We start from the raw sequence: 72,089 nt of genomic DNA, 5'->3' as shown, positions 1-72,089 counted from the left end.
TGACTGTTTATCGCCTAGAATCACCGACTTGCCTTTACGTACGTGCAGACTGAAAATATCTTTACACCAGTCTTCTCCTGTATCTTTGTGTTTCCATTTCTTTGACGCATCATGCACCTTTTCATCAAACAACACATTTGTCTCTATTCCAAAAGTTGCCCTACTTATTCTGCTCCTAAATATAAAGGGGTCGTGACCAAACAAGACTGCTCCTGTCAAAACGGCCTTAAAGGGAGATGATGGTATTACAACCTTTGTTTCCGGAAAATCATTAACAATCATGTGCCGGATGTTTTCAATTACAATGGGTGATTCCGCAAAACCCCCAACAAGGACGACGGTTTTAAGCCCCTTTGCCCCAGTATTGTTAAGCACTTTCCTTATTGTCCCATAGACAGCTTGGCACGTTTCTTTGAAAAGAATGTCACGTATATATCTTGAATTAAACATTAACTCTCGGCTTTCGAACGCAAGGTATGTATTGTCCTTGAGACGGATTGTTTTATCTTCTAATTTATCTCGGACTGGCGCTGGGATTTCTATATCAATCATGTCTGCTTCTTCATCTTCGGAACCGATTGTTACCTTTTTCCTTTCGAAATCTGCATCCATTTTCAACATTTCGACAGGGGTTGCCTTACTAAAAGTTTCTTTCCAACCTTGTCCTTCAAAGCTGTCATGGCAAACTTGCATGAATGCTTCATTTATTTTCTGCCCACCAACAAGGTCACCAAGTGGAGGGCATATTTCTTTAAGTTGACCTGTTGTATCTACTTCAACTGTACATAAGTCAGCTGTCCCGCCTAAAATATTTTAGTAAGAAATATCATCTATATCTGTGAAATAAATTGCAAAATTGAAGGGACTTCGCTCAGAATTTTTACTTAACGGGATACAAAATCTTTTTAATACCATATAACTTGTGCGCAAAATTTCAGATAAATTGCACATTAAGTCTTTAAGAATATTTATTTTCATAGTGCAAAATGTCATAAAAGCAAACGTTTTTTAAAAACGTTTTTAACTAAACTCGGGCTAAGAATCTCACTTTATATTAATTTTATGTGTATATTTCTTTATCAGAACTCCTTTACATTCTGGAAAGAGAGATATCTCGGTAAAACAGTTTTCAGTCTCTTACATTGACGGTATTGGAATCCATGATCCTGACAAACCAGCAAAGTATAGCAAAATATGTTGAAAAAGAATACCAAGGCAGAGCGACGTTCACACAATGCAGTCCTGGCATAATCCAGACACAAGAATCACCAGATGGTATTGGGGGATAAACAAGAACTTAAAATGATATATCAGAGTTCAATATAAGATTGAATAGATCGTGAATATCTTAAAAACCTATACTTTAAGTCGTTTTGTCAAAGTCGGATGTGTAATGCGTATTTACAACATGAATTGATTAAATACATTGTATATACCTCCTAGGTCGGCTACTAGAAACTTCTTTCCTTTTAAACCAATGTCATTCATTTCTTTTCTTTGTCCCTCAGGGAGGTGTAAACAATATATAGCTGCAGCCTCGGGCTCTAAGGCTAACAATACATTTCTTTTTCCAATACCAGCCTGAAATATTAAATTAGAATACTTCCTTGATGTCGAAATCAACATTAAGATAGTTATAAACCCCGCATATGCTAAAAATGCGTATTGAAAATGTAATCATACAACCTATATGGTGACATAAAAAAAGGTGTATGGCCCCAGATAAAAGATTGAGTGTGTACTTAACGAAATAACAGTTGATGGGACAAAAAAATAGGGAAATCGATATTTTGAATTACAGACAACTTTCGGAAACATATAACAATAAGTCATCATGTGAGTGCCCAGAAACACCAAAGACCGTTCACGCCAAGACTTACTCTTCGACTTTTCAAATTGTCTACTGAAATCGTTTTGGTAATTATAGTACAGATATGTTACTTTATTCAGATATTGAATTATTTATTTGTTAACTATGAAATAGCAAATAGTTATTAGAGTCTCCACTTATTATAAATATTGGCGCCACACCCTCACAAATATTAGGCGATTTATGTATGAAGGCTAGTTCAAGATACTGATGTTTTCCATACAAATATGAATGTGAATGAATATGAATATAACCAAGAAGCATGTGATGTAATGTTATAGTTATAGTATAGCGACGAGACTGTTATGTGGAAATATCATGGCCTTGGGCGTCATCGAAGGGTTTTCTCTACAGAAAATGATCGAAGCCGTAAGGCCGAGAACATTTTCTATAGGAAAAATCCGAGAAGCCGCCCCAGGCCATGATATAGCCACATCGAAGTCGAGTTCGATATACTATAACTGTTTTATCGAATGATAAACATAAATAAAAATTTTGATCTTACATAAAATTCAAATATATATTTTGCTTCCCTTAATAGATTTTATTCCCACAAGGAACATCGGTTACTTTTTTTGGTACATGCAAATGATCGATTTTTTTCTTACTGTAAACCCCATAACGTAAGAGCCAATCAGAAGTAAAGCGGTTGGATGGCCACAGACAAAAACAGTATTACGGTAACCGCCTTTCAATCAGCATGTTTTATGGTATGCCAAAAAACGGATTTTAATTTTTTTTCAATGAAAACGATTATTGTTTTTTTTCGGGGACTTGACATTGAAAATATTGCGAGTATATCTACTCATGAACATGTTTATACAGGCAGTACCTCCTCGCACCAAATTTCATTCAGGAAAAGGATTAAAAGGTTTATAAACAAGTTCGTTCAAGCCTCAAACAAAACTTTTTCTAAACTGACAACCATATCCTCAATATCCCATTATATTTCCCCAATATGAATATATTCGTTGTTTTTCGAGCCTAAATTTTAGTACCGTTCAGTGGCCCTTGTGTATTTGTCACGCTTATACATAACCAAATGTACTTAGATAACTGTGATTTATTTGAAATAACGCACACTTTTATCTAAAGAAGTATGCTTTATCTGAGATATAGCACTGTGCGATATTACCAGTAAAGCATGATACTTGCGTATAACAGCTGAGGAACATCAAAGACAAATCGCCGCAACATGTGATAATTTGTACTTGTGCATCCTACAAATAAATGTTTCATACTTCTATAGCTGCATCTCTCATGAATTTCTTTGCGTCATCCTTCCATATTGCAGGAACGGTAACGACAAAAAGAGTTTTGTTTATGTCATCTGTTATTCCTTGAGTCTGTATTTTCTTCAAACAATGATCCTTTAATGCTTTGATGAACAATGACATTACATCGAACAAAGGCAGTCGTTGACCAATCTCATCTTCTACCAGTAATTCTTTGTGAAATCCCTTCAAAGAATGTGTATATGCATACGATAATACAATAAGTAACACAACATATAATGTATGTAAAATCATGCTGCTATTTAGTTAAACATTCTGAAGTATGTTCAAAGACTATTCATGAAACTAGACTTTTCAACTCCTCGTGTTATTGAATGAAAAAGAAGAGATTTTAATAAAGTAATGACCAGAACATATTGGTTTTATCTTATTCCGAGCTAGTTTTTAAAACTGAAATAAATTATTATATAAGTTACAGACAACTAATTTAAAGTCCACAAAATATACTTGGAAAACTTTAGAATGTTTTATTTACTTCTTATATCATATCTAAATAAATATATGAATGCTACAAAAAAATTAAAAAATAAAACAACGATTATTAAAAAATGAGCTCCAGATTACATAGGTAAATATCATTCTATAAATTACGACATTGAGAAAATACCCAGATACTTAGCACATTAAAATTCAAAACAAACTCAGCGTTATGTTTATTCTATGAAAAACAAAATAAGATAAACATTCACTGGCCCAATTATTGAAAACTGTTTTATAGGATACCTGTATAAAGTATTGTAACAAAAACGTATAAATTGTTCAAACAAAAAAGCAATAAGACATATGGTTGTACAATATTTAAAAAGTTAACTACCTCATTATAAAGCAGTAGTTTGAACCTTTTGAAGAAGTAATATTGACCAGCAAGTTCACCGGGGTCTTGTTTCTGCTTTGCTATTCCACTGTAAACTTTTTCAGCTTCATGTCCAATCTTGACCTTCATACCAGTATCGTCTACATTCAGTTTTATACTTCTTAAAGACCGTGCAAGGTCCGGTTGTCTTTGATCTATTGCTCCTTCTTCGTTCTTCTGACATTCTAACACCAAACATGTAGTTGTTTTATGAAGCTACAATAAAATGATATGCAATGCATCTTCTAAAGTGAGTTAACAAAGATTGGCATCAAAAATAGTTTTACTTTTTCGTATTTAGATAGCATTTGTCAACTTATTTTTCACAATAATAAAAGTCGCTTTATTTTACAAACTTAGTCGTTTTAGAAGGTAATATTGACAAAAATCTGGTTATGTCCACCTTCAGTATGATACTTTCGAGCCATTCCTAAAAAGGCGGCGTAAGATCCTTAATTAAAACAAAGGATGACACCGAAATTGGAACACGATGGGTACAACTAAATGTAACACGGTTTTTTAGGGAAGTTCAAATGTTATGGATCCTGCGTTTTATAGGAAACTAATCAAAAACACATTTAAAACAATTTGCCAATCTTAGCACATATAAACATCGTTAATGTAAATATCGGAAACAATCATATAAAAAAGTAAGACAGACCACGGTGCAGGAAAGCGTCAAGGATGTGGTGATTTACGAAACTACTACTTTACCAAGGAAGAAAATGTTCAAGTTAGAATTAACAAGGCTTGAATTAAAAAAAAAAACAGGTATGACTTGACTTCAAAGTTATCTGATATATAAGTGACTAAATGTATAAGTTTTATTATACATGAACGTATAAATATCTTTTAAGGCTGTTGTTGACACATTTTAGTGTTCTTAGGAGTGAACTATAAATTCGAAATTTAACAATATAACTATTTTACAGAAAAATCAATTAAATCAGATAGAATTAGTATCTGTAAATAATCTTATCAACATGAAAGCTCATTATATAGATAGTAAGCTCATTAACATAATAACTAAGTGTTTAACTATTGGTAAAGATAGGCACCCATAGTAACGTACACTCAGACTAAAATTAATATATCACAACAATGCAAAGTTTCTTGGAGTGTGTGTTTCCCTTTTAGGCACAGGTGACAGTGTGCTGAGACAGGCATTATGAAAATATTGAAAGATCACAATGTTAATATAAATTAAACAAATCAGAAAGTTTTACTTTTATGACTGTTGCTAATTAGTTTATCAAATTACAAATTATATAACAAGCAAACTGTATATTTCTTTTTAACCAATCATTAATTAGTTCGGCAATCTATCAACGAGACTAGTTCAAATTTTATTGAATAAAACAATTTTAACGTCAATGGTAATTTTCTTTCCATCTGATTTAACAACCACCACCGTTGTAACAGAATTTTGAACATGAACCATCATGATACAGTTGTTTTTGTTTCGTCTGTATGATAGAAGAGGCTTCACTTGTAGAGGTTGCTGTTGCTTTCTTCTTAGGTTAAAGTCAAAATTCATTTCATTATTTTCATAAAAAAATAATTCGACAGGAAGTCCCAAAAATCTAAATGTTTTCAATTAAATCAAATGACTCTTTACTGTCCATACCATCCATTTTCTAAGCGCATCAAATCCACACTCATTTGCCAGCACAACTGAAAAATTCCCCAAACCTTGCGTCATATGCGGGTTTCAACTCAACACTTTCACTTTAAAAGAACGCCGACGTAAAACTACCTTTTTATAAACTTAAATAAAAAATAAGTGCGGGTGTGAAAGGGCGGAGCTATCGGCAACAGTACAGAGAGGCTTTGATTTTTGTTGCAAAATAATGTTGATCATTAAACATGTTAATTAATGTTTAAAAATACGCATTAACAAAAATAATTGGTCGCGTGCCTATGCCTATTATTACCACAAACCTATGCATAAACATAATTGATATTTCAATAACACAGGTAAAACATGTATCGGACTTTAGGTTAACGTCATCAACTAATAATTACGTTATTAACTAAACAATATTTAGATTATTTTGTCCAACGACATTCCAATTACTTTAAACTGCCTGGTTAAATGCAGAATTGGTATCGGTAAGAAAAAGCATGAACATATCATATTGGTCCTACCTAAATTTATTCTTATGATCAACATCAGAGTCAATATTCACAACTCATTAAAACTATAGAAACATTTCTTGCCAATAGTTTCTACAATATAAATACTATATTAACTGTCAATTACATGTCGTAATAATATCAAATAGGATAGTACAATGTACATCATTTTGGTTTACAACGTTAAAGAAATAAATGAAAAACGTGACAACCTCTGCCCTTTAAAGCAACTTGCAAAGTACACAATTAAGCCCCACCTCCATTCTAGTTTCAATGTATATCAAACCTGAAGTGCTCCGCCTCCCCAATTTGTGTTGAAATGAATTTCATTTCTGTTGGTCTCGAACTCGTCTCTAGACTGCCAGGCATATCCCGAGTAGGTACTTCCAATATCCAGAGCAATAACCAATTTAGGGTCTTTAATGATGCTCTAAGATTGAAAATAAATCATCGTAACATATTTGATTACAAATTTATTTCCCTCTTTCAACAGAAGACTTATATTTTAAGCGACGATTGTATGCAAAGTTTACAGTGATAGTATCGTGTATAAAAATCCTTCAGTTGTATCAAAATGTAGGTCATATATTTGGAACTATGCTTTAAAATAATTAATGAATGGAGGATTGTTATGATTACATGGATCAACCCCCTCTTTACTTTTCCACTATTTATTACTTATTATAGTGTTGTTACATATATAATCTTTGGTTAACAATATGTACCATATTATGCCATCAGATCATTAAAGAAATAATCATAGAAGAAAAGCTTTTAAAAATATTGAAATGTTGGTTTACAAATAAGGTTAACTCACCAATTCCATTATGATAAGCACACCAGAGTAATCTCATTTAAGAAACACAAGTGAGAAAAGGAGAAGACATGAAGTTAACCCGACTTAAACGAAAACGATTGTGTAACATTTATAAAAAGAACATTTCACCAATTTACAAGGTTATATTTAGAATAAGTTGTAAAATATGAAACATTGGATCAATATAATATCAAGTTTCACATGTAATATTTAAAGGCTATACCGTAATCAAATATTTCTTTAAATTTATCAACAGTAACATTAACATATTTATGGTCGTTTCTTGAAAGAGTTGTAATATAAGATTTCTATTGTATTTAACACACATGAATACGTTAACAAAATACAATGTTACAAAAATATTACAGAAGTGTTTTATCCGTTTAGCAATGATATCGTGCATGCGCCATTCACCTTTTTGACTACCATATTTATTTCATACAAACAATTCCGAAGCATTTTTTAAAATTCAAACAATATTTTTTGCAGCAGATATATGGCTTTTAAAATCATATTCGTTAAATATTATCCCAATTGATTTAATTTGAGAATGGCCGGAATGTGACACATTATTATTATCATTTATTAATATTTCTTTTTAGAAAATGACTTTTAAAAGGAAACAAATATGTTATAATGCAGTTTGTTTCGACTTATCGCCCTATGTATTTTTTAAAATTATTTTGGCTGGAGAAACAGTCATATAGGAGAACCGAATTAGAATTTCATGTATTCATTCTCTTAGAAAACGAATAACTATGTATTATGGGAAATTTAACTTTGCCCAACATGCATTAATTATCAAATATTGCAGACTCGGTTTTCAGTGACTATGTTCATGTACGGCAGTGGTTGAAAATAATATGATAACATTAGGAAATATATTACACCCGAAAATGTTTACATGTTATACTTCCAACTTGTTTCATTGAAAGTGATGTACTATCTCTTTCTAGTAAGCTGATTGTGCGTGCGCGCGTGCGCGCGCGTGCGTGCGTGCGCGCGCGCGTGTGTGTGTGTGTATACATGAGTAAACATTGTGTGGAACTTTATAAAATGAATGGAATATATTGATAGTATCAATTACTACACTTATGTCAGACATATTGAAAGCACAGGAAATATATATTAAGAAGATTAAACAGTTTTTAAAAGGATAAAATGGAGCAATCAAGATCAAACTGTCGGAATTTCAAGAAAATATGATAAACAAGATCAACAAGGAAAGGCAGTTCAATGAACGCAACCCCCACCGACCCAATAACAAGAGCCAGTGGCAAGGAGCAAACCACAACATAAGAATAAATAATTAGTAACTGATAAGGAACTAAAAGAAAACAAGACAAATGCCTAATAAAATGTCGTGCTCAACGACCTTCAACGATTGAAAATATAATAGCCCTGATTGAATATAAGGATGACATTTTACACCCACAACCTTGTCTATACTGTGATGCTTTCTCAAGCACCAGAAAAGTTGCTGCCCACGGGAAATAATGATTTAACCATCAGTATCTTACTTTTATCACTAATATCGCTAGTTTTTACAACAGTCAATTTGAACACGTAGTGTTAGTTTTATTTAATAGTTTGTACATATATTATTCGGAATAAATGTTATAATGTCGGCTAGTTAATTAGGAAGTTATTGTTAGATATACTATATAATTGTATATCCTTTATTTTTCACTTGTTTGCGTATATATTACTTCATGGTCTCTGTATTTATTTAGAATGAACGCAATCAGGAGCTAAGTGTTCTTTTATGTGATAAGCACTTTTAGGTTTCTTGTAACAATTCAGCAGAGATGAAGAAAAATCTATGGCTCATTCAGAAAACTTGGGTTTATAAAAGAACCCTACGTTACAAAACAAGAGGGCCATGATGGCCCTGAAGTCGCTCACCTGTATATAGGCCCCCGGAGCGGGGCCAGTTTAAACCCCAGGGCTTTTATTTGAACAAACTTGGTAGACACCCATTAGAAGATGTTTCATGCTAAACATCTAAGGTCTAGCTCGTTGGGTTTTTTAAAAGAAGATTTTTTCAAGTTTTTTCTTTACACATATAGTCAAAAACAATGACACACCTGTGGCAGGGCCAGTTTTGACCCCAGGGCTTTTATTTGAACAATCTTTGTAGACACTTACTATAAATTGTCTCATGCTTAATATCTAAACTCTAGCTATTCGGGTTTTTTTCAAAGATTTTTAAGTTTTTGCTATACAATTCAATATCCCCCGGGGCCGGCCAATTTTGACCCCAGGGCTTTTATTTGAACAAACTTTGTAGACACTCACTAGAAGATGCTGCGTGCGTTATATCTAAACTCTAGCTATTTGAGTTTTTTCAAAGAAGATTTTTTAAGTTTTTGTTATACATATATAAGGAAAATGAATGACCCCCTGGGGCGGGGCCAATTTTGATCTCAGGGCTTTTATTTGAAAAAACTTGGTAGACAATCACTAGAAGATGTTTCATGCTTAGTATCTAAACTCTAGCTATTTGGGTTTTTTTTTTCAAAAAAGATTTTTTAAGTTTTTGCTATACACATATAAGGAAAATCAATGACCCCCGGGGCGGGGCCAATTTTGACCCCAGGGCTCTTATTTGAACAAACTTTGTAGACATCCATTAGAACATGTTTCATGCTAAATATCTTAGCTCTAGCTCTTTGGGTTCTTTAAAAGAGGATTTTCTAAGTTTTTACTTTATGCATATAGGGAAAATCAATGACACCCTGGGGCGGGGCCAATTTTGACCCCAGGGCTTTTATTTGAACAAACTTGGTAGACACTCACTAGAAGATGTTTCTTGCCAAATATCTAAGCTCTCGCTGTTTGGGGTTTTTTAGAAGATGATATTTAAAGTTTTTTCTTTTGGTTGCCATGGCAACCAGAGTTCTGCATGGAATTAAATTCTTTGAACAATTTTCAAAGGTGACCACCAAAGGAACATTCCTGTGAAGTTTGGATGAAATTGGCTGAGTGGTTTATGAGGAGATGTCATTTAAAGTAAAAGTTTACGGACGGCGGACGGACGACGGATGAAAAGCGATCACAAAAGCTCACCCTGTCACTTTGTGACAGGTGAGCCAAAAACTGACAGAATTAGTTTATTTATCAATTTCTACACCCGTTTATAGGAAATTAAATAAATTTTGCTTTCCTTCAAGAATTTAATAAAATTCTAACAACAAATTTTAAAAACTACTACATACACTTGAGTAATAATAACATCAATCAATATTATAATAAATCATAAATACGATAAATATAACAACAGTCAGTAGTTAAATAAAATAAGTAACACATGATATGATTAACTACAATAATATTAAATCATTTCTTTGATAGCAGTTACGAATATACGCTTAACTAAACATGAGGTAACTAAGCAAGAATGCCATATACATATATCAGATCACATGACTTTATCAGTGCAACAACCCTCAATCACTATATTAAATATACCCAATCACATCCTATTTTTTGTTATATCAAAAGTGTACCACCAAACAAAATAAATGAAAATACAAATAAAAATCATTCTATTTACAGCAATAATATATGCTATATAAAAGTTCGAATATATGTTATGTATGTACATTTACTAAATTAAATGAATAAAGCATGACTTATATTTAAAAAAAATACAACTATCAGTAAATAATTTTTTTTTAAATTCGGTACAGCAAGTTGTTTTAAATAATTGTGTCTTCCGGGTTGCACTATTTGAAACGATTATTTGTTTTCATTTTTCAAATGCATTTGTCCATCCGAATTGTTTCACATTATACTTAGCCCCAACTTACAAGAAGTGTAAACACATTTATCTTATATATGGACATCCTCAATTTGCCTTGAACAAAATGGCCATCTGAACGGAGAAGAAAAATTATATCATATACGACATTATTGTATTGTAAATGATAGAATAACATTAAAATCAAAATCTATGAAATATAAATATGAAATATCAATACATTACATTCAACTTGTAAGCATATGAATAGAGATATATTCTCCTTTTCCATATGTTTGAAATTTCGTAATACATTGAAGTAACAACAAGGTAACTTGCAGTTGAACATCTAGTTCTTAAACTTATATCCATTCTAATATTATCATATGTAAAATATATGTGTGTGTCCTTATTTACAAATAGAAAAGTTCACCTCTTGCCACTGTACTCATTTCGGCGTATCATTCACATAAAATTTATTTTGAATACAAACTATTTCTAAAACTCAACCAAATTCCTCTCTGCCGTGTATGTGAATTTTCAATATCTACAGTATACAATGCAGTTTATGCTCAGTTTATGCTCTGTTTACGCTCACCAGTTTTACATATTACAGAATTGAATGTCTGCGTTAAACTCCTTCTCCGTCGTTTTGTCTTTTGCGATTACAGACAATTCCGTACCTCCATAAATCATGCTTACTTCGCACTTCCTTTTTGTTCCGCCTGTTGTATCAGGAATATCAACCGTGATATTGCCAATGTGTTTACAACCATCTTCAGTTGTGTATTTTGGATTTAATGATGTAGCAGTGTAAATAGGAAAGCGCATTTGTGTTTGATTTTCATAAACAGGAGTGTAGATTTTAACTGGCTGTTTATCGCCTAAAATCACCGACTTGCCTTTACGAACATGCAGACTGAAAATATCTTTACACCAGTCTTCTCCTGTATCTTTGTGTTTCCATTTCTTTGACACATCGTGCACCTTTTCATCAAACAACACATTTGTCTCTATTCCAAAAGTTTCCCTACTTATTCTGCTTCTAAATATTAGGGGGTCGTGGCCAAACAAGACTGCCCCTTTTAGAACGGCCTTAAAGGGCGATGAGGGTATTACAACCTTGGTTTCCGGAAAGTCATTAACAATCATTTGCCGGATGTTTTCGATTACGATGGGTGATTCCGCAAAACCCCCAACAAGAACGACGGTTTTTAACCCCTTTGCTCCAGTATTGTTAAGCACTTTCCTTATAGTCCCATAGACAACTTTGCACGTTTCTTTGAACAGATTGTCACGGATACGTCTGGAATTAAACATTAACTCCCTGTCCTGGTACGATAGATAAGCGTTGTCCTTGAGTCGAATGGATTTATCTTCAAGTTTATCTAGAACTGGTGCTGGGATAGCTACATCAATCATTTCAGCGCTTTCATCTTCGGAACCGATTGTAACTTTTTTCTGTTCGAAATCTGCTTCCATTTTCAACATTTCAACGGGTGTTGCCTTGCTAAATGTTTCTTTCCAACCTTTTCCTTCAAAACTGTCATGGCAAACTTGCAGGAATGCTTCATTTATTTTCTGACCACCAACCGGGTCACCAAGTGGAGGGCATATTTCTTTCAGACAGCCAGTTTCGTCTACTTCTACTGCAGATAAGTCAGCTGTCCCGCCTAAAATATTTCAGATCGTAAAACATGTACATCTTTTACTGTTATTGTAACATCTAAAATTTTGGAAAGGGAGATACCTCGAGCGCAATGGAAACAAATTTCAATGAGCGAAAATTGCACATTCGGTTTAAATCAGTCTGTTTACGAGGGATAACACAAATTCCGTTCACCCTTTAATATGAACTTGAACTCTGTGAGTGGGATGTGTCGCCTTGTGAACAATATAGTTTAGGAGAAATGGCCAGGACAAAAATGAAATATGAAAATTAACAAAGAGCAATAACTCAAAAAATAAGAAATGCATAGAAGCAGTTTCTGTGCACTGCACTTTTTATCCATAAGATCTATCATCCTATGAAGTTTCAAGTCTATAGCTTTTATAATTTAGGAGAAATGGCCCGGACAAACATAAAGTATGAAAATTAACAAAGGGCAATAACTCAAAAAATAAGAAATGCAGAGTACCGGTTCTTGTGCACTGCACTTCTTCTTAATGAGATCTATCATTCTATGAAGTTTCATGTCCATAGCTTTTATACTTTAGAAGAAATGGCCCGGACAAACAAAGTATGAAAGTTAACAAAGGGCAATAACTCAAAAATTAAGAAATGCAGAGTACCGGTTCTTGTGCACTGCACTTCTTCTTAATGAGATCTATCATTCTATGAAGTTTAATGTCTATAGCTTTTATACTTTAGAAGAAATGGCCCGGACAAACATAAAGTATGAAAATTAACAAAGGGCAATAACTCAAAAAATAAGAAAATCAGAGTACCGGTTCTTGTGCACTGCACTTCTTCTTAATGAGATCTATCATCTTATGAAGTTTTAAGTCCATAGCTTTAATACTTTAGGAGAAATGGCCCGGACAAAAATATAGTATGAAAATTAACAAAGGGCAATAACTCAAAACATAAGAAGTGCAGAACACCGGTTCTTGTACATTGCACTTCTTATTAATGAGATCTGTCATCCTATGAAGTTTTAAGTCCATAGCTTTTATACATAAGGAGAAATGGCCCGGACAAAAATAAAGTATGAAAATTAACAAAGGGCAATAACTCAAAAATTAAGAAGTGCAGAGTACCGGTTCTTGTGCACTGCACTTCGGGTCATTATAAGAAGCATGCATACCAAGTTTGAAGTCAATCCGACTTATAATGACTGACTTATGCTCCGGACAAGCTAAAGGGGACGCCGACAACGACACCGCCGACAAAAGTAACCCCTATATGTCGCTTTTTCAAGGCGACACAAAAAAATATTGGAAAAAACTTCGACAATATCCAGGCATAAAATGGCCACCGAAAAGGCATCTAACAAGGCAATAATAAATTGTAATAATTATTCTACCTTGGAATATCAGCGTACATAATAAAATGTTACATGTCTGACAATCATACAAACACCGCTACTTTCAAAAGCAAACGTTTCGTCAAATTAAGTGAGCAAGATAAAAGCCTAGTTACAAAATGATTGATTACAGATATACCTCCCAAGTCTGCTACTAGGAATTTTTCTCCTTTCATACCAAGGTCATTCATTTCTTTTCTTTGTCCCTCAGGGAGATGTAAACAATATATTGCAGCAGCTTCTGGCTCTAAGGCTAACAATACATTTCTTTTACCTATACCAGCCTGAAATATAAAATAAGAATATTTCTATTATGTCGAAATTAACATGAATTATGGACATTGAGATAGTTATTAAACTGGGCAACTCCAAAGATGCTAAATGGCAAAATTGAAAATGTTGCACAATCGATTTGATTAAGACTTGTGATGGACGACAGCTGTATGTCTGCTATCATTCACGCATTCAACATGTAAATATAAAATGGTATTACTTAGAATAAGCCTCAGCACAAATGTCATCATAAAAATCTTTATTGTTATCTAAAAAGAGGTGTATGGCACCAAGTGAAAGAATGAAGGAGTGCTTAACGAAATAACAGTGGATGGGGAAATCGATCAATTGAATTACAGACAACTGTCGGGAAACATATAACATAAAGAATCATCATGTCATGTGAGTGCCAGCCAGAAATTTTTACGCCAAGATTCACACCTTGTTAATTGTCTACTGTAATCGTTTCGGTGATTATAGTTCAGGTATGTGTATTTTATTCAGTTATTGAATTATTTCATTGAAAAAGTAAAATAAGAAGTAAAAACGGTTATTTATAGTCTCCATCCTCAAAAACGTTAGTCGTTTATGTAATGAAGGCTATGTTTTCCATAGCCTTATGTGAATGCATCGAACAAATAAACATTTCACACCTCTATAGCTGCATCTCTCATGAATTTCTTTGCTTCATCTGTCCATATTGCAGGAACAGTAACGACAAAAAGAGTTTTGTTCATGTCAACTGCTATTCCTTGATTCTGTAGTTTCAGTTTCTTCAAACAATGATCCTTTAACGCTTTGATGAACAATGACATTATATCAAACAAAGGCAGTTGTTGGCCAATCTGATCTTCTACCAGTAATTCTTTGTGAAATCCCTTTAGATAGTGCATATATGCATACAGTTATACAATAAGTTTTTATTTTGTGAATTTATTCTGGTTTTTGTAAAATATCCTGAAGTAGGTTCAAGAACTAATGGCAAAATATTAGAATATGCATGAAAGTAAACTTTCATCTCGCGTTATTGGATGAAAAAGAATAGATTTTAATTATGTAATAGACAACACATATCGGTTTTATCTTATTCTGAGCTTGTATGTAAAAACGTAAATGAAGTATTAGTATAATTTTCAGACAAGTAATTTAAAAGTCTACAGTATATAAGGCCATCTTTAGAACGTTATCTTTTACTTCTTATATTTTATCTAAATAAATATAAGAATGCTAGAAACACACACACAAAAAAAAACGATTTTTAAAAATTAGCTCAAGATTGCATAGTAAAATATTATATTTCATTCTCAAGTTCCCCTATCATCGACATTGAGAAAATAGAACAGAGATAAACATGTTTTCTGCTTTATGTACAAGATCCCTGACCAAATAACTAATGTCTGTTTTTTAAGATACCAGTATTAATTATTGTTCTTTTTTGGAAAGTACAAATGCAGTTACAAAAACGAGTAAATTGTTAAAACAAAACAGTTATCAGACTAATAATTGTAACATGTTTACTACCTTTTTATAAAGCGTATTTTAAAACCTTTAAAGGGAAAAATTGACCAAAAATTTTCACCGGGTCTTGTTCGGGTTTTGCTTTTCCCATTTAAATTTTTCCCCCTTCTGCCCCCAATCTTTCCCTTCAACCAGAATCTTTTACGCCCAATTTTTATACTATCACAGCCCTGAAAGGGTCCCCCCTGTTTGGTCTATTTCCTTCTTCGTTTTTCCCTAAATTCTAAAAAGCATACATGTCGTTTTTTTTGGTGGCTAAAAAAAAAAAAATTTCAGCACATTTTCAAGTATGAAAATTTTTAGATAAAATTTGGGTTTTTTCGCTGCGAGAAGCAGTATCACTTTTTTGTTAAAAAAATAAAAAAGTCGTTAACATTCAAAATTTAAAATGGAATTTGATTGATCTTTTACACCAAGTATTGATCTTTTTATAGGGGATGCCCAAAACCTTCAATGTAAAAACTTCTACCCATTTTTGAAAGGAAATTTTTACAAAATTTTGTCTGTTTCTAAAGGGGAACATAATGGGAAACAAATGCAACGGAAAACAACCATAAAAAGGAGAACTAATATAAAATAGGGCTCTAACCCAAAAAAATGTTTGTATTTGAGACAAAAGAAGAACAGCTAAAAAAAACCAATTTGCAGTTTTTAAAACACAGAAAATGGAAATTTACATTGGTTTGTCTGAGACTATGTATATAATTATGTTATTATTGTTTTTATCCCAGTTAATAGAATAAATGTATCTTTTAAAAACAGTTAGACGCCGCACGCGGATCAGTTTATCACAAAATGAATATCGGCCCTAATCACTAGTTTTAACTTTGTGGAACGCTGCCAAAACTTTATCTTTTTATTGCGTATATTTATATAAACTTTATTGATCTTTCGATAGTAGTAGGCGTGTCACGGGTAGAACATGTATAGTAATGTCACGGGTTTTCCTTCAATATCATAAATAACCGTAGCGTTTATGTTTTGTAAAAAAAAACCCAAATAAGTTTTTTCAATTCAAATACTTCATGCTAAAGATCATATTTATTGTTAAATTTACAAGCACGGAATTGCCCACAGAATTGGTAAAATCATATGAATATTTTATGAAAAAAAATCACGTGAAGGCTTTCAAATAGAATTTTCTATATCAAACCTGAAATCCCGCCCGCCCATTTGTGTTGAAATGAATTTCATTTCTGTTGGTCTCGGAACCGCTCTAGACGCCAGGAGTATACTTCAATATCCCGAGCGTAGATAACGTTTCCAATATGCTCCCCCTCTGATGAGATTTGGTTCATTTCAACAAGTTTCTCATTTGGCAATCTTCTACTTCATCAATCACTACGCTCTGAAACCCATGGGACGGTACAAAATTATCCTTGGTATATGTACTTAAAAAAATTTCCAAATTTAGCCCATTTAAAATACGTTTTGGGCTTTTTAGTCATTTATGTCCCACCATTTAAGGAAGTTTTTAATATATTTTATTAAAAAAAGGTATATTTTAATAAGCCAAAAAAGGGATCCCAAAAAAGATGAAAATGCATCATGAAAAACAAAAAGCCCTAAAGATATTTATCCCCTTTGGGTAACGAAAAAGGTATTTTAAAAATTGGGCCCCTTTTAAACCCCGCACGTTGAGGACTTTGGGGTAGAATCATACAACCTTTAAAATTAAAAAAATATCGGGAATATACCCGTATCATTTAGGGTTATAAAATGAAAAGGGAAATAAAAAAATTAGTTCTTTTTACCCTTTTAAAAGGTTTGAAATTTATTTTTAATTTCTAAATAAAAGAAAGTTTTTTTTTGGTTTACCAGTGTTTTAACCCCTTTTTGTTATAAGTTTTTCGTTTTAGTATGATAGATATCCTGATAACATTCGAAGGGGCGACTTTTTGTAACGGTTTGGCAGTATGAAAAATGTCTTTAAAATGGGTCAAATCGTTCATACATCGAAATGAGACTAATATCGGGGGCCGATCCACCTACCAAGTTTCCCTAGGTAACTGATAAGTTATTACCATTTTCTCAACTTATCCGTATGACTTTTGAATGGGCAACAATTAGACTCAATATCTGCGGAGAAATCGTGGTAACGATCGAACCAGCGACCTCGGTATTACAAATCTGACACTCTCCCTATTGAGCTAAGCCGGGGTCAAGAAATGCTATTGCTTAATTTGTCAAATATTTATCTACTTTGATACGAAATATATTGTTCCTTAAAAGATTTTTAAAACATTAGGTTCTAGTTTCGATTTTAAACTTTTGATCAATATAAATGAAATTATAATAAAACGATATAACAATCATTGGGTTGACAAAATAAGTCAGTTTACTTATAAGAAAGTTATAATACTTAAAACTAAGTTAATTTAGAAAAAATAAACTTACCAATTCCATAATGATTACAACAAGTGCTAAAACGAAAATAGAAACTAAGTTCGCAAGCGAAGACGTAATAGATTGAAGATAACATCTTAAAATAGACCACGTAAAAACCCACAACACGTTTATATTTAAAATGGGTTGTGGAGTATCAAATATTTATTAAAATACAACGCATTGATTAACAAAGTGGAGATTTTAACCGTGAAAGGTATTAAATTTCGGTAAGTATTTTAAAGAGTTAATTTCTTATCTGACGTCATTAATAGATTATATTTTCGTTGTAGTGGAAACATTATTTCTCGATAATATTCTTTTTCTACATATCTCGACTTTATGACATATAGCAAATATTTTTTTTAATCGCACAGTGTATTATTATCCAATCAAGCAGAAAGTAAAAACAATTCAGGAATTGAGCAATTGTGCAATTTATTACGAAGGTTGTTCAAAAGTAATCGGACTCTACAGCTCTACTGTTCTGTTCACATTTTTCAATTTTCGTACAGAATTTTACAAGAGACAAATATCGGAAAATGTTCTAAATATATTATATTCGTATAAGTAAATAAATCAATAAAATATTTTTACAAGTTATGTGGAAATCACAAATGACATAGAACAGGAGACCCGGCACACGCTAACAATACAAAAAATAACGTTCATGGCGTCGCAAGATAGATTTTTCTGAAAGTATTATTCCGAATACCCCAAGTCTCTGAGGAGATGAAGCGAGAAAGAAAGCAATCGAATTCTCGCTCCACTCTCTTAAACAGCTCAGGAGTCTACGGTGTTCTGTTTTGACAATCGAGATGTTTTATTTTACTCTTACCATTGATGCACGATGGCACGATGGTGCAAACGAGATGGTGCGATGAAACAATGATGAAAACACGATGGTATGATGATGAAAACACGATGGTGCACTTGCGATGTCGCGATGACACGATGGTGAAAATACAATGTTATATCGCCATCGCCTTTTCACCATCGTACCATCGCCTTAACCAATGCACATACAGATAGTTGTATGGTCAGATTCTGATACGGCAAATAGTAAACACAATGTTTAACTACTAACCCTTTATTTTAAGTAATAAATAAAAAAATGTTGTTATTTTCATTTGTGTCATAACTCTGCATTTTTTTTTTCTTTTGCTGTATTTGTGATAACAACTTTAAACTTCATATGTTCAGTGCACCAGTATGATAACTTTACTTTCATAGTTTTTGAGTGATAGGCTTTTTGTATTGTTCATACATTTACATACTAGTTACTCGAAGAGTATTTAAGATATCAGCATGAAACTTTATATGTGTTACGATGGTCTTTAAATTGCTTGCACCAACTGAAAAAGAGTGCTCTGATGACCGATTAATTTCTCCTTGTATATCTAACCTGTTCGTATGGAGCTTAGGGAGTTTAGCAAATCGGATTTACTGATCACACAAATTTCAAGTTTATCAACAGACAAAAGTAAACTTATCATTTATCTATTCTATACACTTTATTGGTGTGTGTCCATTAGCTATATATGTTTCTTGCTCGAACATTGCTTTCTACGTGATCAAGTTTAATATATGCAGAATTATTTTGCATGCGTCTAATAAAGAATACATATTTGATGTCGCCCTGCATGGTATGATTCTGCAAATTAATACTCTAAGATACACCTATACTTGTTAATGACATCATGCAGTATGTCTATCTAGAATCATACTGGGTATTTATTATCTTTAAAATTGAAGGAATGTGAACCTAGGAATCAAAGAATAATAAAGCTGCCTTTTTATCTGTTTGTTTACGTAGTAACATTAACTTTACTAAGTTATGGTTATAGGTATCTACTGTTGTTGAATCTTCTTAAAATGTTAGCCCTTTATCGATAACCCGTTTAATATCTTAAATTGACTTGTCCATCTTTCTATATAGACAAGACCATTTGACATATTTGGGTAAATTTCTAAAATATTTACGGCATGGGCGTGCTGTCTATTCTTGGACGCAATTCAAGCAAATATACTCTTCAAGGGAAGTTACCGCTTCGATGGACTTAATTTTTAAAAAAACAAAGCACATTATATATTGTTAATTAAAAGAACGCTCATCAAATTATTAAATTAAAAGTTATGCTCTATGCTCATAAACTGGGTCTCGCTTTTAGAACTTTGTATGCGGTAACTCGAACGCAGACAACACATTGAACTATAAAACAAACTACTGATCAGTGCATACAAACGTTTTATTACAAATACTACAATGATATTTTCATAAGTTGGATTTAATATACGTCTTAAGTAAAATATTTTGCAACTTGTTGGGATTTCATCGACAACGTTACTTCACTGCAATAGCGTCGAAAGTATTGACGTCCTTTACGTTTTGCCGCCGTGTAACTTCGTGAAATGCTACAAATACTCCAATTGATAGTCAGTAATAGTTTGTTACACTTAATTTTTTATTATTTTATCAATGTTTACTGAACATGTTTGAATTCAAGTTTACAATGAGCGTTGATATTTACGCAATTACACTTTATATGGGAAACTGCCTCGGAGCTTTATTCGCATACATGTATAGTGGCTTACTCCCAAAAAAGTGGCAGTGTGTCGTAAAACAAACAAGTTTTTAATATTTGATGTATAACTTTTTCTCTCCTTTAATATCTATAATGATGACGACCCATTGCAACACCATATCCATGTCCTCCGTATCCATGACCACCCATCATTCCACCGTATCCGCTTCCGTATCCACCACCATGACCACCCATCATTCCACCGTATCCACTTCCGTATCCACCACCATGACCACCCATCATTCCACCGTACCCACTTCCGTATCCACCACCATGACCACCCACCATTCCACCGTATCCACTTCCGTATCCACCACCGTGACCACCGATCATTCCACCGTACCCACTTCCGTATCCACCACCATAACCACCCATTATTCCACCGTACCCACTTCTGTATCCACCTCCATGACCACCCATCATATAGCCACCGTACCCGCTTCCGTATCCACTTCCGTATCCACTTCCATATCCACTTCCATATCCGCTACCGTATCCGCCACCGTATCCATGCATGCCACCTCCATATCCGCTACCGTATCCGCCACCGTATCCATGCATGCCACCTCCATATCCGCGCATCATGCCACCATATCCCGAGCTGCCATATCCGCGCATCATGCCACCGTATCCATGTGTACCCGGTACTGCGTCATTAGGAGTACATAGCAGCAGTACTCCAAACAAAACAAGGGTTATCAGTGATATCTTCATGGTGACCTAAAACGAAAAGACACATTATCACGTCAAAATCATGTTCATAATTAGTCTTTTTCCGATGGAATATTTGTAAGTTGTAATTTTATATCTACTTGTATCATAGTATGTAGACCTATTAGTATTAGTTACTCGCACTCCTGCAGTTAGCGCACTGAAATGGAGCATGTTCGTTGATTGGCTACATTTTTCTTCTGGGCTTTAGCTATTATGACAACTTGGAAATTGATAACGTTAAAAGAATCATATTCAGATGCTCGTACATTAGTTACATTTTTTCTGGAGTTCCATATTGTGACGACAGGGAAAAGTTTTCATATTTGCCTATGATACAAAAGAGAAAGAACATCAAAACACTCAGCAATCTGATTTATACTCGGAGCCTAATCAGACAGCCTTGCATTAAGATGCTCTTTCTATTTCTTATTCCCCTTCAAATGAAAGGGCACATATGAGTTTCATTACGTTTAAATAATAGTTTAAGATAATTTGTCTTGTTTATCACCTGAAGAAAGTAGATCTGAATTGGAAATTAATTTCATTAAAGTAGCAAAATGTAAACAATGCAGTATTTTGATTTCCATACAAGATACTAAATCACTATATCTCTACCGATTATCAAAAAGCAACAGAAGCAAAAGCAAAAATTTGTTAAATAATTGGTTTATGATTTTTTTTTTTGAAACTATAAATAGGAAATCAACAATGATAGAAAGCTTTTGAAAAAAATAATAAAAGCATTTCTGGGCATAATGGGCCTTTGACAAGCGGACGTTTGATTGATTGATTGATTGATTGATTTTGTAATGTATTCATGATCGTCAGATAACTGACGTATTTGTTTGTTTAAAAACACTTGGAACCAATAGAAAACAACAAGTTTTGAAATTGTTATAAATAAAGACTTATTTCACACATTATAACGTTATGTCTTTTTGAAAATTATTTAGTAACGTTTTATATAAACTAAATTTGAAGTTTGCTTCATATGGACTTAATGGAAATTCTTGCTTTCCTGGCCTTTATTGATTTTTTTTCTACTAAACAAGCTTAGTAATGCTAAAACAAATGACGTAAAGCACTCCAGTTGCCCTTCAGTTGTCCTACATAATTGATATTGATAGAAATAAAAACATATCGGCCAGTCAAAGAACTGTCAAGAAAAATTTGAAGCGTTCATAAATGATCGTCCTCTTTCCCTAGACGGAAACTATAAAAAGACAATGTAAAAGCTGAATTTCCAGGTATTCATGAAAGTCAGTGTATGATCTACAATAAGAGGTGGATAACTGTTTTATTATTCCTTAGTTTCAACGTTTGCTTTTAATTTCTCCCCCATAACATCATCATCTGACCGGAATTGTGTATGTATACCTAAAATTGTGCTTTTTCTGGTATATTTTATGTTCGCTTTAAATTAAAATATAATCGTCATTAACATATTTTCAATAAAGTAAGGGCTACTTTAACAAACAAAAACACATCGTGTGTGTTGTTTTTATGAAAAATTAAACTGGAAAATAAAATCCTACCTTTAGGTATAGATCCGAGCACGACAATAATTGGTTATGTTATATTTAAATTTTTTCTCTTCTTTTATATAAATTTTTTATCGTTCATTCATTAAAAAGGTGTTATTCACCAATCTATCAGAAAGATGGACTACAAAATCGATTTTGAATTACTTTCTTGCTCAATTTTTATGTATTCGTACCAGAATGATTAACGACAAAGTTCAGCACTTTGAACAAACAAAAATATCATCAATATCTTGTGTTAAAGATCGAGTTGTTTTTACACGAGACCACCATTGCCGTCCGTTTTAACACAGTGTTTTAGTGTTGTTTTAACTGATGTGTGTTGATTAAATAAAGCAGAGAAAATCAAAGTTGCAGTCGCTACAGAATGATTGATCTTTGTTTATATGTTTATAACAGATAACGCATTGTTTAAAAAATACCGTCAACTGCCTATTAAAATTATGTGTGTGGTAACCTCTACATTAAGTATGGTTATGAACTTTTTAAGAATGCGGAATGTGAGATAGAATCATCAGATGAGTTTGCAGCAAAAGTTATTTCATTGTTTTCCTTTTCTCCTCATTTACGACAATATAATTTTGCAATTCGTTTAACGTTAGGCAAAATTTTACTAAAATTTTGGAATATTTGTATGATAAGGAAATTTGTCCTCTTACTTACGTATGGTTTATTTGTTAAATTTAAAATTTATTCGATGAAGCGAAGTCTCTGTTGCCAACCACAAACAACCGATAGTTCCTTCTCCCCCACTCCCCCACTTCCCCTTACCCCTTACATACTTCTTAATATTAACGGAATCTAGATTCAGAAAAGAATGAACTGAAAGACTTAAGTGTAAAGAAAATGATACAATATTCACAAGTGGAAAAATACGCGCACTTATACAGATATGAGTATCTTATCTTTATGTGGTTTATCTTCTCAATTGTCTTCACTGAATGTGGAATATCAGTATGTTACGAGCTAGTTTTATGTCAAGAAAGTTGTTTGCTTTTTTTTGATTCAGGATGGCCGTTGGGTGGGGGTGAAGGTTTTTCCAGTGTTTGAGAAATGGTCGCATATACTGTTCACTTCATCGGAAGATCGATTTATACCATTGACTGGTATCAATCAATCTTCCGATGAAGTGAACAAATAGAGGGTCCTTTACCCGCGCAAGTGCATGATGATTCATGCACTTGCGCGGGTAAAGGACCCTCTATTTGTACACATATTTTTTTTAAAAATAAGGCATGAAATATTTGACCCAAAGTTAGATGAACATAGTTATAAATTTGCCATTAATTGTGTTAACTACTAACATAATGAAGTCATATGCTTAACTTCTCTTGCTGTAAGCAGGGTCTTTCAAATTTGAAAGACTCTGCTGTAAGAGTATGACTTAAATAAGTGAAATTGGGTAATGTTGAATAAAATATAACCTATATTCGTTCGTTTCTTTTATTATAGAATGTTTTGTCATTAACAGGCCTCATTCAAACTGATGTAAAATTGGTTCAGGGGATACAATGGTATGTTTTGACAAGCATGCATGTGCCAAGCTACTCTCTCCACCTCATACTGTTACTGTACTTATCAGCTGAAATATTTGGTGCGTCTGAACTGATAAAGTATAACAATGCATATTACGAAATAATGTTACAAATTTAGCAACATTTAATTTAACGCAAAAGTTTTTGTAATTTTATGAAACGCTCACATCGAACAATTATGTTTATATCGGTCTTCAACAATTATCACTTTATACATATTTATGTTTTGTTTTGAATTACTTAACTTACTTAAGTGACACCGAACTAATTGTTGAGTTAATTGATTTTGATTGTTGTTCTTCAGCTCAAGCAATATGAAACGACGGTAAAAAGGTGAGTTATTGTCTCCAGAACTTGTTTTGTCTTGTAAATGGTCTACTTATATGCACTTGATTGCTTAGTTCGACATTTTTTCGGACCTCACTTGACCATAAGATGGTGAACGGAACTTTATCCTATGAATGTTTCACAATTCATTTTGTACTGAGTTTACTAGCTACCATAAAATATTTCTATAATTGTTCTAGATACTGTACAGTCCATGATACATTATTTGTGTGTTTATGAAGATGTATTATTTTTACACGTTACATCAATGCTGGATCATAAACAGTTCAATGACAATAAATATGTTGACATACTGACGTAAATACTGTTCGTAATGACTTAAACAAAGATTAAGTGTTTATCGGCTTGTATGTAGTCGAGATAAAGTCATTACTCAAACTAAAGAGAGCATTTTTTAAAGTACCATTATTATGCTACTTTACCACTTTTTTCTCCTTTCTTATTTCTATTTTTGCTGGAGTAACTATGGTTTTTATAAGTTTTTAACGCTTTGAAATGTATTACTCTGGAAAAAAAAACATTCAGGGACTTTTTCCGTTTTCAAATTATTCCAAATCATTCCACAGGTTGTTTAATGAAATTACATAAAGTCTCAACAACAAAAAGTTAAAAAAAACAGCCTAATATAAATATAAACTGCTTGATATCTTTGTATATTTTAAACCTTTTTTATTCATATTTATAATTTATTCTTTAAGAATCTGCTGAGTCTAAATGGCGACAAATCATATGACGGTCGCTGTCCGGTTGCTAACTGTGACAACAACTTCCCTACAACGGGTGACAACTTGAACCCGTGACCTGAAAAATAATAATACAAAGGCATCTCAGTCAAGGCATACATCTATGTGTATAAATAAGTAATTCCTCATGGTATATAACGTCCAACAAAATTTACAAGTTAAAATTGTTACATTAAAGTACAAAATTTGATCAACTAATATTACTACACAAGATGGCTGCATGGTCAAGTGGACCTTTTTTGTTCTATATTACAAACCTAAGATTTTGAAAACTGCTAAAATCTTAAAGTGAATTGATCTATAATTGAAGGTCTGTAACACCATAAATGATTATTTGGATAGTATTGACTATCATACGTGATACTTACATACATACATTTAATATGAGCCGCGTCACAACAAAACCAACATAGATTAGGAGCCATGCTGTTCGCTATCAGTTTCTTTACTTGTTTTAGGGTTTGTAAACGAACAGCATGGATCCTGATTAGACTGCTGGCCGCAAACGCATTACGTTGGTTTTGTCGTAACACGGCTCAAATATGGTTTGAACAACTGTTACGAGGAAAGCAAAGATCCAAATGGCTTTACATTAAGATGTCTGTTTTTTAAAAATTTATATACAAATTCAGATCAATGATATTCAATAGCAGCACGTGTCGTATCAAGGTTATATCACTACATTTTTCTTAAAGAAACACAGTTGTATCTAAATGAATTTAAAAGGTCGTCCGAATAATTTATCCCTCACAGCTGTGGGTTCAAGCCAATCAGATACTTTTCTTTGATAAATATCCCACTCTTGTAGATAGCGGTCTCCGTTCTTGAGGTCCCGGACAAAGAATAACTCGCCCTTAACTGTTGAAAGTTCGAATCTCGGTAGGATTATTTTTATTATTTCATGTGAGGAAGTTACCCGGGTATCTTCAGGAAGGTGGGTGGTGCTACTCATATGTCCCGGCTAGTGCCTTAAAAACCCGAAGCGGTAATCTAAGGTCTGAGAACTCCCTAGTTTCTAGTAAAGATGTAAAGCTCTTTATGACCTTGACCGACCGATGTGACTTTAAATAAAACCAAAACAGAAATGACTTGTTGACCAGGGATCATGAAAAGTGTGGGCTAAATCAAATACATGTTTCTGTCATACCTGAAAATCCAGCACCAATAACGACATTTTTCCACTTAGGATGAACATCTAATATAAATCCTTTGTCGGGGGAATTCTGGATGCAAAAGAGAGAAAAAAATATTTCATTCATAATAACAACAAGTTTGTTAGTACTTGTCATCATTCGAAGCGTTGTCATCTTTTGAACCAAAAAAAATGACCAATTATAATTGGGATTAAGTATAGTATTGTAAATCACGATTAAGAAAAAGTGTGTACAACTATTGTAAAAATCATCAGACGAAAAAAAAAACGTATTATATTTACTGTATAGATACATGTCTCTACTATAGACGGTTCTGCCTCTAAAGTAGGAAAATGAGCTTTAATTATGCGTTTCATAATGTCTAAAACCCAGTCATTTTCCGTGCCGTCCCGTTTGTCTGGGTCCGTGGTCGAGCCATTGTGTAGACAAATCTGAAATGTGAAAGTCGTTTCTGCCAGGTTATAGACACATTGACTTGCCAGACAATGATTGGAAAATAAAAATTAATGATACACTGACTATACTATCATTTTGAAGAAAAGGCAAATGTGTTTTTTTAATGAATTAGAGCATGTTAAATGTTTTACCACGTGAAGAAAGAAGCATTGTGAAATAAAAGTGGAAGCAAAAACAAGGTGATATTTTGTCTTCAAATCAAAGTGCTTAATCACTATTTTAACCTAACTAAAGGTCTAAAAAACACACACGTTCGAATGGGTGCATATTGAAACTGTAACATCAAAACTAATGAAGGTTTTGAGAAATAAAGAATCAGGGCATTTTGGGGCTTTATTGACCTTTAAGTAACCTCACTTTCTATTCATGAGTGAGTCAGTTCGTTAATTTAAAATATGCATGTATAAACTCAAAAATTTATCCAAAATTATTGAAATATCGCGTTTTCATCATCGCACTATCGTGATTTCGCGTTTTCACCATCGTACTATCGACTACCGCGTTTCAGATCAACACATTCATAGGCGATGGCCCTAACGGCATTCCGGAATGCCTTTAGGGCCATCGGCTTTGAATGGTTTGATCTGAAACGCGATAGTCGATAGTACGATGGTGAAAACGCGAAATCACGAAAACAGGATGGTTAAAACGCGAAAGTACGATGATGAAAACGCGATAGTACGATGATGAAAACGCGACAGTATGATACTACGATGATGAAAACGCGATAAACTATCGTGTTTTCACCATCGTACTGTCGCGTTTTCACCATCGTAGTTTCGTGATTTCGCGTTTTCATCATCGTACTGTCGAGTATCGCGTTTCAGATCAAACCATTCAAAGCCGATGGCCCTAAAGGCATTCCGGAATGCCGTTAGGGCCATCGCCTATGAATGTGTTGATCTGAAACGCGGTTGTCGATAGTACGATGGTGAAAACGCGAAATCACGATAGTACGATGATGAAAACGCGATAGTAAGATGATGAAAACGCGATAGTACGATGATGAAAACGCGACAGTATGATACTACGATGATGAAAACGCGATAGTACGATGATGAAAACGCGATAGTACGATGATGAAAACGCGATAGAACGATGATGAAAACGCGATAGTACGATGATTAAAACGCGATAGTACGATGATTAAAACACGACAGTACGACTGTGAAAACGCGATAGTACGATGGTGAAAACACGACAGTACGATGATGAAAACGCGATAGTACGATGGTGAAAACGCGATAGTATGATGATGAAAACACGACAGTACGATGATAAAAACGCGAAATCACGATATAACGATGGTGAAAACGCGGAAGTACGATGATGAAAACACGATAGTTTATCGTATTTTCATCATCGTACTGTCGTATTATCGTTTTCGTTATCGTACTGTCGTGTTTTCATCATCGTACTGTCGCGTTTTCACCATCGTAGTTTCGTCATGTCTTTTCGGTCTTTTCTGTCAAACTTACGATAAGGAAAAATGAGTAATCGAAGAAGCGTTCCGAATACTTGATTGATATTTGACAATTACATATATAAAAGGGTACATGTTTGGTTTTTTTTTGTAAGATGGCACTCGCGAGAATACTGATTTTAATTAAAGCTCACTCGATGAAATAAAATTACATCTTACACAACAAACGGTGTAACCAACGCTGAAAAGCCTTTTACTCTATCTCAATCCATTGAGAAGTTGCAGTACTTTGAAGTCAGTTTTGATGGGAGAAAACAATGCAAACAAGCAATTATCATAGTATTGCAAGCAATCCATAAGTCCCCTACCGGTTAGAACCCCATCAACATTCTGAAGGGCCATTGGCCATCCACTAATTTTTCAATTTTTCTCTATTTTAAGAAAATTTGTTGGAAAAGTTCTTTAAAAGTGATCACAGGATACAGTTTTTATGAACAGACAGACAGACGGACTGAAAGACACTCTAAAGTTAATATTTGAAACATCCCTGTTACCAAAATATACCATTTTTAAAAAGCAAAATTCTTAAAGAGGAGATAACTCTTGAATTAAAGATGCAATTTCATAAAAATGTTCAGCTCTTTTTGACTAATCACAAATATTGTTATATTTGCCATGTTTTAAGCCTATTTGTTGCCAAGGCAACTGATATTTTTTCAAAATAGGAAGAACAGATAAGGCATGCATAATCTCAAGACTGCTATCTACCCATATGTAAAGTTTCATAAAAATATTTCCAGTACTTTTTGAGTTATCACTGGATTCAGTTTATGTGTAAAATTTGCCATATTTTCAGTCTATGTGTTGCCATAGCAACCAGAATTTTCAACATAGGAAGAAAAGAAAAAAACGTGCATAATTTCAAGACTGCCATCTACCCATATGTCAAGTTTCATAAAAATATTTCCAGTACTTTTTGCGTTATCACTGGATCCAGTTTATGTGTAAAATTTGCCATATTTTCAGCATATTTGTTGCCATAGCAACCAGAATTTTCAACATAGGAAGAAAAGAAAAAGACGTGCATAATCTCAATACTGCCATCTACCCATATGTAAAGTTTCATAAAAATATTTCCAGTACTTTTTGCGTTATCACTGGATCCAGTTTATGTGTAAAATTTGCCATATTTTCAGCCTATTTGTTGCCATAGCAACCAGAATTTTCAACATAGGAAGAAAAGAAAAAGACGTGCATAATCTCCATACTGCCATCTATCCATATACCAAGTTTCATAAAAATATTTTCAGTACTTTTCAAGTTATCGCGGGATCCAGTTTTGTGGACGGACGGACTGACAGACAGACAGACGGACAGACGGACGGACAGACGGACAGACGGACGGAGGGTAAACCTAAAGTCCCCTCCGGTAAACCGGTAGGGGACTAAAAAGTGATTTTTCGCAATTTTGAGACGTCCCCCCGTTGCCATGGTAACAGGAAATTTAGGTATTCCAGTCAATATTTGTGCCAAGTTTCATCAATATTGAAGCATTTTTCATAGTTTTATAGCAGTTTTAACTTGTAACAGGAGGTTTTTCAATGAAAACGGCCATTTTCACAATATGCATGCTCATGCGATAAAAGGTTAAAATGCCCGGATGTCATGAAGAGCAGTTTAACATGGCGAAGGAAGTGTAAATGAAAGGAAAAAATAAAGACGAAATTTGGTGATTAGTAATTTGAATGAATTGAATTGTGTTTTTAATATTTATTACTTTAGAAGTTTAAGTGTTTTTTTTTTTTTCAATTTGAGCTTTGCTTTTCTCCAAACAGCCCTGACAATGTCATAATTGCAAACAAAAATAAAATTCATGTACCCTAAGGGGGAATCTTTAAAAAGTAGTCTCGTCATTGAAAAGTGTGGACTTATATTTTGATAATTTTCACTGTGAATTTATCAAAAATAATTTTCACGGAATCAGTAATTTACTCAAAAGCATAAAATAAAAGTATAAATTAATACAAATATTTCTTACCTTACAGCTTGCAAATGAATCTTTTAAAATGAATGTTCTCTGGGCACTGCACATGTTTGTAAAATATCGTGTGATTTCGTATGATCCGAGATGAGGACGGAAACAGAAGTGAGCTGACTGTATCAGAATATACATGTACAGTTATCAGTATATCAAACAGAATAGAACACTAAACACTAGGTGAATTAGTCATTTCCGGAATATATTACATGTATATATTGAAATGAACTTACCCTAATATTCTATTGACGTGCAAGATTTGTACAAAATATTCCGTGCCTTGACGTTTTCTACCTGAATATTTTTACCTAGTAAAAACAAAGTCTTGCCGTTTTCAACGACTGGTCTTCAGATACTCCTTTGATAGTTATTTAGTTATTTAATTTGTAAATTTATTTAATGCTTTATTTAATAAAATTACACAGTGTATATCAGCACAAAGTTAGGAAACACTCCATTTAATAGGGTTGCGACAAAGGCATATTTCAGTAATTTAAGCAATATTATACGTGCACAAAAAACAACTTAAGGAGTCCACTTAAAATCTCGCCTGTGAGATTTGGACAAAATCTATTGTAACAACCTTTTCATTCATTTTATTCCTTAAAGTAGCAAGCAAAGGAAATATAGCGACATCTATCGCACGTTTAAAATGACTTTCAGCCCATCTAAAGTGTATATGATGAGTACACAGGTAAAAAAAAAACAACTGAACATTTGACAAAATTGTCTTTAATTTTGTATCCTACTTCACAAAGATAATCAACAACCTGGGACAGTATTTTAATTTTAGGCAGTTTTATCCTTACCATTTTTTAAATTTTGATATTTCGTAAATGACCATTATAAAGACAGACATTTGAAATACAATTGTATATACCTAATACACACTATTCACAACCGCCTCTAACAATCTTAACTTGCGATTCAACGACAGCAGCCATTTTTCAGTGACAGTTGTTAACGTCATCTTGCACGTGCGTTCATTTCTTTGCATGGAGAAAAAATGCCAACGAAATTACATAATGACCTAGATTTCTCATAATGGTTTTAAAATACCCTAAATTTTGTTACTATATATAGTAACATATGTATTAAAACTGTTTATCAAGCTCGTTAGATGCTAGCTTTATAAAAGTTTCCTGTGCAGATCATATTCACAGAAGCGAAAGATGGAATTTCAAAAATAGATCTGCCTCTTTGGACACCTTACTTTTTGTATTTTCTGATCGTAAGATCAGTAAATACATAGCTAACATCCACGGTCTAACACAGTCCTAACAACGCAAAGTAGTTCTCACTCAAAACTGCTTAAAAACCAGCAATTTAAAAGAAAGAATAATTTTTAATGTAGACATTTAACGAATTACAGTGCATTAAAAGTTTAGATTAGTCAATAGAAATATGAGGTTACAATCACAAATTTCGCGGATGAATATCTTTTTTACCCAATGAAAAATGTTCGGCTATTTCCGTAAAGCTTCGGATTATCATGAATATCATTTTAATCAATGAAAATGCTATTTTTAGCTATGTCGATTACCGAATACTCCAGAGCGTAGTACACAAAAAATCTGACCGTCGAGTAGTGGAATATATACATGTCGGACTGTTTTGGCGAGAAGATTTTCGCTAAATTATTTTCATCAGTTTAAACAACAGGTTTATCGTGAACAAAATACCTCGAAATTAATAAGGATTGCAAACATGAAATGGAAATTCTCAATTTAGAATTACATAATGTATTCGTTTTTATTCAAGGTACATATGTATTACTTCGCCGTGGTGCAGAGGTAAGCAGTCTCGTTGAGGGTGTGAGAGGCCTATGGTTGGCAATTCTATTTTTTTTCATGCAAAATTCCATATGTATCAATCTCAAACTGTTATAGAAGAAAATCAAAACGCTGTCGCTGCGTAAGATGAATTATAGTATATAAAAATAAACTTATACAGGAAAGTACATACAGATAGTCAGTATGATTTAGATTGCAAAGATCAGAAAATACCATAGAGCTGCAGCCCTTTGATTTTTAAATAAGCCGGTATTCTTTACAATAATTTTACGCAATTGTAATCGTTGACATTGTTATACCTGCATACAATGTACCAAACGTTGAAATTATCCTATTTAGTTGGTTATTATGCAAGAGTATCTTTTTTATATGTGCACATGTGGTGTCATTTCTAATTACTTTTAAATAGTTTTTAAGTGACTTTATGCCCATCTAAGTGTAAATGAGGAATGCACAGGTAAAACTAAAAGAACTTTATATATTGGACGTAACTGTTCAATTTTATATTTTATAATGCAAAAATTATCCCTAGACCCACGGAAATTGTATAAATATTGTTCACAATGTATCAGTAGCGTTATTTTTTTAAAAGAGTGGGCAGTCTTTTTATAATATAGAATCTAGATCTATGTTGTTTAATATTTTTTTACTTTCAATCATTTGTCAATCGTCTTTATAAAAGTCAATTTTTGAACATGTAGTTATAAATGAACATAATGTCACTTCAAGTATATTCTACGCCAACACATTTCTCAAAGGTATCGTTCAAGAAGAATAAGCCTCTACAACCCTTTTTTCAGAATTGAGTTGTAGGATACTTAAAGGTAAAAATCCTGATACAAATTATCCCGATTTTACTTTTTCTTGTCTTACTAAAGTTGTACATGTATTACAAAATTACTTATATGATTTTTAACAGTGTAATGAAAACATATCGGACAAATGATGTTTTACGATTGTGTACATTAGTGTATATGCATGTATATTGTTGTTTTTTCTACCAGTCAAAATAAAAATTGGGTTCTGCACTACATATTATTCCATTTTATAAATTATATCACACTCTTGTCGGTAAAAAGAAAGTCTAGCACAATTTTAAAAGATTTTTATTCAACTTTTAGAGCTGATCTATATTTAAACCCTTTTCTAAATACATGTATAATCATATCCGAAGCTTATTTCTTGTGTTCTTTCGGACTCGATTAAAATAATATTCGTTTATTTCAACAACAACAAAAACATAATCACGTGCAATTCGAGGTTACAATAAATGTATACAAAATATAACATTTTATGAAGAAAAAAAATAAGAAGACTATAATATATAAGTTTGTGAACATGAAATAAGCCACACGTAACAAATCTTATTGTGTCAGTGTATATAATGTTACAGCTTATTTTTGAAGAATCTATCAATCTTAAAATGTGACATATCGTACGCTGGTTTCTGGCCGGTTGCAAGCTGTGACAGAACCTTGCCAACCACTGGAGCAAGTTTGAACCCGTGACCTACAAAATGAAATACAAAAGGTTGTTAAAGTTATTGCTTCTATTTTGATGTTTGTTTGACAGTTGATAAGTACAATCGTTTATGTAATACGGAAGCGTCCTGGTGCCAATTCATAATGTTCTATAAACAAGAGGGCCATGATGGCCCTGGATCGCTCACCTGACACAACCGCATCCAAGCAATGTCTTAAACAAGCATCATGACCAAGTTTGATGCAACTGAGTCAAACATGTGACCTCTAGTGTGTCATAAAGATTTTTCCATATTTGGGCAATGTGACCTAATTTCTGACTGGACACGACCCATATTCAAACTTGACCTAGAAATCATCAAAACAACCTTCCTGACCAATTTCCAGGAAATTTGGATCAAAACTGCAGCCACTAGAGTGTTAAAAAGATTTTTCTATTTTTAGCTCCTGTGACCTAGTTTTTGACCAGACATGACCAATCTTAGCACTTGACCCAGAAAACATCAAAACAACATTCTTGACAAATTTCCTGAATATTTGAATAAAAACTGCAGCCACTAGAGTGTAAACAAGCTTTTTCTATTTTTAACTCCTGTGACCTAGTTTTTGACCTGAGATGGCCCATCTTCGAACTTGACCTAGAAATCATCAAAACAACCTTCCTGACAAATTTCCAGAATATTTGAATCAATACTGCAGCCACTAGAGTGTTAACAAGCTTTTTCTATGTTTAGCTCCTGTGACCTAGTTTTTGACCGGAGATAACCCATCTTCGAACTTGACCTAGATATCATCAAAACAACCTTCCTGACAAATTTCAAGAATATTTGGATCAAAACTGCAGCCACTCGAGTGTTAACAAGCTTTTCTATTTTTAGCTACTGTGACCTAGTTTTTGACCGAAGATGACTTATCTTCGAACATCAAAACAACCTTGACAACTTTCCAGAATATTTGGATAAAAAATGCAGCCACTAGAGTGTTAACAAGATTTTTCTATTTTTAGCTCCTGTAACCTGGTTTTTGACCTGAGATGACCCATCTTCGAACTTGACCTAGAAATCATCAAAACAACCTTTCTGACAAATTTCCAGAATGTTTGGATGAAAACTGCAACCATTAGAGTGTTAACAAGCTTTTTCTATTTTTAGCTCCTGTGACCTAGTTTTTGACCAGACATGACCCATCTTCGAACTTGACCTAGAAATCATTAAAACAACCTTCCTGACAAATTTCCAGAATATTTTAATCAAAACTGCAGCCACTAGAGTGTTAACAAGCTTTTTCTATTTTTTAGCTCCTGTGACCTAGTTTTTGACCGGTGATAACCCATCTTCGAACTTGACCTGAAAATCATCAAAAAAACCTTCCTGACAAATTTCCAAAATATTTTGGATGAAAACTGCAGCCACTAGAGTGTTAACAAGCTTTTTCTATTTTTAGCACCTGTGACCTAGTTTTTGACCGGACATGACCCATCTTCCAACTTGACCTAGATATCATCAAAACAACCTTCCTGACAAATTTCCAGAATATTTGGATGAGAACTGCAGCCACTAGAGTGTTAACAAGCTTTTTCTATTTTTAGCTCCTGTGACCTAGTTTTTGACCGGACATTACCCATCTTCCAACTTGACCTAGATATCATCAAAACAACCTTCCTGACAAATTTCCAGAATATTTGGATGAAAACTGCAGCCACTAGAGTGTTAACAAACTTTTTCTATTTTTAGCTCCTGTGACCTAGTTTTTGACCAGAGATGACCCATCTTCGAACTTGACCTAGATATTATCTAAGCAACCTTCCTGACAAATTTCCAGAATATTTGGATGAAAACTGCAGCCACTAGAGTGTTAACAAGCTTTTTCTATTTTTAGCTTCTGTGACCTAGTTTTTGACCAGACATGATCCATCTTTAAACTTGACCTAGATATCATCTAAACAACCTTCCTGACAAATTTCCAGAATATTTGGATGAAAACTGCAGCCTATAGAGTGTTAACAAGCTTTTTCTATTTTTAGCTCCTGTGACCTAGTTTTTGACCAGACATGACCCATCTTCGAACTTGACCTAGAAATCATCAAAACAACCTTTCTGACAAATTTCCAGAATGTTTGGATGAAAACTGCAACCATTAGAGTGTTAACAAGCTTTTTCTATTTTTAGCTCCTGTGACCTAGTTTTTGACCAGACATGACCCATCTTCGAACTTGACCTAGAAATCATTAAAACAACCTTCCTGACAAATTTCCAGAATATTTTAATCAAAACTGCAGCCACTAGAGTGTTAACAAGCTTTTTCTATTTTTAGCTCCTGTGACCTAGTTTTTGACCGGTGATAACCCATCTTTCGAACTTGACCTGAAAATCATCAAAACAACCTTCCTGACAAATTTCCAAAATATTTGGATGAAAACTGCAGCCACTAGAGTGTTAACAAGCTTTTTCTATTTTTAGCACCTGTGACCTAGTTTTTGAACGGACATGACCCATCTTCCAACTTGACCTAGATATCATCAAAACAACCTTCCTGACAAATTTCCAGAATATTTGGATGAGAACTGCAGCCACTAGAGTGTTAACAAGCTTTTTCTATTTTTAGCTCCTGTGACCTAGTTTTTGACCGGACATTACCCATCTTCCAACTTGACCTAGATATCATCAAAACAACCTTCCTGACAAATTTCCAGAATATTTGGATGAAAACTGCAGCCACTAGAGTGTTAACAAACTTTTTCTATTTTTAGCTCCTGTGACCTAGTTTTTGACTGGAGATGACCCATCTTCCAACTTGACCTAGATATTATCTAAGCAACCTTCCTGACAAATTTCCAGAATATTTGGATGAAAACTGCAGCCACTAGAGTGTTAACAAGCTTTTTCTATTTTTAGCTTCTGTGACCTAGTTTTTGACCAGACATGATCCATCTTTAAACTTGACCTAGATATCATCTAAACAACCTTCCTGACAAATTTCCAGAATATTTGGATGAAAACTGCAGCCTATAGAGTGTTAACAAGCTTTTTCTATTTTTAGCTCCTGTGACCTAGTTTTTGACCAGACATGACCCATCTTCGAACTTGACCTAGATAAAATCAAAACAACCTTCCTGACAAATTTCCAAAATATTTGGATGAAAATTGCAGCCACTAGAGTGTTAACAAGCTTTTTCTATTTTTAGCTCCTGTGACCTAGTTTTTGACCAGACATGACCCATCTTCGAACTTGACCTAGATAAAATCAAAACAACCTTCCTGACAAATTTCCAAAATATTTGGATGAAAATTGCAGCCACTAGAGTGTTAACAAGCTTTTTCTATTTTTAGCTCCTGTGACCTAGTTTTTGACCAGACATGATCCATCTTCAAACTTGACCTAGATATCATCTAAACAACCTTCCTGACAAATTTCCAGAATATTTGGATGAAAACTGCAGCCTATAGAGTGTTAACAAGCTTTTTCTATTTTTAGCTCCTGTGACCTAGTTTTTGACCGGAGATGACCCATCTTTGAACTTGACCTAGAAACCATCAAAACAACTTTCCTGACAAATTTCCAGAATATTTGGATGAAAACTGCGGCCACTAGAGTGTTAACAAGCTTTTTCTATTTTTAGCTCCTGTGACCTAGTTTTTGACCGGAGATGACCCATCTTCGAACTTGACCTAGATATCATCAAACAACCTTCCTGACAAATTTCCAAAATATTTGGATGAAAACTGCAGCCACTAGAGTGTTAACAAGCTTTTTCTATTTTTAGCTCCTGTGACCTAGTTTTTGACCGGAGATGACCCATCTTCGAACTTGACCTAGAAATCATTAAAACAACCTTCCTGACAAATTTCCAGAATATTTGTATGAAACTGCAGCCTCTAGAGTGTTAACAAGCTTTTTCTATTTTTAGCTCCTGTGACCTAGTTTTTGACCCGAGATAACCCATCTTCGAACTCGATCTGTATTTCATTGAGACAAACATTCTGACAAAGTTTGATGATGATCCAATCAAAACTGTGACTGCTAGACTGTTAACAACCCAATTATTAGAGTGTTAACAAGCTTTTTCTATTTTTAGCTCGTGACCTAGTTTTTGACCAGAGATGACCCATCTTCGAACTTGACCTAGATATCATCAAAACAACCTTCCTGACAAATTTCCAGAATATTTGGATGAAAACTGCAGCCTCTAGAGTGTTAACAAGCTTTTTCTATTTTTAGCTCCTGTGACCTAGTTTTTGACCCGAGATAACCCATCTTCGAACTCGATCTGTATTTCATTGAGACAAACATTCTGACAAAGTTTGATGATGATCCAATCAAAACTGTGACTGCTAGACTGTTAACAACCCAATTGTTAGAGTGTTAACAAGCTTTTTCTATTTTTAGCTCGTGACCTAGTTTTTGACCAGAGATGACCCATCTTCGAACTTGACCTAGATATCATCAAAACAACCTTCCTGACAAATTTCCAGAATATTTGGATGAAAACTGCAGCCTCTAGAGTGTTAACAAGCTTTTTTCTATTTTTAGCTCCTGTGACCTAGTTTTTGACCCGAGATAACCCATCTTCGAACTCGATCTGTATTTCATTGAGACAAACATTCTGACAAAGTTTGATGATGATCCAATCAAAACTGTGACTGCTAGACTGTTAACAACCCAATTGTTGACGACGAACGACGCACAACGCACGACGCACAACGCACGACGACGGACGCCGGACATAGCCCCATCACTATACCTCACCATGACCACTTCGTGGTCAGGTGAGCTAAAAATAAACTCCTACGTAGGAGAATTAGGAGTTTGTAACTCCTACGTAGGACTTATAAAGTCCTACGTAGGTTTTTTATAACTCCTACGTAGGAGTTTATAAGTCCTACGTAGGACTTTATAATTCCTACGTATGAGATAAAAAAAGTCTAATTAGGAGTTTATAACTCCTACGTAGGACTTTTAAACTCCTACGTTGGACTTTATATCTCTTATTCTTGTTATTATATAAGTCCTACGTAGGAGTTATATACTCCTTATTAGGCTTTTTTATCTCCTATTTCTTTAAAGAACATTATGAATTGGCACCAGGACGCTTCCGTACTTATGCCGCGTTCATTCTATGATAAATTTACTAACATAGAGTTATATATATGTGTATATTTTTCTATGACTTTACAGAAACACAGAAAAAAATTGTTTTACACCTGAAGTCTGATTTGAAGTTGTTTCAAATTAGAAACTTTTAAAAAGAAACATTTTCAATATTCAATTTCAAAAACAAATTCAATATTCTTTCTCCTGTTGCATCAGAAATCTTCCTTGTGGCTGAGGGTTGGCTTTCACAATTGCAGCCACTACTATTCGTCTTTCCGTGGTCGCAAGAGGCGCCTAAATGGGTTCGTATTACTAGTTTATGCATCTCGGTGAGGTGGTTTGTTGCTTTAGAGGTGAAGCAAAACCTATTTCCTGTTCCGGCACCATATGACGTATATTGTGTCGGTGCGCCGTAAAAATCCAAATAAATATAAGAAATTACCTAAAGAAACCCCACTGACATAACAGGATTGGATATTTTTCTAGATTTGTGTACAATTTTATGTAGGTCTATTTGTGTGCAAAATTTCAGGTTATTTTATGGACCTCAAGAGGGTTACTTTAATTCTGCATATAACCTCTATGCAATATATGAAAGATTTTTGGTTTCGTCTCGCCACAATCACAAAGGGAGATAACTCTTAAAAGTATCTTAACAGAAGTGACGGTTTCAAAGTTTAGAAGAAAAAAAACTGTTGACAATCTCTTCTAATATGATGAGGTCGTCTTTGAAATTCGTTTACTTGGTATGACCATTAATGTCATTTTTGAAGACAAATACCTGAAAACCCAGCTGCGATGACGACATTTTTCCAAGACGGGTGAAGGTCAAGAATGAAATCTTTGTCCGGTGTATTCTGGAAAATGATTCAGAAAATGATTCATCATTTTGAAAAATATATTTGCATAAGATTATAAAATATTTATAAATACATGTATTTAGTACTACCTACAATTCATAAGAATTATCATTGGGGCACTTGTTTAGGAATCCAGTTAATTTGTTTATAACGAACTCAAAGAACAACTCAGATGGCCTATTTGCAAAATAAACGGCAAACATGCTAAACCGTTTGCTGGTTTTGAAAGGTTTGAAAAGGGGAAGCTTACTGGAGATATCGGACATGTCGGGGAAAATGTTTTCCGGAAGCTGAATTAGGTTTTGATGGGAGAGATGAGAGTAATATTGCTGATGATACTCCTTGGTGACTTATGAAACACTAATTGTCAAATTGCTTTCTTAGTTATTCGCTCAAATCATCCTTTACATAATGATTTTATAACATACTAGTTTAAATGATTCACAATGCACCATCCAACATTGGATGACGTAAAAATCTTCCGCGATTGGACAGATGGTCTTCCCAAGTCATATGAATAAATAAAAACCCAGCTTATTGTGCTAACTTCATCAAAATTTCTACCCTTATTTACCACATGTTGTATAGACAAAAATTTGTGTCAAACAAAAACACTTTACCGTGTATATACATGTTTCAACAATTCTTGGTTCTTTTTCCAATGTTGGGAAGTGTGTATGAACAATCATCTTTATTGTGTCTAAAACCCATTGATTATCTACACCGTCCCTATTATCCGGATCAATAGCAGGACCGTGATGAAGGCATATCTGAAAAATATATATATCAATGCTTTGTTCGCGTAGATATATAGGCATTTTAAGCGAAAAGTTGCCCGATTTTTAGTAAAAAAAAGGGACTTGTCACCTCACACCAAAGAGTTTTTTTTCATAGTGCAGTTTTTGTTATTTTTTTAAGTACAAATAATAATGACGATAGAACATTCCTATAGTTTTTAAAACAGGGGGTGGGGGGTGGGGGGAGCTATGACATAAATATCCAGTTGTTGGGTCTATGATATTAACATCTAGTGGGAGTTATGACTCTAGTGGTCAATTGCAATTCTTTAAGTTTTCCATAAACATACAATGAAAGGACATGTATTAAGATGTTTTCAACTGAAATTGATGAAACTGGACATATTTCTGTGTCACTGTTTAACATCATGAATAATAACGATGAATTGAAATTAAATAGATGTTTATACCTTGACAAGGCCTGGGTACTCTTCAGATGGGAGACCATAAATGGTGTTATTACCGGTACCGGATTCGGACATAAAAGTCGGAAAATTCTCAATACTGAAATGTTTTCCATTCTTTTCCTCCCAATAACACACTGTTATCTTCAATGGCTATAAATAAATATGTTGATTGATTTACTCCGATAACTAAAATTAAGTTGTAAACCGAGTTCAAAATATCATACAAGCAAGAGCACTGTATGCGGTGTTAACGCTCGTTTGTTGAAAAAACCACTTCTGACAAATATTCTAAATTAAAAAGGGGCATAGCTTTCAAAAGAATGCCTTATGTCTAACAACTGCACATTGTCATGCTAAGCAAGCATACCAAGTTTCAAAACTTCAAAACTGTTTAAGTAATGAGCTCCATTAAAGTTTCTTTGTGCGATGAAAACAACGACGCCGCAGTGATCATAATAGCTCCATTTTTTTCACTAGTTTAAATGAGTAAAATATTTAACATGTTAAACATGCACTAAAATTAGAAAAGCAGATTGCTCATCCTCCAATGTAGAAAATCTCATTTAAAATTGCTAAAATAACTGCCCTAGAAAGTCATGTACCTTAGTTACTTAACACCAAAGTTTTCTTATCTGAAAATGTCATATCTCTGTTGTTGTTGTTGTTGTTGTTGTTGATATTGTTGTTTTGGCCTTTTTTCTTTTCTTTTTCATAGCCAATACCGAGGATTTACAAAAATGTATTTGCTATTCCCTTCTCCACAACTTATTGTTGAATATTGTTTCTATTAATGCAGAATAGAAAATTATTCAACAGTTAAAAAAAACAATTTAATAAGATTTACCTCCAAAGGCACATTGACTCCAATGCGAGGCAAGAACTTAGCTGCCCATGCACCAAGGGCCAGCACAACACTTCTTGCCCTATGAACTCCTTTTGTGGTCTTAATTGATACTATATCCCCAGGATAAAGGTCTAACATAGGTTCCCCGTCAAGTAAAGTGCCACCAAAACGTTGAAACTGTTTCTGTACAAAAACGATATTAACATTTTAAAATGATGCTTTATATACAGTTAACTCCTGTGGAATGGGTGGGGAGGGGGTAATGTTAATGTTAATGTTTTAATGAAAGTGCTTTCCATTGACGCTCTAAATTTCTTGCGAATACTCTGCAGAATTAAATTACTAATTACACATAGCAGTTACTACTTACTAGTACATAATAAATCTGAATACAGTACATCGCATTGGAAATATAAATTAATATGAAATTAAGCAATATAACTCGGGAGATTTTTTTCCAGTATTTAACATAGTTAATGAAAACTGTTGCAGTATGAAATATTTAGGTATTAACAACGACTTAGTAAATTATTGATCCAAGTATGTTTGTCAAACATTACACATGTATGTTCTATATAAATAAAACAATGATATTCTACGTGCGATATGAAATTACCTCTTTATCTGTGGGCTTTTATAACTTTAAAGTAAGATAAAGACACTTGTTTATTGTGTAAAGAACATTTTTACAAACACATGTGTTTCATAAAATTTCATTTCTAGGACAATTAGTTTTGAAATTGTGCTCAAGAAAAACAGTCCCAGCAACTGATTCTACCCTTATCATTGTCTCAGTACAGATCAACATCAAACGGCACATCTGTGCAGTCGGATCATGGTCTGCACTGTTCACTATTTAGTCTGTATATGTTTTGAAATTTTCACTTCAAATAAAGAATGGTCTTGTCCAGAATGAAAGGTGAGCGGGTTCATGTAAGATATTTAGCACAAAAAAGGTTACAGATCTAGAACAGATAAATTGAGATAACATCTGGACCAAACTAGATGTCATCTGAATATGTGCGGCTTCCGACCGGTTTATATGCGTTTGCACGATTATAAATGAGCCGTGTCACGACAAAACCAACATAATGGGTTTGCGACCAGCATGGATCCAGACCAGCCTGCGCATCCGCGCAGTCTGATCAGGATCCATGCTGTTCGCTTTCCAACTCTATTACAAGTAGAGAAACTGATAGCGAACGGCATGTATCCTGATCAGACTGCGCGGATGCGCAGGCTGGTCTGGATCCATGCTGGTCGCAAACCCATTATGTTGGTTTTGTCGTGACACGGCTCAAATCAAGGAGTAAAAATACCCTTTACTTTACTACCATTAATTTGACTACTGCGTACCTGATTTATATTTGAAATACTTGAAGGATAATATTTTGTAATATGATGTTCATGTACTTTGTACAATGCTCAAAACTTTTATATAAAGCTCCATAAGTTTCTGTTACTTCTGATTTTATTCCTATTATTGTTGAGGAAGCTAAATGTGTATAGATCTAGCACTAACCGGAACTTCGTGCAGACAACTTCATCACGCACGGGTTTGTCATCAAAACGTTTTTAAAAAATGTATTTTACATTATTTAATATTTACCTGAAACGCTTGCAAAATTTTATCAGCTCTAAGAAGTCCTCCTGTTTTGTCAAGAACAACTTTAAAATCACTCGGTAACGCCAAATACGGATATCTTCTGCGTTGCTCCTCAACGTTGAAAACATCATGCGGGGCACCGTGACGTGACAAAGCCTCCACTGCACCGGAAACAAAAGGGTGATCTTTTGGACCGAAAGCAAGACAGCCGCAGTTTCTATTAAAAAAACAACAACTTAATATAAGTATGCGGTTGTTTCAAATCTGTTTAGTAAATGGGTGAACGACCGAACGAATGAACGAACGGAATGATGGTCGAACGGACGAATGAATGATATAATGATAAGCAAATCAATAAACAATACTTGCATGAAGAGTTGTTCCCCGCATTCTGATTCTAGTACGTCCGTTAGTCTGTACGACTCTTCCATCATAATCGTGTAGTGTTCCTGAGGCCCGTACGCCTTCCTCGTGATCCGGGACTGTCCATGGGAACTTCCCCTACTGTGTGGTAATGGGAACTGAAAACGGAATAAAGGCGTTCGTATGGTACAATTAAGGGGGGTGGGGCTTCCTATGGTTTGGTACAATATCTTAATCAATTATTTTGATCTGAAAGCATTCAGGTAGTATATGAGTATCGTTTAAATAATGGTTAAGATAACCGCCTGAAGAATGTAACGATGAATGTCATAAACGTAGGACAATGTAAACAAGGTAGAATTTTGACTTTTATACGAAATACTAAATGAGCCGCGTCATGACGAAACCAACATAATGGGTTTGCGACCAGCATGGATCCAGACCAGCCTGCGCATCCGCGCAGTCTGGTCAGGATCCATGCTGTTCGCTATCAGTTTCTTGACTTGTTATAGGGTCTGTAAGCGGTCATGTAAGCATGGATCCTGATCAGAGTGCGCCGATGCGCAGGCTGGTCTGGATCCATGCTGGTCGCAAACCCATTATGTTGGTTTTGTCGTGACGCGGCTCAAATCATTGTTAAGTACTGTACTAAAACAGAAGCAAAATATGAAGCAAAATATGGTTAAAATAACCGGCCAATATGAGTATTTTTAACCGGCTAATGAGTATTTTTAACCGGCCAATGAGTATTTTTAACCGGCCAATGAGTATTTTTAACCGGCCAATATGAGTATTTTTAACCGGCCAATATGAGTATTTTTTAAAACTATAACAGGACACTAAAATGTAAAATGTTTGAGAAATAAAAATAAAAGCATGTCTTGGACATTATGGGCCTTTAATTTATAAACCATTGAGCAAGAGATTTACGAAAAGTTCTTTATGCCAATTGTGAAAATCGTTGTAATGTTCTTCAATTATTAAGGAAGGTGAGCGTTTGTTATTTACGCTTTATTTATTTTATTTGCAACAAATCAAACCGAATTGACGAAATTTAGAATCCATTTATTTTCCAAAATCAAGATTTATTGACATGTTGTGTATACGTATGCAAAATTTCTCCACCGATAATAATAAATGTGTTTATATAAACCGTTGACACTTTCGAATTGATTATTTGATTCATGCACACTTGTATATACATGACTTTCACCTGAATATTAAATTATAACGTTTAACCTCCGTGTTGTTAAAATCATTTAGTACATGATATAAGGTGTAACATTTTGTTATTATTAGTTTATTTATTGTATTATAAACAGATAAATACCTGTTCAAGAAGTAATGTCTTTTTACCACTCTTGGCAAGGTGGTACGCCGTTGACGAGCCCTCAATCCCCGCTCCCACCACTATTGCATCATAAATAATTCCCTGATTCGACATGTTTAACTTGGCAGAATATCCTGTGTTATGAGTTTTCATATATATGTATAGCTATTATCAGTGTTTACATATACATAGATATTACTTCAATACAATGTACTATCTAACTACATTTATACTGCAAGATTTATACTTGCACGTTAATATAGTCGCATACCAAACTTTCTATACTGAAAAGGGGTATGTTTTATTTTATTAAATGTCAATCGCAACTACTCGGCCCTTTCCGTCAGTCTTCGGATAAGGACCTCGAACACAATAGTATGAATACACAGAACGGATGCGGTATTCCGGTCTAACCTACATGTACGCTAAGAAACTAAACATGTAAACAAATAGTAATTTAATGCTGGGAGTTGTTGACACGTTTATTTCCAATATATGTAGTAAAAGTCCACCTGAAATAAGTGAATTAATAGGTACAAAAGCAAACAATACATTATTTATATATTTACTAATATGGCTGTGAAACCGAAAGTACAAAAAACCAACCTGTTGACATTTGGTCGGATTTATTTAAAATTGAACATCAGAGGGCATATTTAAATAACAAATTGTTGTCGGACATATTTTCAAGCATAAAAGTACCGGAACAGACATTAGGTGTCACATATATACATTCGTTTTACATTATCTCTGTTTCTGTTTACATCAGTAAACCACGTGGTAGAACTACTTTCAATCCGTATTGTTTCCGAGGTTAATATTGTAGATAATAGCCGAGGCAGTTCCGAATGATTAAATGTTTATCTTATAACTCCAGTTACCGCCCAAAGATGGCTTATTTTAGTAGTAAATGTCTGGTAAATGTGAAATAACTTCCCTTTGAAACATGTTCTAGGGTTTATCAGTAAACAGCTTTCTGTTCTCACTAAATAAGCATGAAATTCCTGAAATTCGCCAGAGATTGTTATCAAGCCGTCTATTAAAATACATGTAGCTAACTGTTAAAGGGAGACACAGGCAAAATTTTCATTTCTTAGTTTTGAAATTTTCATTCATTATTCTGTAAATGTCCTCAAAATGAATACACTAAACAGTCAAAGGAACAAAACTTTTCTCCATATAAAGAATAAAATGGTGTTTTCCTAACTTGACCCACGTGGGTCAGGTTAGAGCGCTAAAATTTCACAATAGTTGTCACTCTGTACTCTGAAAACGTTAAAAAACATGTCAAATCAATTACTTAGACTTGTTTCAATCATACAATATCCACAATATTTGTTATTGTAACTTCCAGGGTTTGTTCAAATCGCATGACTTGTTTTTAAACTATTCGGTGATTCTGTTCGCGTCAAAATTGCGTTCAACATATATAGATATATTTAAACTTCAAACCCAAAATATATAGAATTTATACAGAAATTCATGTTGGGACTTTAAGAAATGTCATTTTAGGGTGATTTGAGTACAGAAAATCATTTTTATATTTTTGCCATTATTTTGCCTGAGTATCCCTTTAAACCGATGTTATTATGTGAAAAACTGGGTATACATTGAAAGATAAAAAAATATGATCACATTGTCTTTCTGGTTACATAAGAACAAATTGTTTATATAGTGAGTTTACTTTTATATAGCATAAGATATGACAAGTTAAAAAAGGCCTGGTTGATGTTTATGGATATCTTAATGTATTTGATCAAAGGGACCCGGGGTGCACAGTGGTGGGATAGTATAAAAAAGTAATTCTAGAAAAAAAATACAGTTTATATATAATGTCTATATATTACATATAAACTATATATTTTTTCTAGAATTACTTTTTTACACAATCCCAACACTGTGCCGGGTCCCTATGTATTTGATAATGAAAATTGTTGAGAATCACAAATAACTATTGTTGTTGGTCACATGCGCGCATATGACTGTAATATATGGTTTACCGTTAATTATCCATCCTATGTCCAAATCACTGTTCGTACTAAGAGATGTCCTTTTTAATGGGATATACGGTAAGCACATAAACACATACACATATATAAGTGTCAGGTATATAATACCAGATCCTTCTAAAGATTGTTAATTCATAAATGAAATGAAACGTCGCCCTTATGGTATTGTTTACGGTGGCGGAGGTAAATAAACCTAAACACACACACACGCACGCGTGCACGCACGCACTCGGACAATGATAATACAAAGAGATTGGCTTTACAAACAATAATAAACGATACCGAAAGAAGTTTGTAAGATATAAGTGGAGGGAATACCTGAGATGATAGTTTCATAACATTTGCGGTCATGAAAATTTACAATAATTATCTGGTGGGATGCAAAGAAATGTCCTTCCTGTATGTTATGAAGTTTAATATCACGTGTACATACCACGTAACTTTGTATGTATATGCATGTTTAAAAACGACTTTATGTAAAGTGTTATCTATTTTATGCAATATTTTAAAATGTTTTAATCCTTTCGTGTCAAGTTGAATGATGGAGGGCGCGGATACAGTTTATGACGTCATAGTGGTAGGGGCCGGCGTTGAAGGATCTTCCACGGCTTATTATCTGGCAAAATGTGGCAGACGAACAATGCTTTTGGAACAGGTACACTTAGAATTATTGTTTCATAATTTTGAAATAAACATGTAGCTAAACACGAGTTTTATATGTAATTCAATCTTATTATAAGGATTAGTTTATTATTCAAAATGTAATAAAAAGTTTTGTACTTTTAATTATATTACACTAAGCAAACAAAATACTCATTGAGAATTAATCTATTTAAATTATATCCAAAATCAGTACTACATGTTTACTGTACTATTTTGTACTTGAATATGCATCAACCTTAGGATTATATGTTGTCTGCTTTATAAATTTATCTTTAGACTCTTGTCTGTGATATGCAGATTTCATAACCACTGACACCCTGTCGAAATTCCATTTTATTTATTTCCGCCTTTTTCTTTCGTTTAGGGATACGCATTATTTTACATGAGGACCATACGCCGCTTTTTATGGAATGGCACATCGTGTCACATGATAACCGCCGTATGTCGAGCGGATGTTTTTGTTCCTTTTTTAGGAATTCCGTTTTTTCTCTCTTTAATTTGACTCTAGTTATAAATTAAATTATTCTTAATGGAATGCGGACAACAGCAAGAACTAATCATCCCGGAGAAACGTTTGAAAAAATTATTCTATTATATTGTACCTCAGAACGAAAGTTTTACTAACGATTCGTACCAATTAGGTCCTTTTAAATAGTTGTTTAAAGTTTATGCTGATCAGTCAGTAATATATACAATGGTAGGATACTACGTCATCGCGCACCTGCTGAAAGCTCCCACTTGGACCATTTTTTCGTCGATTCGAAGGTAAAATACAATTTTCTTATAAGAAAACGTAAGAGTATTAAAAAATCATGTAGCGCACCAAAGAATGGCTATAGTACTTGAGATAATTGTAAAAAAAGTTTATAGATTTATTGCCTGGTTTAAGCCTGAAAACGGGATAAGTGTTTTTCTCTGAATGCTCCCACTCGGACTTTTCCCGAAACATATATGAAATAAGGTTGAAAACCTTCTTGAAATTTATTTTTAACGTACCGGAACATAAACCGAGTCATGTTTATCAATTTTTCTAGATTAGTTTCAAATATTTCTATTCAGAAATCAGTTTTTCTTAATTCTTTTTATAAAAATGGAAAATGCTCCCACTCGGACTCATCTTCAGAGATGCTCCCACTCGGACCTAAATATATACAAATTTTGAAAACACATTGCTGTGTTAAGAATTTATAATTTTTTCAAACTATCTGTATATTATTTATTCAAGTTCATATATTCATATTATCAGTTAGAATTCAATGAAAATACGATACTAATACTTAGATCACTAAATTTTGACACATTGTATCATAACAGTCTCGTAAATATGTCTTCTTAGAGGATCAGTTATCGGCCTAAGAATAAGGAAAAAAGGTTGTGTTTGAAACAATTCCTCGTTAAATAGAGTCGTTGAAATAAAAAACAAATTGATTATACATTTTAAAAATATATTAAATATAAATTATATATATAATATTTTGTTTTGCAGAAAGTATTTGTGTTTGTGACCAGTATGGGAAAAGGTATAAACCACATTGCGACGTAATAAAGCACATGGTAGGACATCTTGGCACGGCATAGCTGAAGCAAATATTTCAGATACCAACTGTGGATATTGTAACATTCATATTTTCTATTTGGATGGCTTACTAGCACACAAACTAAACAAGACCCGAAGGATGGTTTATATATTTTATTATATGTGTTGCATCCAAGTATACACTCATAAACTCCCAAACATCAAGTAAACATACACACAGTAACAATAACGATATTTGATATTAAAGGCGTGGCTTATTATATCTTGTAGACTTGCTTACTACATCCTCCTCTATCTTTAGTTTAGAACTCATCAATAAAATCAATAAACTTAAATCATCAAAACTTAAAATTTAAATGTGCAAACATATTGTAATAAGAAATATTTTTTCCGTATGAAATAAACTATATAGCAAGTCTATTGTTATAAACTCTTCTCCTTTTTCAGCAGAGTTCATTAACCAATGCGATTTACTCTAATCAGTGTACTAGGCATCTGTTTCAACGAAGTAATGTTAAATATAATGTAATTGTTAATTGTCATATCTTTTCTATTTTTCGGAATGTCACAAAATATCAAGCAAATTACATTATTATCACAACATTTGTTCAAACAACTAGCATTGTTATCAAAAGAATGATTTGTTTTTCCGTTCTACCACACAAAAACCAATTATAAGGTAATTTAATAAAAACCAAAAGTATTAATTTCACGAATAATAGAATGTTCTCACATACGTTATCATTTTTTCCTAAGATTAATAAATCCAGCAAGCGGATATAAATTATACACTGCTATGATAGCGAATATAATTAGGGCATTATTATGGCCCACACATTTGAGTCATTAACCCTAATAGCTGTAACGAGAAATGGTATCATAGATTAAACCATTTTCTTTTTTTTTCTTTTAATCTTCATAACGTCTCGGCGGTCGGCGTTTCCTCTGCGGCCTATTTCTAGGTAAAGATGTATTATCTGCAGGTTTCGTCTGCACCGGCTCTTGATCTCCATGAACATATCTAAATTTGGAAACGTCCCGTGTGATTTCTTTTCCTTTATGTTTGATTGTAAGCATAGATCCTTTCATAGCGATGATTATCCCGGGGGTAGGGTCAAAAGCTGTTTCAAACTTATTCCGTTGTTCCCGTTTTAATAACACACGATCTCCCAGTTTCAAATTATTTCGCTGAGCTCTACGTTTCTCATCAGCGTATATTTTGTTTTTCGTTTTTGAAAGACTGTCCCTGTCTCGAATATCTGTATCTTTGTTATCAAATGTCATCTTTGGTAATTTTGTCTTTAGTTTACGATTGAACATTAATTCACTAGGAGCTGTTTGTGTAGTTGTTTGTGGTGTGTTCCGAAAATTCATAAGATATCTACTTAACGCTCTTTTATAATCTTGTCTAGACGCTATCGCTGTTTTAATTGCTTTTTGCAGTGGCGCCATAAATCTCTCAACTATTCCATTTGCCTGTGGGTGCAATGGAGTGATTCGTTTATGTTTGAATCCCGAATTATCAGCAAATTCTCTGAATGCGCGACTTTGAAACGGAGGTCCATTGTCCGTTTTCACTACCTCTGGATATCCGAATATTGAAAATATCGCCTCTAATCGCGGTATGACTGTATCTGCGGCTGTCGATTTGATTCTTTCAACTACTGGAAATCTACTGTAGTCACATATAACAACTAGTAACATGTAACCGTCTGGAAAAGGACCACAAAAGTCACAACTGACTTCAGAAAACACATCTCGTGGTAGTGATGTTGATTTGATCGGGTCTGGAATAATTCTTGTTGATGCAGCTTGGCATACAATGCATGATCTACACATTTCTTCCACCATTCTATCCATATGTGGAAACCAGCAATACTCACGTAATAATCCTTTGCATTTTGATTGGCCTTGGTGACCTTCATGCGAAAGCATAACAGTTTGTTTTTGCAGACTTCCTGGTATGCAAAGTTTTGTACCCCGTAAAAGCACAAATCCATCTTCCGTATATGCAACTGCAAGTTCTTGATTTTTATTCAAATTCTCGTATAACCGAAAATTTTCATCTAATTTGCATTTTTGAGTTTCCCAGTCATTTTGTTCTAACGCATTTCTTACACAGCTTAATATACAGTCCGTTTCGGTAGCTTTTGCTACATCTGACAGCTTCAATGCATCTGGCAAAGCGTTATCAGTAATAAAGCTGATATACTGCTCGGCTACTGTATTTGTTTCGTGTCTTGCATGTGGATGCCTGGAAAGATAATCTGATATCATCATTTTACCTGGTCTATAAACTGTCTGAAAATCATACGTTGTCAACTTCAAACGCCAACGTTCTAATCTTGGTGATTGTATTGTCTTGATATTGTTGAAGATTGACTGAAGTGCAGCATGATCTGTTATCAGTTTAAATTTCTTGCCGAATAAATACAAATGGAAATGCTGAATCATGATGACAGCACTCAAAGCTTCTCTTTCTGTTTGAGAATATCGCGTCTGAACCGAATTGTATGCTTTGCTTCCATATGATACTATTTTGCCGTTTTGAATAAGTATTCCTGAGCATCCAACTGGACTTCCGTCGACCCAGAGTTCAGTTTCCTTTCTAGGATCGAAATATGTCATGACCTTATCACTAATTAAGGTATCTTTTAATGATGTGAACGATTTTTCTTGGTCGGCAGTCCATTCAAATTTTACACCTTTATGTGTAAGTCGTCTTAATGGTTCTGTTAAGCTTGAATAGCCATCTATGAACTTAGACAAATAGTTCGTGAGACCCAGAAATGAACGGATTTCGGATATTGATTTTGGTCTGTCCATATTTTTCACTGCATTTACTTTGTCAGGATCGGGTGAAATTCCGGATTCGGAAAATACGTATACGTATCCGTAGAACTAGATTATAGATTGTCTGAATGAACATTTTTGGCTGTTCAGTGTGAGGTTTCGATCTTGGAGACGTTGAAGAAAAGCTCAAAGATTGGCATCGTGTTCCTCATGTGTCTTACCAAAACATACGATGTTGTTGGCAATATTCAATATGCCTTTTAGACATTGAAGTGCTTGACGAAGCTCGTTTTGGAAAATTATCGGTGCTGCGGACACCCTGAAATTTAGACGTTTATACCGAAAAAGTCCAATATGTGTCTGAAACGTTGTCATTACATGTAATGCTTCATCTAATTCAATTTGATGGAAAGCTTTGTACAGATCTAGACGTGAAAATACAGTTGCGCCGTTTAACGTCAAGATGATATCATCTACCGTCGGGCAAACATTTTTCTCTGTTTTGATTGCGGTGTTAGCTTTTCTCATATCTACGCACACTCTCACTTCATGCGGAGCATTAGGTTTCGGAGCCGCTACTAAGTTCGAAACCCATGGTGTCGGTAAACCTATAACCTTTTCAATAACATCCATTTCCTCTAAACTTTTCAGTTCCTTTTCGACTTGCGAACGTACATGAAATGGAACTCTCCTAGGCGGTTGAGCGACAGGTACAACACTCTCATCAATATGAAACTTAACTTTTCTGTCTTTCAGACATCCTAAGCCTGTGAAAACTTGAGAATATTCTTCAAGAAGTCCTGAATATGCGTCTTTGCTTTGAACTGATTTTTGAACTAATTGTATTTGCGGTAAAATCCCAAGCTCTACCGATAATTCATAACTGATCAATGATTCTTTGTTGCCTTTAACGATATGGAAATCTTTTGTCATAAATTTTGAGTCCGACTCCACAAGCAGGGAACATTTGCCTATGAATGGAAGTGGAGATTTCTGCCCGAATGCGAATGCTTTTGTTTTCGTTTTCTTGATTTCTGGACGAATTTTCATTTTCTCGAGGTCGATTTCGCTAATAATATTTAACGATGAACCGCTATCTATCAACACATAAACATCTACTCCATTTAATTTAATGCATTTCTTTGGCACTTTTTTTCCATCTGATATTTTAAATCCAAATAAAACATCGCACTCATTTGAACTAACACTCGACGTGCTTGCCTCTGATAAAACTTGTGAATCCGACTGTTCATCATCGATTAACTTCACCTTGTTTTGACGTTTTCTGCAGACCGATATAAAATGATTCTTCTTATGACAGTAATTACATTCCGCTCCGATAGCAGGACAACGTGACATATGGGGATACCTTCCTCCACAATTTCGGCATTTTTTATTTCGTTCTGGAGGGTAGTTTCGCCTTCCCGACGACAAACTTGCTTCTGGGATAGTTTGATATGAACGTTGCTGATAACGTTTAGGTGCGAATCCCTTTGATTGACGGCTAAATCGAGGATTGCTTTTTACCCGCACTACTTGCTGACTACTTGTATCCTTTGACATATTTGCTGCTTGAGTTTTTGATATTTCCATGGTTCTCATTTTTGTAAGTAAGTCATTAAGTGATCTATCCGGATCTTGTAAACACTGCATTCTCATGTTTTGTGAAATAACACCCTGTATGATCTGGCTTTTAATTTCTGAGTCAATGTCCGAAAATTCACAATTCTTAGCTTTCTGGCGTAATCTTGTTGTAAACTGGTCGATAGATTCCCCATGCAGTTGCTTCATATTACGAAATTCGAATATTTCAAATTGTGTGTTTTTTCTTGGCTTAAAGTATGCTGTTAATCCAATTTTCGTTTCTTCGTAGTTTTCATTGTCTTCTCTTAAATTCAATGTATCATAGATATCGTAAACATCATCTCCTGCATAATGAAGTAACAGTGCTTTTTTTCGTTTTCTAGTGTTTATACCCAGTCCAACAAATAAGTTTTCTAATTTATCCAAATACTTTTCCCATCGTACTCCCAGAGAATTTTCATCAGCAAAAACATCGAATTTCGGAAAAGCAGGTAAATTATCCATTTTCAAATTTCAAATCTGTTTTTTTTTTTCACAGAGTCAGTTTAAATTAATCCGCAGTTTGTTTTTTTTTTTTTTTTTTAGTATCCGATCCTCGTCGCCAATGTAACATTCATATTTTCTATTTGGATGGCTTACTAGCACACAAACTAAACAAGACCCGAAGGATGGTTTATATATTTTATTATATGTGTTGCATCCAAGTATACACTCATAAACTCCCAAACATCAAGTAAACATACACACAGTAACAATAACGATATTTGATATTAAAGGCGTGGCTTATTATATCTTGTAGACTTGCTTACTACAGATATATCTCAGTAAGGAGGAATACTCTAGAAAACAAAGAATTGTAGCTCTTTGAAGTAATTGTCTTTTGTTCAGTTTTTGCGTTAATCATTGGACAATGTGTCATAAAGGATCAATTCATCTGAGACTTCACTGCAGGATAGATGTACCACAAACAAGAATAACAACTCTCCAGTTTTGGAGTTATTGCCCTTTGTATTCACTATTATTAGTTTGCAAGGACCATACCTCCAAAGGTATTTGAGATATAGACTTGAAACTTTATATTAAACAAAACTTCCGTATGCTGTTTTTAATTAAAGAAAACAACACTGGGACAGTGCAGATAAAAGTGAAAAGCAGAGCATAAGGCACAGAAGTGTTCACTTAATGCTTCTTTGTTGTTGTTTTTTTCTTTGTTTTTTTTCAGGAGTGTTATTTTTGTCATGATTTATTATTTCTAGACTATAACTTTTCATTAATTTTCACGAGTGGCATTACTTGGATTTTTACATGTATGTAAGGGTTACATCCCCTATGAAATGTATTTCCTCCTTTTCGGCGGGGGATTTTACTGTCTTTGATTCCCCATTGTATGATTGTTATTATTTTAACGTCATTTAAATATCCTGAAATCAATTTTGGTTTTATACAATAAATATAATGCTCAAATGAAGATTTATCAATATTGTATGTTCCAAAAAGCATTATTTGTAAAGATGATACCGAACTTATATTTCATAAAGGGAGGAAATTAGAAATATATTTTCTTTTAAGTGTAAGTTGAATTCTTAAATAAGAAATGAATGCATACATGTATATTTCAATGATTACATATAATGTGGACAAGCATTTGCAGTACGTATTTCACATATTCCTTAATGTTTGAAAATTGTTTTAGTAGCATATTTATATACATATATATAAAATTTCCATTGTAGTTACAAAGATATGGTAAAGACTGTGATAAAGAAATAACTGTGATCTTTGTTTTCTCATTTATTTAACTTTGTTATTTTCGGTAAAAATACGTACATATGATAACTTTCATATTTAAAAATGTCAAAGTTGTCAATAACTGTGATGCATGCTTTATATGCCATGGTATGGCAGTACATTGACTTATTAACTAGTTCATGACAAAAATGATTCACATGTTGTTCTTTAATAAACTATTCAAATCAACCGATAGATATTGACTTCTTTATGTTCATAAACGTACTATTATAATGCTATAAAATCTAAATCACAAGTTTAACAAACACGCAAATCATTGGGTTTTAAATTATTAACAAGATCAGCAATTATTGAATAAATGCAGGCCTCTAATATGTGTACGAGTACAACAGAATCTTAATCCAGTATGGTACTAAACAATGTATAATAATTTCTTTATAAAACACCACCATTGTTTTAACATCTCAAAAGAAACTTTATTCTTGAGATCCAAACTGTCCATTTAAAGTCTTATAGTCCTATCTTTGTTGTTGGCAATAATTTTGAATCATCCCTTCGAATCCAACACAAGCCAAGTGCACCTTTTTGTAAAGTGATCCTGTCAGTTGAAACTTTGCCATGGCACCGGGTCCTACCCAACGACGTAAGAAGAGATCTGTGTAAAAAGAAGGTAAAAGTTAATGTCGCCAAACACAGTAAATATTGACAAAATGATTTAAAAATTGTAAGAATAATCCATAAAAGCTTGGCACATCAATGTGCTTTCAAAATGTATGTATTTGGGTCCGAGTGGGAGCATTTTCCATTTCGATAAAAAAAACTTTAAAAGACTGACTTTGGAATAGAAATATTTGAAACTAATATAGAAAAATGTGTAAACATGACTCGGTTTATATTCTGGTACATTGAAAATAATTTTCAAGAAGGTTTTCAACCTTATTTCATATATGTTTCGGGAAAAGTCCGAGTGGGAGCATTCAGAGAAAAACACTTATCCCGTTTTCAGGCTTAAACCAGGCAATAAATCTATAAACTTTTTTTACAATTATCTCAAGTACTATAGCCATTCTTTGGTGCACTACATGATTTTTTAATACTCTTACGTTTTCTTATAATAAAATTGAATTTTACCTTCGAATCGACAAAAAAATGGTCCAAGTGGGAGCATTCAGCAGGTGCGCGATGACGTAGTATCCTACCATTGATATATAGGCTAGGCATTTTAGCCAAAAATAAGACCCAACCTCAAACAAATTCCTTCAGAAAAGATATTTGCATATTTGTTATCTACTATATATGTGTTGCTACAGGAAAAGTCCTCAAAAAAATTCGAAGTATAAAATGCTAAAAATGTCATGTTTTGAAATCATGTGTTTTCAATTAGAAAAATCTGTGAAATTAAATAACCCAGATATTCTACGCAAATATGGTCATTAACAAAGTAACACAATAATACACAAACATGCTTTATTTAATCCAAAACACTTCAACCAATGTTGATTACATTCTAAAAGTCGCAACACTGCATAATCTATACATCATCATTTAGACTGGTATAAAACATTACCCCACCCACTAATGATAAAATATTTTTTTTACTTTAAGTAAGATTCCATTAAATATTCTTACAAGTTAGCTGTACCAAGAATAAAGTTGTATGAATCTATCTAAATTCATATTATAATTCAAAATTGCAATACATTTTACACGAATAATTATTATTTATATACATTGTATTTGCATTTCTGTTCTGAAAATCAATCCTTCAAGTAAATATCTCCTCAATGCTAAATTTCACTTACTTTACCATGGAAGTTTTGTAAAAAAAAATTATTATAAAAAGACATTTTACAATAAAAGTAATCTTCTGAATGTTAAGACACTGAAAAACACAATGTTATTTCATCATTTTTGTCACCGAGGCCCGACTATCCATATAGTCTGACAACGCTACACATGTATATATACATATTGCCCTGCCCTTGCTGAAATTATATCTCCACTTTTTCGGCCGGTGCTGTTGAAACCTTTAGCCTATACCCTTTTCACAGAGACACATTGTTTCGCATCTGTAAAATTGTTACAACATAATATGATAAATAAAAATGCGAACTTTGCATTCTGCTTTTAAAATAAAACAATTGTATGTCAAACTGAAAATGTAGGTACTATGAAAAGCAAGATAGGATTGTGCTTTTAGATTTATATTTTTATATTGAATTATCTACAAATAATTCATACATTAATGAGGCACGTTTAGCTTCAGCAAAAACGTGCCTCAGCTTTCTTCTTTAGAAAATATGTTTCATGTTATATTGTTATAACAAATTAAAAAAATTTAAAGCGTGAAAATCGGCTGAAAGAAGCGCTGACTGTGAAACATCATAATGCGCCATATAAGTAGGAAATACTGAATAAAAAGGCACCTATACGAGGGCTGTCCGGAAAGTTCGTAGACAAGGCTATAAAATTATTATAAGCAGTCATATCAATATGATGATTGAATATTTTGCTAAACTATTTATATGCTACAGTACATATTTTTAAATTAAAAAACATAATAAAAGTAATATTCGCAAAGCGACAATCACCATGGCAACATGATCAACAAATCACGGAGCACTTTGATTTCATGACGATAGCTACTTGAATAATAAGTTGCTAAAAGATGTATTTTCTACGCAAACTCTCGTTTTAATTTTGCGACATCAAATGATACAATTGCATGATATTTTGTGAAAATTATGACGTCATACGTAAATAAACAGCTTGTTAAGGACGGTTTTAGGCAATGAAGGTGCGTAAATTTTGTGTTGCAAAATGACGTCAAATTCAAGGACGGAGCAAAGTTATGTTATTTAACTTCATAGCAACTCTAATATGGGACCAACTGAGATTTTAGCCGTTACTTTAAAAACAAATTCAGCCATAAATTGTTCAAGACAACTTGTGTTTAAATGTCAAACAAGATTAAGAAGCGGTAATGACAGAATTAGGTAAAAGAGCGCTCCAGACGACCATAAGTAGCATGGCCAAAATATCGTAGATTGCGTTATAAAATTCTTTGGAAAAGACAGACATCTCACACACACTGTATGGGAACCAGTGACATCTTTGTTTTTAAATTAATTTTCGTACAGATAACTAAATTAGAAGTTTTGGTTGAGTGTTTAAGGTCACTGACTTCAAAACACTTGCTTCTTACGGTGTTAACGATGTAGGAATCTGGATGTAGGTTCGAGTCCTGCCTGGTTTTTGGAATCTATTATCTGACATAGCTATCCCAAACTAACTTATAGAATATTGGTGGTTCTATGCGATAAAAATAATACCTATGTCACACTTTTTCCTTCACCAGTAAAGCTTGAAAGTTATTATATGACCTGTAAAGTGTTGATGTGACATAAAAACAAGCAAACAAATCTCTGATCTTAGTAATTCCGAGAATGAAAACTGAATTCCCTTTAGAAAAGTTATATATGCAGTAGCACACAAAATTGAATCTGGTACACCAACTGTGTATTAAAATTATAGAGAGTTTTTCTTTGATTTACCTGTTAATCGCTTTTCAAAAATGCTAGATCTTTTCAAACATAACCAATTTAGCCTCTCCTAACTTGGAAATATGGAAAATTCTTGCCACATCCAATCAACGGATTGATTTATGTTCGCCAAAATATAAAAGGCTGGACTCTCACTAAATATTGTCTTCTGCAATCAACCATCCCATACTATGTTTAGCCCTTCCTCTGAAAATAAGATATATAAAGTCAATAAAACATTATCAAAAAGAGATTAAAAAGAAATAGTATTGAAATGATAAAATAGGGAAACGCCTGAAAAAATGTTGGTATGAGCAAACTCTTTTGTATGTGCATTTATTATAATCATGCTGTAAAACAATGATGTAAATTTGTGTTGATATATCAATTTCTGTTGTATTAACAAACCTGAAAGACACCCAATTGTTTTGTTTTCATTCATTCAATAAGATATATCTACGTAAAAAGCCATTTTTCTCTCGCATCCCATTACTCCTTGTGTAGAAGTCGACCAATTCATTAATGTTACTATTATAATATGTAAATGTAAATAAAGTTTTGATATCCACAAAATATCTTCGTTGGTGAAACATGTTACTAGTCTTACAATGACGTGTCCACAACACACATAAATATTTATCAAACTATCAACACACATGTATATAATAATATAATTATATATTCAGTTTCCCTTGCCCCATAGCCGTGGCAGTTCGCACGGACAGTCCCGTATTACACGGAAAGCATACGGCGCCAAGGATTTCTACACGCAGATGATGAGTGAGGCATTTTCTATGATTGATGAGTTACAAAATGAATGTGGAGAACAGCTCTTTATGTAAGATATTGTCTGTTTCTATTCATCTTGCTGAAATAGCTGATGGTTTTGAAAATAATATTTTAAATTAACAAATAATTTTAAAAATGTCAATAATTTCGATTTCGGATAATTTCCGTGAAAATAAATAAAATTGATAATCGTTTGAAATACACTTTATTTCAGCAACTGTGGCTGTTTAGTTATTGGTCCAAAAGATGATCATTTTCTGTCCGAGACAAAGAACTGTATGAAACGATATGGTATTCAACACGATCAACTTAGTATTGACGAACAACGCAAAAGGTATCCGATGATGACATTTCCGGACAATTATGAGTTTGTTCTCGACATGTCAGGAGGGTTTCTTAAGTCTGACAAAATTTTACAGGGTTTTCAGGTACATTTTTGTTGTTGCAAATCATAATACAACATCGTAACTTTTGCATTAATGTTATCGTGATACCACTTAAAGCCCAGCAATTATAATAAGTATCTAACATGCTCGAAAACAATTATTTAAATATTATAAAACTCATGTTGGCCCTTTCTTAAGGAGGCAAAATTAATTAATTTTTGTCTGAGGAATACTGTGCCTTTAACGATGGCAGTGCATTTATTAACCTCATTATGGTCACACACCGTACCTTCCGTCCCTATAATATTTTAGTCCCGCTTTCCTAATTATATATAATAATGTATAGATATGCGTATTATACGGTTTGAAAAGTTTAACATGCACAAAACAACTTATGTCCTTCAACAAGTTCATGGAAGTTTTTCTAATCTATTTCCCGTTCAGAATGGCAACCATTCACAGCAATTGTCTCTTTTTAATATAACAAAGTTTAATACTCAGAGACTGTCGTCATATAAATAATGTTTTCTCTAATTTGACGCCTTTCTAAGAAACTAATTAAAAACCTCGTCTGTAAAACCTTTATTTAAAAGCATAAAACTCTTTAAAATACAAAATGTAGTGTCTAAAATGTATTTGTGTTAAAGATATGTATAAAATCGCATTTAGAGTCAATTTGTTCGGTATGGAGGGGTTTTACATGATGGGGAACCACTGGTGGATCTTAAGCCGGGTACCATAGTGACTGTGCAGACGACAAAAGCAGCCTACCAGGCTCGAAGCGTTGTGTTGACAATGGGTCCATGGGCTGGTAAATTTCTCCCTCGTATTGGGCTTAACGTACCATTGCAGGTGGGTAATATACGGTACATTTTAGTTTTTGTATTTGGAACATTAACATAATATGCTGTACATTTTCTGTAGAGACTCAATATTTAAATCTTTATGTAATAGTAAAAGATTACAAAAGCTAGCTACCTCCTGGAATAGACCCCTATGTTGATCATTGTCGATATTTTATACAGATCAGATACAGAATGAGCCTGCTACTATACTAATATGTATATCATACTTCAAGTTTAGCCCCTTGGGTTCAATAAAAACGTATTACGAATGTCGTATTATTAGACACGTTCGTTATTACACGCAGATTTCAAAAACGGTAATTTATTGTTTATTACATTTTTTTTCTTTCACCGGAACTATATTTACATTGTTGAAACCCTGTGAGATTTTATCAAGTTTTACGGATTTAATTTAATATCAAAATATGACACCGATAACATATTTAAATGTGCGACTTGCAGTATTTCATTTTGTTACCTAGGCATGCAACATTGTCGCCGCCGGAGGGTTCATCAGTATTATGTCTTATTTTACAGCCGCAGAAAATTACAGTATGTTACTGGAAGGACAAACATGGCAGAAATGACTTCAACATTGATAATTTCCCGACGTTCACAATGAACGGTGCTGCCGGTAAACACCATATTTACGGTCTCCCAGGAAATGAATATCCAGGACTGGTCAAAGTTAGTTATGACATATGTTCGTTAGATGTATTTGACAAGAGAAGTTATTTTTCTAATTTTATTTTTTGCTCGATATAAAATAAGCATAGACATGGAGAATTCCATAAGCTCTCAGTTTAACATTTGCATTTAATCTGTAATGCCATGTGTTGACTTTCAAGCTATACTGAAGTAACCTCGGATATCCCTACGTACGTAGCATTATTGCACGGTCACCCGAGTAGAACCATTAACCATCGGCTCCGTCATTTCCGCAGCACTGAAACAGCGATGATTTGTACGTTAATAGCGATGTATCAAAACAGATGAGAACATTAGTTCTACTAAATGTTATACTAATAGATGGAGAAAATAGCTTAATTAAATGTATACATTGAGAGGGAATTATAAGTTGCTACGGTGAAATATGGCGGAATATTCTTTTCACTCATGTTTCCAGATATGTCTTCATACGGGTCCAAATATTGATCCGGATAACAGGGACGGCGTGGACAATGCCTGGGTTTTAGACGTTATGAAGTTAGTTATTGCCTCTCATTTTCCATCTCTGGAAAGAGAGCCAAGTATTGTAGAATCCTGCATTTATACGGTAATTTTTATAGTTTTAAGATAGCGTTAATTCTTGAAGAATAAACACATAACAACACTTTTCACCAATTACAAGGCACATAAAACAACTATCACCATGCAACAGCAAAAAAATACGACTTTTCAATTTAACAAAGGCTTGTTGGCCCTTTAAGACACGTGTTATTATGTTTTATTTCTCAATAAAGTTTTATTCTTTGATGCCCTGTTGTATTTATTTTTCAAATATTACTCCTATGTCATATAGATGAGCCATCTTTTGCATTTCTGGCAATTAGTACAATTATACTTAAGTAGTATTTTGAATGGATATCAAAATACCACTTCGTTTACATATTGCTACTTATATTCTTTCACATTTGGCACTATTTTCTGCAGGTGATAAGTATCTCACATGTTCTTAATCTATTATTACAATATTATAAAACACATATATGCCCTTTCTACAAAATGGTCAGGCTTGGCAGGGAGATCAAAAGGAAACCAAGTGGTTAGGTGATTGATCGATCCTTGTAAATAATACCAAAATAACTTCCCAACTAGGGAGATAATTACATCGGACATACTTTAATATTGATCGTTTAAAAAAAGATACTTTGTCGTAGTTAAATGTGATTTAACTAGTTTAAAATTATTTTAACGCTAAAGTTATTTTCCAGTGTTTTTAAGCTTTGTTGTAATGCACACGAATTAGTTTGAGCAATACCGAAAAACCCGATGCCAATGTGAAAACAAACGGCTTATAGATCGGATTAAGTCGCGGTGTTATTAAAGTTTGTTTGCAAACGGAATCACTTTTCTGTTTTAGAAAAACATTAACGCCCGAAAACAAATGCTATTTTAATTAACATGATTTTGTGCTAGACGCCGATTCACCACAAAGTGGAAAAAACATAGTTATAGGAGCTGGATTTTCTGGTATGCATTCTTTAAGAAACAAAAAACAACCTTAAATCTAGCATTCACCCAAAATACAAATTGTAATTTTAATTAACAATAAAAGAAACAACTACGTCTATTATTCATAAAGCATCAACAGATTTTGTCTTCTCTTAGGAGTTATTGAGCCACGTAGAAAATTTTGTGCAAAATATGTTTATATTTGTTTCAGGTCACGGGTTCAAGTTGTCGCCTGTTGTTGGCAAGGTGCTGGCACAGTTAGCAACAGGACAGGATCCTTCATACGACCTATCACATTTCAAGATCGGCAGATTCTTTCAAACTAAACTGTAAACATTTGTGCAGTAACCTACCTACACATATCCGTGTACTGTGCGTATAATTTACCGAGTTATATCAGTATAAAACTTGATTTGAGTGAGTGAAAGGAGTTAAAATGCTTTTCAACTTTGGGTAATTTCAAATTAAAATAATTATTCAGCGGATGATCTAAAACAATTTGACAGAAGTTATTGGACTAGACATACATGAAATGGAACACCAATCTCTAAAAATTATTTCCCATCCCGTCCTGTCAAAATATATCAGTGAAGCCTCTTCAATTTTTCAGCAAGGGCAGCTGTCAAAATAGATACAATTGATGCATACGTTGCAATTTCAACAGTGCCTTGATGGAAAACAATAAAATTCAAATAATTTCATGTTGGTTTCCATAGATCTGATGCAGTCTGCTTATAAACAGATAGCTTGTTCAAAAAGTTTCCATAGCTGATTACATCTACTTACAAGTATTATCTGTATAAATATATCAGAGGGCAAAATGGACACGAGTCATTTATCAATAGAACATATATACGTTGTATCTTATTACACAATTTCTTTTGCCCAGTGGTTAAAGTCGCCGACTTCATATCACTTGCCTCTCACCACCATGGATTCTTTCACATGAAGTTATCCAACAAGCTTATGGAAAGCCCAAGTCGGCAATTCTGCTAAGGTAGCCGATTGTGTCTGAAATAATGCACCGAGGTTTTCCTCCACCAGGAAAGTTGGTCAGTCAGAGTTTGGTTGACTTTTAAAACAAAACAAACTAAAAGTTCTTAAAATATGAGATGATATCCGTTGATCAGTGGCAGTGGTTTGTTCTGCCAATGTCCCCTACTAACAATAACACTAATTAGTTAAGAAAACATACTCTACAAGTTAGAACTTTCTCTCTCAAATTTAGACATAATGTTAACATAACAAAATTCCAAAGGAATGCCTGGACTAATTACTATGTTTGAAACAATCTTTGATGTATTTTTGAGATGGTGTTGGTAAGTTCAAGATTTATGGACGAGATATTTTAACAACCATTGTTCAGTCATCAACAAGATTATTTTGGCTAAACAAACAAACTGAAGGAACACACTGATTTAGTTTACAAGATTTTCTTTATTCCATTTTAGACTGGATATTTCATAAATATAATTAAAACAGTTACTTAAATATACCATATAATGTACATGAATTTATATACAACAGCACTGCTACAGTCACACTTCCAACACTTATACATGTATGTGTACATGTAAATGCATATACTTGTACATACATTGTATTATACATGTACAGTTAATATTGATCATTTATGCTTCTTTACATACACCTATGCAAAAACATATTAAATCTAAATGACTTGACATAATTATTTGAATGACATTCAGTGAAGATTTCTTAATCTCAAGTATTGTATGAATTGCTCAACTCTTTTTCTTATTTTATGATTTTTTTGTAGTTCTCTTTACAAAAGTAAACCTGTTACAATTGTAGTTCATTTTTACTTTTACTATAACATAGAAAGTCTATTCCTTAAATCAAGTCATGTAAGATGGTTAAAAATTGTGTTCAATTCAATTGAACAGGAAAAAAAAGAAAATTCAAAAACATGCACTTACAATATAATAAAGTTAAAAATGATTAAACATTGTTCCATTAGTACTACATAATCACATAAATATATTTTAGTATTTAATGCATTCATTACCTTACTAAAATGGCAATTTAGAAAAACATCTGATTTCCCCAAAAAATAAAATTTACATATTTTAAAAGAAAATAATTAAATGATTAAAGTAGCAAACCCCTTTACGGTTTGACCAGGAATAGAAAAATTACTTCCCTCAGACAATTTTACCTGTCTATTGTCCAAACACAAATGGTTATGGGAACAATAATAATATCTTTCCCATGAAAAGGATGTATGTTTGCATGCCATTTAATGATCTGTCATCACAAGAAATTGAAAAATAATATGTTAATTAATAAGAAAATAAGCTACAAATAACTGTTAAATGTTGACATTATTTTTCCCTTACTACATGTAATCACATTAACACAGTATCACAAATTTAATGTCACACTTCATTTTGCATAAGGTCATATAATTCATTTAAAGTCATGTGACATATTTTACATTATGACCTTGACCTTTTACATTTGGCACTTGACCTTTTTCAAGCTCGCTATTTTTGTATCAGTCAAACCAGCATATTCAATATAATACCTTTTTTACATTATCTTTGATACTATAAATAGTAACATTACAAAATTGTGATTATGTGGCGTCTGCCAAGCCTTGAAAGCACAAAACTAGGACATAGTTCTCTGCTTTTTATTAAGCTGCCACTTTATACATAATAATCTCCATATATGTAATCAGAGAATTTATCAATATTTTGATTTATCACCTTGACCTATATAATGAAAGGTCAAAGTTCAGTTGCTGTTGAATCCTCAGTAAAATTTCCTGTAGAGAGATTTAGTTGCACGTGCCCGGGAATTTGGTAAATGAAAAAATCATCTCCTAGATGCAGTGTGGTCAGGCATCACCTTAAAAAAATAAAAAGTAAAGAATTAAAACACATGTTAAAATGTTGTTTTTTTTAATCAAACAAAAATTTAAAATCTTAATTGAAGCTGATGAGGAAGATAGAAATTTGAACAGCAATATAGGAAATACAAAAAGTAATTTAATGAAATCTGGAATATACATGTATATATACTATACGATTCATGACCTGTATGACCTTTGATAATATTTGTTGTAAAATTCTGTTTACAGTAACTGAAAAAAGGAGCAATCAAGGACATACAAACATTTTCCACTTGGAAAAGAGACAAGAATGTTGAATTTAGCATTTGTTAAACCTATCATATTATATGATGTTTCCAATACATTTATTTTGATACTTTATGGAAACAATATCTTAATTAAACTACATCTATATGTACTTTACTTTTTTAAAATACATTTCTGAAGAGAAAAAGTGATCAAAGAACGTAAAACTTGTTTTTTGTGTAAAACATGTTAATAATATCTTGAACATTTGAATATCTATATTTAAAACAAGTATATACCCAGATCCCTGTATTTTTATTCTATATATTTTTGAAGGGCAAGCACCAATTTTAGAACATGTTAGATATCACAATATATTATGATAGAATATACAAAATTTTATATAGAATATACCTTTATACATTTAGGTGAATAAACATGTATTGTATCATATCAAATCTGATTTTATTAATAGAATAACCATTCTGTTATTAAGATAATAAAAATTGTGAGTGACTGTAGACATGCATGCAGTTATCACACATGAGATTTCCATGCAGAAATGACATTTAATGGCATGAGTATGATGTGACATATGCCAGGACAATGATACATATCATCAGTGTAGGAATTCAATGAACTATTTTTGCATTCAGTTTTTATAACATGCACCTTTAACTTCATACAATGACAATTTAGCTGATGTTTGTTGTCAACAAAACTTTTCTACTTTTATTGAAACATCTTACAATGTTTGTTCAGGGCATTGTTAAATATTTGCATTGTGAACTTTGTACCTATCCTAAAACCCTCACAGCTTGATGTATTTAATTCTAGTATATGATATAACTGTATTAACTCCTTTTTAAAGCTCTTAAGTTGAGCGTATTCAGCCCAAGAATTGTCTGTGGACATCAGCCTCTATTTTTCTCAGTGCTTGATAGTTTAATAACAGCAATATAGAAAAGATGGCATATTCCATAATTCTGTATAAGAAAAAAAGCTTGGCAGGCTTGCTTCCTCTTGATAGTTAACAAATATTTCACTTAAACGTTTTTGAGAAAAAAGAAAAAGGGGAATAATTAAGCAAATATGGCTTTCAAGATTATCTGACCCTTAAACATTGATAGTGAACATATACTCCCAAGTTTAAAGTGAATATCTTTGATAGCTTTTGAGTCTTTGAAAGTGACCTTGGCCAAAAAAAAAGGTCTATAAGAGCCATAACTTTGCAGAAATGAATTTTAGGATTGATATCTGTCTTTTTTGAAATGGTGGTGAACATGTATACTAAGTTTAAGTTAACAACTTAGTTTCTGAGAAAATGGGCCTTAACAAAAAGGTTTACAAAAGTCAGAACTCCAAGAGAAAAAAGCTAAAAAAAAGAAAGAAATCAATGTCTTTATTAAATTAATAAGGTCTGTTGAAAAAGGAAGATCTGCAAATTAAAAAGTAAGCATTTAATAAGAGGAAGAAATTAAATAAAATCCAATCTGGTACACTTTTCAATCCATTCTGTGAGGAACTTAACAGATTCTATCAGCCTGAGTATTGGAGAAAGCAAGGATGGAAAAATTCATGAACATAGCGAAATAAAGTCGAATCGAAAGACAACTCCGGGAAAAATCATTTCACACTCCGAGTGATTTTAACCCATAATGCATTTCTTCACTACATGTTCCTTTGATACGTACTATGTTCTATACTATTGGTTAATCTAGGACTAGAAGGTGTGTCTGTGAGGCCACTTGATGCCGAGTTCAACCTTGACGATCGTGTATCACTCTCTAAACTTCTCCGTCGGGCACCTAAAGGCGAGCGTTTATGTTTCGCTAAAAAAGTGTCAATATCCGACCCAGAATCCTCATCCTCTACATCACTGGAAACGAGACAAAAACAAAATGGCTTCTATACACGTAACATACAAAACACAAATAACAAAAACATATACAAACCTAGCAAAACTTTCAAATTCCTAAATTTGTATGATATAAATTAAGACTCTTGCATACAGGCAGAGATAGGAAATATAATTTTACAGTTTTTCCAACTATGTGCATGGATAGTGTTGATATATTCCTGCAAACTGGTTGTACATTGTATCCTTTGTATGACCAATATATTTCATATTTGGTCAATTTCTCATGGGTTATGATTTAAAAGAGATAACTCTCGCTTTTTATGAGATACTTATATTTTTCCAGATATGCCGTAATCCTTAATTTGAATTCTTGAGAACTGAAATCTGTGTGTTGAATCTGAATAGTCGACACTTTCAAAACAACTTTGAAATCGACCAGCAAATTCTTGGAATTGTTCCTAAATCTCTGATTAAGAAATCTGATAAATCACAGATTTGCAAAAAGAATGCACAATATCATATAAAGAAGTTCTTAAATAATTCATAATTTTGTTGATGAATGAGACTGAATGACGATGATACTGTGTTAGCAACTACAGGATTCCAGATACATTTAGCGTGGACAAATACGATATATATAAATAACAATATATACTACCATGTGTATGTATATTTATCAAAAATGGTGACAAGAAATAAATGAATAAATGCAAGTGATTGGTAAGATAATTAATTACATGGTAAAAACTCTACAAACACACATAAAACACACACTATTAGGTTGAAAAAAAACAACTCCATGCGATGCAAAGAAATAAATTATTAAATTTTTATTTTTAATTTAGTACTTAAATCTTTTGTAGGAATTAAAATCTATTCTAAGAATCCTTAAAGGAAGCATTATTGTTCTAAAATTATAATTTACTCAGCTAGGCTCTAATACCTTCTTTATTTACACTATCACTTTTGCCTTCAGTTTCACTGGATAGAATAATTGTTTTTTCAAAAATAAAACTAAAGCCTTTTGTTCATTTCATTGCAAATCAAAATTGACTTCTGATTTAAAGTTTAAAAAATTCAAAATTGAGAACAAGTTTTTCATCTTGGAACAAAATTATGAACACATAAAACACATCTATAATAATTTTTCAAATAGCTTAATTTAAACCCTGAAAATAAAACCAGACTATAAAGTAAATTTCAAATCATTCTTAAATGATCTTGATAAAGTCAAAACAGCTTTTCCCTTATCTTTCTATTTATAGAAACAACACAGTTAATTAACCTTGACTTTAACAAGATATTTTATTATATTGACATTATGACACATGACCATGACCTACTTTATGATAATTATTACTATTTTCTTAAGGTGACCCCTGTAATTGATATAAATGACCTTTACCCTAGTATAGAACATGACCTTGACCTACCTATCAGAAAAGTCATCATCACTGTCAAGACCTTCCTCAAGGGCTGCTTGAAGGTCAGCTATTCTCTTGAAGGCAAGTTTGAGGTCAGACTGGTTTTGCTCGAAATCACCCTCCAATTCTGCTACCTTGTTTTCCTGAAAAATATATACATATTCAATGTTATAATCACTTAAACCCAGAATATATGTGTGTATTGATGTTTACCTATGACTGGCCAAGCATATGACAAGTATTCAAAGAGAGAACTAACAACTTATTTTTAAAACACTATCTATCGGCTTATCTTAAAAAGGCAATGTCTGACAACACTGATAGATTCTCTTCAATGACTCTCACCAAGTTAAAAGCAATGCTTTACAAAAATGAAAAGAGGGAAGTTCTATTTTTAGCCTCCATGACCATGACCCAATCCATATAAAATATAAATAAAGGGAAGAAGTTGTTGTAAAGTAACACCAAGATGATACAAGTCAATAAACAAAGGTGCTTTGAAAAACGGTAAGTATGTGTGTCAGAAGAAGGGACAATCCAGCCACCATATGTTCCAGAGAAAGATTTTGGATAACTTTAATCTATTACAAAGATTTCTTTCTTCAACATTTAAGTAGCCTTTTCTGTGACCTAATATCTTCTTTATCTCTGTTTATTAAACTTAACTTGCAGAAATATCTGAACATGGCTTCCATTAAGTTTCAAAATTTGGATGTCAGAGACTGCAAATTTTCTGACACATTAGATGTTACATTATATAGGTAAAGAAAGAAAACTATGACATCTTGGAAATCACAAAACAAATCAAGGAGTAAATGACTCCCAAATTTCACTAATGGAAGCCTTGTTTGAAAGAAAAGTAAGTCTATTCCCTATACAGATTTCGCTAGTTCATCTTTTTACCCAAGAAATCAACTTAAGCCTTCAAGATAGCTAAGATGGAGAAAATAGGTATATACTAATTGTGTACCATAGTTCAACTCATTATAATTTACGAAATCACTCACATTTTCTTTAAATTTTTATGAGCCATCTCTAATTCTCTCTTTTGAACATCTGAGAATTCTTCTCTCAAATCTCGTAGGTTTCTCTGAACCTTTTTGATATTTTCTTCTGCCTGGGATTTAGCAGACGTCAATTGTTCCTTCTCTTCTGAAAATCTGTCTGCCTGCTCCTTCATTCTGTTCACTTGGACCTAAATAAAGGACATGAAAATAATTTTTTTAAACTTTGTGTGTGCAAATGTGTGCTTGAGATTTGTTTGTTTGTTTCTGTCACAAGGAAAGTTACCCTTTGGGCAAGCAAATACTCAAATACTTCATCAAATTATATATGAGGTCAAAATCAATATAAGTTCACTTCAAATCTGTGAATAAAATCATCAAACAAATCTGAGTATAAATTACAAAGTTCTACAGAATTTACATTTCATATTTGAAGTTGAGGGTCAAGGATATTTAAAATATCTCTATTTACCTCTAATCTATGCTTGTTTGTGGTCTCTAGATCAAGTCTGGCCTCTAGATCTCGTATCTTATTCTCTAATCTCTGAACAACTGTTTTATCCACACTACCATCTTCATACGTCTGAATTCTTCCCTTCAAATCATTCACCTAAAATACATAATATACTAGTATATTTGTATAAAGTTAAAATAAAAATTACATTGTCCAATTTCTTAAAGTTTGCTAAAAAAAATATGGAAATAGACAATAATTTACTTTCTCAAGTGGTGAAGGTAAAATACAAACATGAAGACAAACAAAGGTATATAACAAGCAACTGAAAAATTTTGACTTATTATATAGTATATTGCAAATTCAAACATGAAAAACATCCCATCTACACCAATATGGTAATCATTAATCAAGCAAATGTATCATATTTCATATAAGCATTTCTACTCAATTTCATGTATCATCTTTAAATACTCCCAACTTTGGAGTTTATCTAAATCATATTATAACTCTTTCACTGCAGACAAATGAATCAACCCATGTTGCCAAGGACAAACCATGATCAGCCTGCACATACATGTCATCTGATAATAGCCTGCACTGTTTGCTATTCAGTCAGTACGTATTTTTGTAAATTCCCTAAAAATGATCAATGAATTTTTCCAAATTAAAAGATGGAAAAGTTCATGCAAGATTTCAACATGGAAAGGATTTAATAAGCATGTCCTGTATTGTCATTGAAACAGATCCTGTTAATATAATGTTTATAAATATAAAATACTTAAATTAAAGTAGCAAACAATACACAGCCTTGTTGTCTTGTTAGTGAGGCGGTATACTGATGGAAATAGCAAGTTCTTATTGACATTAGTATTTCAAACCTACCTCTGATCTAAGTTTATCTCTTATCTATAGTGAGTTTCTCTATCTGAGCCAGCTGATCGTTCATTTTAAATTTGATTCGACCGTCTGCTGCTGTACCACTGCCTTGTATTTCTTCATAATATCTGCCATATCTTCCTCATTCTCCTCTAAATTTCGTGACTGGATCTCTGTTCTTCTCCCGTAATAATGTCATACTCCTGTTCTCAATCTGTAAACCAGTCAAACAAATTAAATTATTTTTACCAATTGTAACTTAATGTTT

General features: G+C 33.3%; 7 protein-coding genes across 9 annotated transcripts in view; 1 reads left to right on the top strand and 6 right to left on the bottom strand.

The window, feature by feature from the left end:
* LOC132751583 (heat shock 70 kDa protein 12A-like) overlaps nucleotides 1–18,058 on the bottom strand; it is a 19,905-nt gene extending 1,847 nt beyond the window's left edge. For 2 of the 3 annotated variants that reach the window (XM_060741764.1, XM_060741765.1), the window contains exons 1-6: nucleotides 17,928–18,058; nucleotides 6,441–6,584; nucleotides 3,980–4,234; nucleotides 3,112–3,330; nucleotides 1,437–1,581; nucleotides 1–803 (exon numbers count right to left, since the gene is read on the bottom strand). The exon at nucleotides 1–803 is cut by the window's left edge. In XM_060741764.1, the coding sequence (XP_060597747.1) occupies nucleotides 1–803; nucleotides 1,437–1,581; nucleotides 3,112–3,330; nucleotides 3,980–4,234; nucleotides 6,441–6,584; nucleotides 17,928–17,936 (1,575 nt within the window). In that variant the 5' untranslated portion in view covers nucleotides 17,937–18,058. Of the gene's footprint in view, nucleotides 804–1,436; nucleotides 1,582–3,111; nucleotides 3,331–3,979; nucleotides 4,235–6,440; nucleotides 6,585–6,971; nucleotides 7,172–17,927 lie in introns of those variants that run through there. The other variant, XM_060741766.1, reaches the window with a different exon arrangement.
* Nucleotides 10,072–14,920, bottom strand: LOC132751582 (heat shock 70 kDa protein 12B-like). The gene is made up of 3 exons (XM_060741763.1): nucleotides 14,666–14,920; nucleotides 13,879–14,023; nucleotides 10,072–12,386 (listed from the first exon to the last, which is right to left on the bottom strand). The coding sequence occupies exons 1-3, from the start codon at nucleotides 14,903–14,905 to the stop codon at nucleotides 11,317–11,319; spliced, it is 1,455 nt and encodes a 484-aa protein (XP_060597746.1). The 5' UTR covers nucleotides 14,906–14,920; the 3' UTR covers nucleotides 10,072–11,316.
* A 2,088-nt stretch (nucleotides 18,059–20,146) lies between the features above and the next one.
* On the bottom strand, nucleotides 20,147–22,824 carry LOC132751589 (keratin-associated protein 21-1-like). Its single transcript, XM_060741772.1, has 2 exons — nucleotides 22,750–22,824; nucleotides 20,147–21,220 (listed from the first exon to the last, which is right to left on the bottom strand). The coding sequence occupies exon 2, from the start codon at nucleotides 21,212–21,214 to the stop codon at nucleotides 20,582–20,584; it is 633 nt and encodes a 210-aa protein (XP_060597755.1). The 5' UTR covers nucleotides 21,215–21,220; nucleotides 22,750–22,824; the 3' UTR covers nucleotides 20,147–20,581.
* Nucleotides 22,825–24,228: 1,404 nt separating this feature from the next.
* LOC132751581 (peroxisomal sarcosine oxidase-like) lies at nucleotides 24,229–27,076 on the bottom strand. The gene is made up of 3 exons (XM_060741762.1): nucleotides 26,817–27,076; nucleotides 26,529–26,604; nucleotides 24,229–25,439 (listed from the first exon to the last, which is right to left on the bottom strand). Exons 1-3 carry the CDS (start codon nucleotides 26,889–26,891, stop codon nucleotides 25,318–25,320), a joined length of 273 nt encoding a protein of 90 aa, XP_060597745.1. The 5' UTR covers nucleotides 26,892–27,076; the 3' UTR covers nucleotides 24,229–25,317.
* Nucleotides 27,077–33,472: 6,396 nt separating this feature from the next.
* LOC132751580 (peroxisomal sarcosine oxidase-like) lies at nucleotides 33,473–45,292 on the bottom strand. The gene is made up of 8 exons (XM_060741761.1): nucleotides 45,025–45,292; nucleotides 43,701–43,852; nucleotides 43,335–43,548; nucleotides 41,726–41,908; nucleotides 40,885–41,031; nucleotides 40,298–40,447; nucleotides 39,599–39,674; nucleotides 33,473–33,754 (listed from the first exon to the last, which is right to left on the bottom strand). The coding sequence occupies exons 1-8, from the start codon at nucleotides 45,175–45,177 to the stop codon at nucleotides 33,633–33,635; spliced, it is 1,197 nt and encodes a 398-aa protein (XP_060597744.1). The 5' UTR covers nucleotides 45,178–45,292; the 3' UTR covers nucleotides 33,473–33,632.
* Nucleotides 45,293–47,307: 2,015 nt separating this feature from the next.
* Nucleotides 47,308–63,528, top strand: LOC132751587 (peroxisomal sarcosine oxidase-like). The gene is made up of 9 exons (XM_060741770.1): nucleotides 47,308–47,688; nucleotides 59,588–59,739; nucleotides 59,905–60,118; nucleotides 60,746–60,928; nucleotides 61,459–61,608; nucleotides 62,048–62,197; nucleotides 62,575–62,686; nucleotides 63,061–63,114; nucleotides 63,308–63,528. The coding sequence occupies exons 1-9, from the start codon at nucleotides 47,572–47,574 to the stop codon at nucleotides 63,427–63,429; spliced, it is 1,254 nt and encodes a 417-aa protein (XP_060597753.1). The 5' UTR covers nucleotides 47,308–47,571; the 3' UTR covers nucleotides 63,430–63,528.
* A 985-nt stretch (nucleotides 63,529–64,513) lies between these two features.
* Nucleotides 64,514–71,956, bottom strand: LOC132751586 (unconventional myosin-XVIIIa-like). Its single transcript, XM_060741768.1, has 7 exons — nucleotides 71,924–71,956; nucleotides 70,961–71,098; nucleotides 70,539–70,679; nucleotides 70,492–70,500; nucleotides 69,494–69,627; nucleotides 67,894–68,078; nucleotides 64,514–65,970 (listed from the first exon to the last, which is right to left on the bottom strand). Exons 1-7 carry the CDS (start codon nucleotides 71,954–71,956, stop codon nucleotides 65,960–65,962), a joined length of 651 nt encoding a protein of 216 aa, XP_060597751.1. The 3' UTR covers nucleotides 64,514–65,959.
* Nucleotides 71,957–72,089: the final 133 nt, after the last annotated feature.

Source organism: Ruditapes philippinarum, unplaced genomic scaffold (genome assembly GCF_026571515.1).
Source record: "Ruditapes philippinarum isolate M1 unplaced genomic scaffold, ASM2657151v2 ctg4242_1_1_1_1, whole genome shotgun sequence".
Classification (NCBI taxonomy): Eukaryota; Metazoa; Mollusca; class Bivalvia; order Venerida; family Veneridae; genus Ruditapes; species Ruditapes philippinarum.
This window is presented reverse-complemented; position numbering and strand designations above follow the sequence as displayed.

What these genes read in the sequence shown, in the direction of transcription:
- LOC132751589 (XM_060741772.1), bottom strand. Translation starts at nt 21,214, where the DNA reads ATGAAGATATCACTGATAACCCTTGTTTTGTTTGGAGTACTGCTGCTA.
- LOC132751581 (XM_060741762.1), bottom strand. Translation starts at nt 26,891, where the DNA reads ATGAAACGCATAATTAAAGCTCATTTTCCTACTTTAGAGGCAGAACCG. An exon ending in TAGAGACATGTATCTATACA is followed by an intron (nt 26,605 to 26,816) that starts GTAAATATAATA and finishes TTTTGCATCCAG; the next exon opens with AATTCCCCCGACAAAGGATT. An exon ending in TATTGGTGCTGGATTTTCAG is followed by an intron (nt 25,440 to 26,528) that starts GTATGACAGAAA and finishes ATTATTTTTCAG; the next exon opens with GTCACGGGTTCAAGTTGTCA.
- LOC132751582 (XM_060741763.1), bottom strand. Translation starts at nt 14,905, where the DNA reads ATGCACTATCTAAAGGGATTTCACAAAGAATTACTGGTAGAAGATCAG. An exon ending in TGAGAGATGCAGCTATAGAG is followed by an intron (nt 14,024 to 14,665) that starts GTGTGAAATGTT and finishes TTTATATTTCAG; the next exon opens with GCTGGTATAGGTAAAAGAAA. An exon ending in CCTAGTAGCAGACTTGGGAG is followed by an intron (nt 12,387 to 13,878) that starts GTATATCTGTAA and finishes GAAATATTTTAG; the next exon opens with GCGGGACAGCTGACTTATCT.
- LOC132751587 (XM_060741770.1), top strand. Translation starts at nt 47,572, where the DNA reads ATGATGGAGGGCGCGGATACAGTTTATGACGTCATAGTGGTAGGGGCC. An exon ending in GGCTTAACGTACCATTGCAG is followed by an intron (nt 60,929 to 61,458) that starts GTGGGTAATATA and finishes CTTATTTTACAG; the next exon opens with CCGCAGAAAATTACAGTATG. An exon ending in TATAGGAGCTGGATTTTCTG is followed by an intron (nt 63,115 to 63,307) that starts GTATGCATTCTT and finishes TATTTGTTTCAG; the next exon opens with GTCACGGGTTCAAGTTGTCG.
- LOC132751586 (XM_060741768.1), bottom strand. Translation starts at nt 71,956, where the DNA reads ATGGCAGATATTATGAAGAAATACAAGGCAGTG. An exon ending in TGAAGAAATACAAGGCAGTG is followed by an intron (nt 71,099 to 71,923) that starts GTACAGCAGCAG and finishes TATGTATTTTAG; the next exon opens with GTGAATGATTTGAAGGGAAG. An exon ending in GATGATGACTTTTCTGATAG is followed by an intron (nt 68,079 to 69,493) that starts GTAGGTCAAGGT and finishes TCTCGTTTCCAG; the next exon opens with TGATGTAGAGGATGAGGATT.
- LOC132751580 (XM_060741761.1), bottom strand. Translation starts at nt 45,177, where the DNA reads ATGAAAACTCATAACACAGGATATTCTGCCAAGTTAAACATGTCGAAT. An exon ending in AAATTTTGCAAGCGTTTCAG is followed by an intron (nt 41,909 to 43,334) that starts GTAAATATTAAA and finishes GTTTTTGTACAG; the next exon opens with AAACAGTTTCAACGTTTTGG. An exon ending in CATCGCAGCTGGGTTTTCAG is followed by an intron (nt 33,755 to 39,598) that starts GTATTTGTCTTC and finishes TTCATTTTGTAG; the next exon opens with GTCACGGGTTCAAACTTGCT.